The following is a 70,178-nucleotide window of genomic DNA, read 5'->3' on the forward strand; positions in this document are numbered from 1 at the left end:
TCCTTGTATTTTCCTTCAAATTTTATGGTAACCAAACATAACCTTAATGTCAATTGACACCAAATTATGACATTTTTCCTTAAATTTGGAGGGACTTCAATCCATGGAGTTGAGTACTTCTAACTACAATGAAATATATTATCTCCTTTGTTCACGTGATTCAAAAGATTCATCAATCCAAGAAATCAAATCCATGAGACTGATAAAAAGTTTTGCATGTCAAATAACATAAAGTATGTCGGTTTTGGAAAATAAAGTATGTTTGAAAAATGTTTTGAAAGTTATAAAAAAATAGTTTTTGAGAATAATTTTATTTATTTTTAAGGGTAAAATTTTATTTTAGAAATTTAGATGGGTTTTTTCTATTTATTGTTCATATAGGCATTGAAGATACATATATAAGATAAAAGTTCTTGTTATCCTAAAGGTTCTCCTAATCAGGTTTTGATGGTAACAAATCATGGTTAAGTTACTAATTGGTTTAAATTGTAAAGAATCTCATGTATTAATTTAGAAATTCATCAAATGACCTAATGAATACAAGATCGAGACATTTGAAAGACTTTTAATCATAGGAAACAAATGTAAGATGAATGCGTGGGTGTACTTAAGTTTTACATATTATTTCATGCATATTTGAAAACTCAGTTTATTCTTTAAAGTTACAATTTCATTTAAAGCCTGAGTTTTATCAAATGTAACTTATGCAAAATGTTTTAAAATTGGCATATTAATTTACCTAAATACCTTGCCTAAGTGTTAAAAAAGAAAAGAACTGAAAAATATAAGTTTTTGGGGCCAAAAGGCTAAACTAGTCGAGGTACCGGCCAGGGAACCGGTCGACCGGTTTCCCTTGTCCGATCGAGGTTCGGTCGTGGAGTGTTAAAAACACTCTTTCTCATCTAGTAGCTTTCCTTTCCCGGCCGAGGCACCCTCCTTCCTGGTCGACCTCCAGTCGAGGTTTGGTCGAGGTAACGATAACTTGCCAAAACATTAAATACTCTAATAGCTAATGAACCGGTTGAGCTGGGGTTGAGACTGCTTTTTGTTTTTCTTAGCTCACGAGGTTAGAAACCTATAAATTGAGAGTTTCATTTCATTTATGATATAGAGAACACTTGCATTCAATTGTCTACCCACTTGTTTTTGCCTTAAAAACTCTCATTTCTTTCTTGGTGCATTAAATCTACACTTGCATATCCTTTAGTGCACCTTTGATTTTCATCCTAACTTTGATTTGTATTTGTGCCATCATTGAGCTAGGTTGAGGGATTTATTCTTGTAAAAATTGAGTGTTAAAGTCTTCAAGAGAGTTGAATATTGAAGAGATTGTGTAAGAGACCATTTGAGCCGGAATCCAAGTGTAAAGGAGATTGGAAGCTTGGATGAAGTTTTAAGTTAGTGGAATCTTCACTTGGTTAGGAGATTGGGGAGAATGGACGTAGGTAAGGAAATGTCAAACCACTATAAAATCTGAGTCTGCTTTTTCTAACTCTACCTCTTTATTTTTGTTTCTATTGTGCTTGAATTTGTTGTGTTGAAAAAGATTTTGAAAAACCTAATTCACCCCATCTTGGGTGTTTTTCTTATTTAAGTTTGGTCTTTATTTTCTCAGTTCTTAAAATATTTTTTATATTTTTATTTATTTATCAAATACTCTACAAATAACATTTAAAAGTGCCTCAAAATCATTTAAAAAATAATTTATTTTCAAAACAAAATCTTAAAAAAATTGTGTTTAATAAAAAAATTATTAATTTTTTTTTAATTTAGCATCCATTTAGATACTATTCATGTTTTCCATTTTCAAAATAAGAAAATAGTAATAAATTTTATATAAAATAGAAAATTCTCTAAAATCTTACATTAAAAAAATTAATGTTTTAAAAATTATTTAATTACTTTAATTATTAACTTTTCTAATATTAAAATTTAATAATTACACCATGATAATAATTTTTTTTTGTTTTAAATTATTAAAGGTTGGTTATTAGTTTAGTTTCCTTGTATTTTTTTTTTCATTTCCTTTAAAAATAGTATTTTGAAAGTTATTACTTTTATTTTTTATTTTTATGCTATATATATATGTTCATAATTTTCTTTTTCTTTTTTTCTTTTCATTAATTTTAGGTGGCAAATTAAGAATGTAGTTTTTTTTTTTTTTTTTTTCACTTTTTCTTTTTCTTTCTTTCTTTTTTTTTTTTTTTAATCAAAAGTCTCAAAGAAAACTACCAATCATTTACAATTTGAATGGGGCAATGTTCCCCTTAGCCCACCACTAGCTCCAAGCAAGTCCTTCAAATATTTTTTTTTTCTTCTTTAGAAAAACCAATTGAATTGTAGTGAGTCTCGTGTGGTAGAAACATTTTGAGGGTGAATCTCAATGATGGATTAAACCTAGAGGAGTGAATAAATATTTTTATATAAATTCAAGAGGTTCCCCAACACATGTTATGTTTCCTTGGAATTTATTATATTTTATATTCTTTTTTTCCAATACTTTTCAACCATGAATAAAAATCATATGGAAATATTGATGCATCAATACTCTCTTAATAATTTAATAAATATAATTCATATACAAATGAATTAACACTCTCCAATTGAAATTTATAAAAGCAGTTAACTACATAACACACATTTTCAATTACTCTTTGATATTGATATGGGGTTAGATCAATCGACTGTACAAATTATGTTTGGTCGAGAGTCTATAATCGAAATGTTGATCAATCCACCTTGATAGAATTTAGCTTCACTTACATAACCAATTTATTTACTAGTATTTTGCATTTTGGCCAATCCATAGTTAATGATTGAGAACCCATATGATCTAAGTGTTGATTGATCCACCCTGATTGAGATCAGTTGGTTTCACATTTAACCAATTTCCCATCCTGATCAATGTCAATTGGCTTTACATTTAACCAATTTTTTTTGCCACTTTCTTGTATTCAAACCTTTACATAGTCATTGATCAACAACTTTTGATTGAAATATGAATTGATGGACTCATAGCAATTCCACAAGAGAAGACAATTTGGGAATTTTGAGGGGAAATATGAATCGATTGAAATATCAAAAGAAGAACTTCACTAAGCTCTTACAACTAAATTATAATAGCAAAGTTGATGACAACTTCACTAAGCTCTCACTGCTAAATTACAAAATCAAAATTGAGAGATAATAAGTAATTGCAAATCCTCGATTTTGTGATGTTGTATAAGATATTTACTATTATAATATTAGTAATGTTCTTAAAGATTGTATGATATTTTATTTTCCTAAAGGAAATTGTCATGATATTGTGCCAACAAAAACTTTAATGCAAATAGTGTTAGTTCAAGAACTCAAAGATAAAATAATTCACATAAAGTTACATAGGGTTTTAACGTGGTTTGACCAATTATGCTTACATCCATGAATGAGAGAAAAGTTTTCTACTATACCATATAGAATATTACATAGGATATATAATAGATACAACTATTAGTTTTTTTGAAACATTTCATGTTACCCCACTCCTTCTATCTACACCAAAAACTACGAGCTCCCTCGTTCGATGAAAAGTCTCTCATTATTCCTTACATCTCTATCCACACCTCATATAGTCTTCATACGTTTATCTTCATCTTATAATTTCTTCTCTTATAATCCAAAACATTTATAGATATATTCCTAATAATTTTTTTATTAGTCCAAGGGTTTTCCTAAATATGTTTTGATGATAACTTAACCTGGTTAAGTGTACTAATGCATGTAAATCAAGTAAAGTTTCAAGTTTTATTAAGTAAATTGAAAAAAAGCTCAATTTCAACTAAAAGATGGTCAAATGATACAAAATCATGAATCCTTAAAAACTCGTAAAGTCTAGGAAATTTTGTCAGATGAATCTTTTGGGTGCACTTAAGATTAAATTGTTTTTCATGCACACTTAAATGCATGCATTCATACTTTGTTTTTCATAAAGGTGACCTTAAACATTTAGAAATTGCATGAATATAATTTTTTCATTTAAACCTTAAGCTATATTCCTTCAAAATTGACTTACAAAGGTTTTTAAATGAGTTGTCCAAGTGTTGGGAATGTTAAGATTGTAAAAAGAAGAAGGAAGTTTTTAGTTTTTTTTTGGTCTAACTAGTTAAGGGGAACCCCGAATCGATCAAATTGGTTGGGTTTTCCCAGTTAAGGACCAGTCAAACCACCTATAAATTTTCTTTCTTTTTAAACCTTAGTATTGTCAACAAAAGTTTTGCCTTTCTCGATGAAGGTTTGATTGAGAGTCGATCAAGTCTTAAAAAAGACAAACAATCATTTGTAGTGCATTAAATGATTAAACAACTATTCAATCAATCGAATTGGAACTCGATTGATCAATGCTTGTTTTTATAATTTGAAGTGCCTAAGATTGTTTTTCTATAAATTGAGAGTTCCTATGCATTAAATAATAAAAAAAACATCTATATTAACTTGCTTATCTATTTTTTCCTCTTATTAAAATCTCTCAACTCAAGCACATTTACTCTTCCACTTATAAATCCATTTAGTGCACCCTATTGTGTTTATCTCAACTTCCCTTTGTAGTGAGCCATATTTGTGTTAGGTTGAGTGTTGTTAAAAGTCTATTATTAGTGAAAGATTAAGCTTTTTGAAGCCTTCGATTGGTATTGAGCTTGGAGCTAGGAAATTGTAGTACCCACGGGAGCCTTTAATCCAAGTGTACAAGTTTGAAGGCTTGGTTTAAAGTCCTGGATAGTGGAACCCTTACTTGGAAAAGAGTTTAAGGAGAGTGGACATATGCGGAGTTATTAAACCATTATAAAAAGAGTTTGCATCTCGCTTTCCTCTTCTATTTATTTATTTACTTCAATTTTTGTTTAAGTTGATTAGTTTTTGAAAAAGTTTTAATCACCCAATTTACTCGATGAGTGTTTTCTTTAACTAATTTAACCTTGTTTCATATTTTCTTTATTATATAAGAAAATCTAATTTTATAATGACATATGAATGTAGGAAATATTCTATATAATATTTTTTATAAAAAGAAATTTATATTAATTAGGAATTGTAGATACTTTTGCTTTCATTAAACTAAGACCATCATTGCACCTATTAGTATCTTGAATTTAACGAGAAATAGCAAATTGGGGATAATAATTAACTACAAGCACAATAGAAATATATTATTATAATATCAACAATACTCCAAAAGAACATGTAATGTTTTGTTTCCTTTTAAACTTGAACAATGGGATAAAGGTAGAAGTGATTGAAATACAATTAAAAAAATGGTTTATTTGGTAACTGTTTTTTAAAATAGTTTTTTGTTCTCTAGGACAAAAAAAACATAAAAAAATGTTTGATAACTAAAAAATAGAGGATTGTTTTAATAGTTCTCAAATCAGAAAACATAGTATTTTAATTGTTTTTGATTATTTTCTAAGGCTAATTTTAAAAAATAAATATAAAAATACGAAGAATGATTAAAAATAAAGCAGTACATATAAAAATTATTTTAAAACATAGAAAAAAGTTTAAAACATTTTAAATTTCTAATAAGACATTTGTTTTATAAAACATCAAAAAATTATTTTCAAAAATTATTTTTGAAAACAGTCACGCCTTAAATACAAATAAATAAGACTTAGATTAAGACAAAAGTCAACTATATTTGCTATATAACTATTTATATTTGATACCAAAAATCTACCTCTTTTTTATTTTATTTTGTTTTATTTTTTTTATTTTAAGTATGATAGAATAACTTTTCCTCAAAAATTAATATCATCCCTACTTTTACAAAAAATGAGTGAATAGTACCACAAGTGTGAACCATGAACTTTTTTTTTTTTTTGAATTATTTCCTTGAATGTGAAGTTCACCCAAAATTTTTTGTCTCGTGTTAAATGCAATTACAAAACCAATGCAAATACAAAACCAAAGAGTAATGTCCTTGGTACCAACCATGATAGCATCATTTGGCATGAAGGCATTGAAGCCCTCCACCATGGCATCATATAAGATAACAAAATAATTTCTTAAAATATCTTATGCATAGTAGAATTTCTTTCACTCGATTGCGCCAAAAAAGGAGAGTGTTTTGTCATTTTCAATTTGCTTACATTTATGAGTCTTTTAAAGAATAATACAAATTTTGCACGTAATAATTAATCCATGGGTGATGGGTAGCTGTTTGACCCGAGCAATTTGATGAATAGTAGGGACTTGATTATTACAGAATATGATGTTATTTGGAAAGGATTTTCAATCAAGCAAGTTGGATTTGGCTGTTATCACGAGTTTTCTGGTGGGAAGTGATCCGCACAGGAACAAACAGCATCTCGAGGACAGTAAAACCAGCTTACTTTCCTTTTTTGTATGCATTTTCAGGTAAAGAATTTCTATCTGGAAGACAAGCCCTGTGCCTACCATCGTTCAAAAGCATTTCTTGATCTGATACAAGTACCATAAACAGGTAAAATCAGGTGATAAACATGGGAAAAAACCCAGCAGCAGATCTTCTGAAATGGACCCTACTTCTGATAACTTTTATGTAGCATGTTGTGCAGTGAATGGTTCGGTGGGTTCTTCTCCTTGATGAACTTTGAACACCCAATGGGCATGCCTGGACACCAATTTGGTTATTTGTCCCCACATTCTCATTATGCAAATTCAAGTTGGGACTTTCGAAATCGTTTTCTAAGATCGAGCCATCTTAACCACTGGGTCGGAATTGGATCTAGGCATAAAACCATACTAAAAATCAGATTTTGAGGGATGATTATGCATTTGAGATCTAATCAAGCAGGGCTGGCCTTGGGACCCAGAGAGGCAACCACTAGTCCCACCGTAACAGCTTCATTATCATCAATTTGATCTTATGCGCTAGTATTGAAGACTTGAATGAGAAGCTTCCCTTTCAAGGTTGTCCCTAGGAGCAAGCAAAAAAGGATATGTATCATTCACCCACAAATTTGAATCCCATATCCTGCTGTTTTTCCTGCCTTGCTAAGCAAACTAGTTGACGTCTTAACAGTATCAAAAACCCACTCTATTTTTCTCTGCTTTACCAAGAGAGATGGGATATTGAGGTTCTCTTGCCAACGTCAAATGCAGCCTTTCACCTAACTTCACGCACACTTCCCATCTCACCCCTCTCAATAAAACCCCCGTTCCCCCTCCAAACTCGTCCAAAGCAACCCTTCTTCACTTCTCTTCCAGAGCAATAGGTTTGGCCACTCAAGTCCAAAAGAGCCCAGAGAAAATGATGAAGCAGCTTGTCTCCCCAGTCCTCCTGCTGATCCTCTTCCTCCAGTGCACCAGAACTTCCGGTCAGTCTTCGGCACCGGCTCCAGCACCTGCCGGTCCCACCAACATCACCGCAATTCTGGAGAAGGCTGGTCAGTATACTACCTTCATTCGGCTGCTAAAGAGCACCCAGATGGACGACCGAATCAACATCCAACTCAACAATTCAAACCAGGGTCTCACCATATTTGCACCAACAGATAATGCCTTTTCAAACCTCAAAGCGGGTACCCTGAACTCATTCACTGATCAGCAGAAGGCCCAACTAGTGCAATTCCATGTAGTGTCTTCTTTCCTTTCTACCTCACAATTCCAGACCGTGAGCAACCCGGTGAGCACACAGGCGGGTGGTAGTAACAGCGGAGACTTCTCTCTGAATATCACAACGTCCGGAAATCAGGTGAACATGACATCAGGGCTTACCAATACATCAGTGGCCAACACAGTATACACTGATGGCCAGCTAGCAGTGTATCAGATCGACCAGGTGCTCCTTCCAATGGGTGTCGTGAGGCCTTCAGCACCACCTCCCGAAACCCCAAAGCCTAAGAAGGCTGCTTCTCCTTCAGATGCTCCATCTGATTCAACCCCCGCTTCTGTTGATTCTTCTGATGCAACCCGTTTGTGTTTTCCCCGCAATCCACCCATTACAGTATCCTTTGCGGTGGCTGTTGCTGCGGCGTTGCACTTATGGCTATAAATTTGAGTGTTGGTCGATGATGGTGTGATCCTGCGTGTAGTGTGCTTGTGCTGTCATGTTTTCACTTCTTGTATTTGTAATTCGATTAGGAAAAATTGCGTCAGATGAATGCTGTTTTTGGGTTTCATTGGCGAAATATTCTCCTATATAATTAAGGTGGTGTCACGGGGATTACTACTCTGGATATCAAAACTTTAGAATAGATTTCATGTAACAAGTCTCTTATGAATGGCCTCTACGCAGCGGTCAGCAGTTGGTCGATTGGCGGTAGGGGGTCCTCGTGTCAAGCCCCAGATCTAAGCCTAGAGGCATGGCAACTACTTTTAGATTTCAATCCCAAAAGTACTCAATCATGGGAATAACATTCGAAAACAACCAAACTATAGCCGACCACAATCCGAACATCAAAACTTGAACAGTAAATGAATCAAACTGTAAGAAACTCCAGAGTAAATAATAAATCTCCGAAGTATAATAATTACAGTAAGGGTAGCTAGTTATTTCAAGATTCAACTTGCCAAAAAAAAATAGCTATAGCCTATAAAGACCATTCCCTCACCTATTCCATTGCTCCTCTTGGGCTCTTGAGCTAGATGCTTTAAAGATGGCCAAAAAATAGGGTGACCTTGAATGCCTAAATATAAATGCGTTGATGACGCTTTTACAATTTAGGTATGACAGATTTATCAAGCTTTTTAACTAATGGTTTTTTAATAGCATATATCAATGCTACTTTGAATTCATATTGAAAGCAAAAAGCATACACTTACCTGGTTTATTAAAGGGTGCCAACTTCTATGGGACTTAGCTAGCCTCGTATTTGTTCTTCTACCTGTGAAGCTAGGGAATCAAACTTTACTGGTATGGTAATCTCTAATTTGACCCCATAAAGGTTGGGTCTAATTTATCATCACCGTCATCATCATCACTCCCCCATTGAGGGAGTACAAAACCTGACAGCACAATCACTAGCATGTCAAGGCCAAACATAATCAAAGTCCAAAAACCAATCAGCTAAAAGAAAAATAAGTTCAGTTTTCTATTACTAGGTTGACTATCTAATTTTTGGCCGAATCCTAATGATTTTAAAATATATTTATACACTTAAGAGGAGTCTATAATTATATAATATTAAAAAAAAATTTCTTAAGATATCACAAAAGACCCAAAACTTCTATTTGATATTTCTTTATTATTTTAAATATTGCATATTGAATTGAAAAAAGTAGTATTCATGAAGGGTAAAAACCTTGATTTCTTATAGGAACAACCCCCACCCCGAAGAGAGGAATCGAAAAATATCCTGCAATAAAACACCATCTGAAAAGAAGAATCCAAAAGTAAATCTGTAGGGGTAATGTAAAGGTAATTCCAGGCATAAAAAATGGAAATCTCAGCAATAAAAGAGATAAGTCCTACTTAGATCAACAATAAATACTGAAAAAGAAGTTAAATAGAGATTCGAGGATCCATTTTTCACTATTTTCTCTCTAGGAAGAATTTTTTGTTTTCCAAAAATAAAAATTGGCGGATAAAGAACTTACCCAAGATCCTTACAACTAATGAAACGAACTGACAAGGAAAGCCTTCCAATCCTGTAAAAGATCCCAATCAATACCCTAACTCAAACTTCCTATCTTACTTTAAACACCCAGGCATGGTACAAATTATCATTGTTCTTGTAAAAAACCAATATTATTTAATCAAAATATATACTAGGCCTAAAATAAGGTAACCCTGTTCAAACAATAGTCTTAGTTAAAGATGATATAACCCAAATCTGCGTTGTATGCTGAACAGAAACAAGAAATTCTCCATCACTGAAGTAGATCGAAACCTCTGATTTTGAAAAGAAGAATACTCTGAGATAAATGAAAATTGTAATTGAAAGTCATCAAGAGCGGAAGAGAGAGAGAAGTGCCAAGGGTGGAAACAGGATGTGGGAAGAGGAGGCGGAGGGAGGATCAGTATGGTGAAGACTCGGCTAGCCCCTCTATGGATGCTTTTTATGAACAATTAGAAAAGGATCTGTATCATTGTCTCACACACTCTATCATATGTCTTGCTGCTTTTCCTTATTTTCTAAGCAAAGAGTAGATGTTTTAACAGTCGAATACCCCATCTCTGTCTTCCTCTACCTTACAAAGTGGGATGGGATATTAAGGTACACTTTCCAACTTCAAATGCAGCCTTTCACCAAACTTCGTGCTCACTTCCCATCTCATCCCCTTAATAAAAAGCCCCACTCTCCTCCATACTCATCAAAAACAACTTTTTCTCCTCTACTTTCTTGGAGCAACAAGTTTTGTCGCTCAATACCAAAAGAGGCTAGAAAAACATGATGAAGCAGTTTCTCTCCCCAGCTCTTCTTCTGCTGATCTTCTTCCTTCTCTGCTCCACAACTTCTGGTCAGTCTTCTGGACCAGCTGCAGCACCTTCAGCTCCCACCACAACCTCTGGTCAGTCTTCACCACCAGCTCTAGCACCTTCATCAGTTCCTTTAGTTCCTTCTGGTCCCTCAGGTTCCGTCGAGATTACTGCAGTCCTCAAAAAGGCCCGTAAGTTTAGTACCTTCATTGGGCTACTAAAGAGCACCCAGATGGATGCTGAAATCAACACCCGACTCAAGAAATCGAACCAGGGCATCACAGTATTTGCACCAACCGATAATGCCTTTTCAGACCTCCAAACGGGTACTTTGAACACATTCACTGATCAGCAGAAGACTGAGCTGGCCCGATTCCACATAATACCTTCTTTCATCAGTATGTCGCAGTTCGAAACTGTGAGCAACCCGCTGCATACAGCGGTAGACGGTGATACTGTGGGGTTCCCACTGAATGTCGTAGGGAACGGAACTCAGGTGAACATGACAACAGGGGTTGTGAATACAACGGTGGACAGCACAGTATACAGTGATGGTCAGCTTGCTGTGTATGAGATCCCCCAGGTTCTCCTTTCACAAGGTATCCTAAGGCCTCAAGCGCCAGCACCAGCTCCTCTACCTCCAAAGCCTAAGAAGGCTACTCCTCTTAGTACACAGGCTCCTTCAACGCCCACCACCGTTTCCGTTCATTCTTCTGGTGCGACGGGTCTCCCCCGCTACGCGCCAACCGTGGTATCCATCGGAGTGGCTGTTCTCGCGGCACTGCCCTTATGCCTGTGAATTGATCAGTGTTGGTGAATGATGACGGTGTGATTTGCGTAGTCTGCTTGTGTTATGATTTAAGCTTCATCAAATTATTAAGATATCTTTGTGCTCAAATTAGAAAAAAATGACATAATAAGAAGGTTACTTTTTGTTACATGTAAAAAATATAGGCCAAATATGTTCTCCTATCACCCTATTCGGTTTAGCTGTTAGGCAGATGTCTCACGGAACACTTGAAAGTTGAAAGTTGAAAGTTGAAACCGACTCATGGAAAAGGAAAATTTAACGGAAGTGCATAAAGGCCTGCAATTATAATGTCCAATTAATGTGACAGATGGTTTAGTTTACTTGTGAAAACTAGACCACCTGAAAGCAACTTTGAGTCGGTGTTTGGGCCCCAGAGCAACTAGGAATGTAATAAGTACCAGCAAATACTTCACATTGCGAACTCCCATAGCCATTTCGACTTTCCTTGATGCCACTGCCAAACTGCATGCACAACACAAACTCTGGATTCCGGTTGCACTGATTTTACACACACATACACACTTTTACATATATAATATTTTTTATTTTTTAAAATAGAAACTAATAAAAAATATTACATATAAATTACTGAAACTTACTTTAAAAAGTAATAGTTTTTCAAACCAATTTTGGAAAACAATTTTTTTGATATTTTATAGGATAAGAGCTTTTTTAACGACTTGAAATATTTTTAATGTGTTTTCCATGCTTTAAAAATAATTTTTACTTATAATGTTTTATTTTTAATTATTTTTTATATTTATATAATTTCAAAAGTCCTAAGAAAATAAATTAAAACAATTAATTAAAAATGATTAAAAAATGTTTTATGAAAATATCTTATATTTTGTTTTTAAAAACAAAAAAATATTTCCATTTTTCATCAGCAAACATAATTTTGTTTTTTTTGTTTTTTTAGTCCTATATATTTTTGTACAAAAATAGTTATATATTTTTATTTTTATTTTTAAAAATAAAAATGCAGAAATGTGTTAAATTTTTTTTTAATTATGTTTACCTCCCAAAGTAATGTAATTCATAAGCATCCAATAATCAAATAAGGTTGTCATCCATATAAGAAAAATAAAAATCTAATGAGATTATTGAGGCAAAAGGGACCCGTCTTACAGTGTTGTTTTTAATTGGGATTTAAAAAAAATCATAATGCAGAGTGCATTTTCACATCCCACTTCTAGGGCTATATAAGTAGCATAGAATTTTTGTATGAGGTAACAAGCAAGTTGCAATCTTATAAGAGCCCTAAATTGCTATGCACCTTTTGGTGGGCAATTGAAACAACATATGTAATTAATCATATACAAAAGATTCTTAATTAAAAATGATATAGCCTAGAACTACCCAGTGAGCAAAACAAACTAAAAACCAAATTTATCGGATGCAGAAACAGATTGAAACATTTGATTTCGAAACAAGAAAAATACTAAGAGATAAATTAAAATTGTATTTAGAACAAATTGAAAGTTGAAGATAAAGGGGAGGTGTCAATTGCCAAGAGCAATGCAATGGGCCAAAAAAGAGAGAAAAGTCCCGATTGAGGATGAATATGGTGAGACCCAGGCTGTTCATGCTACAACTTTCTTTGCGGCTTTGAGGAACTATCAAAAAGGACCTGAATCATTGTCCCACGCAGTTGAATAACATATCCTGCTGTTTTTCCTGCTTTACTAAGCAAACTTGCAGATATTTTAACATCATCAACACTCCACCTGCGTCTTCCTCTACCTTTTACAAAGAGAGATGGGATATTGAGGTTCTCTTGCCAACATTAAATGCAGCCTTTCACCAAACTCCATGCTCACTTCCCATCTCACTCCCCTCAATATATTAAAACCCCCACTCCCTTCCATACCCATTCAGAACAACTCTTCTCCACTGCTCTCTTATAGTAACTAGTTTTTTTCACTCCATACCAAAAGAGCCTAGAAAAAAAAATGATGAAGCAGTTGCTCTCCCCAGCACTTCTTGTTCTGATCTTCTTCCTCCTCTGCACCACAACTTCTGGTCAGTCTTCAGCACCAGCTGCGGCACCTTCTGGTCCTTCAGTTTCCTCAGGCTCTTCATCAGGTCCTCCCGACATCACTGCAATTCTCAGAAAAGCTGGTAAGTTTACTACCTTCATTGGGCTACTAAAGAGCACCCAGGTGGATGACCTAATCAACAACCAACTGAAAGCCAACCTGGGCTTCACCATATTTGCCCCAACCGATAGTGCCTTTTCAGACCTCAAATCAGGTACACTAAACTCATTCACTGATGAGCAGAAGACAGCACTGACAAAATTCCACATAGTGCCTTCTTTCCTGACTATCTCACAGTTCCAAACTGTTAGCAACCCGGTGAACACAGTGGCAGGTGATTCTGTGGAGTTTCCACTGAATGTGATAAGCAACGGAACTCAGGTGAACATCACAACAGGGCTTGTCAATACAACAGCGGACAGCACAGTACACAGCGATGGTCAGCTTGCTGTGTATGAGATAGGCGAGGTGCTCCTTTCACAAGGTATCCTCAAGCCTCTTGCAGAAGCTCCCCTATCTCCCAAACCTAAGAAGGCTTCTCCTCCTAATGCATATGCTCCTTCAAAGTCGACCGGCGCTTCTGCTATTTCTTCTGATGCTACGTGTCTTTCACCCTATGCACCGACCGTAGCATCCGTTGGAGTGGCTGTTCTTGCGGCAGTGCGCTTGTGCCTATGAACTGAGTATTGATTGATGAATGACGATGGTGTGATCGATCTGCAGTGTGCTTTTGCTGTCATGATTTTCGCTTAATCAAATTATTACTTTGTATTTGTCCTTGAATTAGGAAAAATGGGATTAATAATACAAGGCTACTTAATTTTGGTTTCATATTAAAAATATTGGTAAATTGAGGCTTTCGCAAGGGATGGTCAAGGAAAGGAGAAACTTTTGGTCTTTTGCTTTGGTGTCGAATACTTTTTTTAATTAGATTAAATTGAAATCTTGGTAAAAAGTGGCTATGTTTGATTTTGAAAAATAGTAGGTAAAGAAAAAAAGATAAAGAAAATGTTTTCTTTTTCTATGAAAAATGAAAAAAAAAAGTTAAATATAATTAAAATTATGAAGAAATTTGAATTTTTTCAAATTAGTTAATTTATATATAGAAGAGTTAAATCCGTTAAAAAAAAAAATAATATATAAATTTTTTTTATAAAATTTATATCTATTTTTTCATTTTCCTTTACTTTTTATCTTAATTTTATTTCCCTCATATTTTCCTTCAAACTTTTTGGAACCAAACATAATCTTAAAATATTAAATACTAATTGGGTATTAATAAACCCAAAATTTTCTAATTACTTTTGTAATTAAGTTAAGTGACAATAATTAATAATTTTTTTTAAAAAATAGTGTGACATGTGATAGATAGGTCATGATAAGTAGTGTAAGGTTAAAAATGATAACTGGATATTCTAAAATATTGATGCTTGTTGGAAGGCCTTCCCATATGTAACACATGTCTGTTAATCCCTTTGTTAAAGATTGGATTATGATAGTGTCACGGCCAGGATGATAAAGCCGAAAGGCCTAGAGTATCATTAATCAGTGGGGTTTGTTTTCATAATTTAACTTGGATCTGAATCATGTCAATTTGTTTTTGTTGGTACCTAAATCATGTTAAATCTTCTAGTTTTTAAATCCAAAAAAAGAAAAAAAAAATTTAAGGATTATGGATTAAATGTTTTAATCTTAAAAATAATTATCACATTTATTTATTTATTTTTTTGCTTTGTATAATTAAAATAAGATATTTAAAAATTAATAATTTAATAAAATAGCAATTTAACATATATCCAAAATACCAAAACCTATTATAATAATAAAAAATTTAAAGATTAATAATTTAAACACCTTGCTATTACATATTACTAATTAAATACCTAAAAATATTAAATTTATTAACATAGTAAAAATATAGAAAAAATGACAAAATTAATTAAATGCTTGAAGAGCCTATTTGCAATTTGGCTTAGAAGAAGCTTTTGTATAAACATGTGTAAAATGTCTTAAATCTTGAAAAAAAATTTACATCGTTAAAAATAATATGAAAGTAAAAGAAATATTAACTTTTTCCCTTTGAATAAAATTGTCTTATCAATTAAAGATGGATATAAATTGAGCTTAAATTTATCCAGGCTAATGTCCATGAATATACCGGTAACCGCAAATTTAGCAATTTAATTAGTTGACAAATCATAGTAATAAGGATTGGAGCCCCGAGGGGAGCATGAACTGCTGTCTCCCACTGCCACTAACCATGTCCATGTCTTCAGTATCGTCCCCTTGCAGAAAGGGATGCGTATCTTTTTTTCCTTCCTTGCTAAGCAAACTATACTAGATGTTTTAACAATATGTAACACCCCATCTGTGTCTTCCTCTACCTTACTAATATAGATGGGATATATATTGAGGTTCTCATGCCAACTTCGAAAAGCAACCTTTCACCGAAATTCATGCTCACTTCCCATCTCACCCCACTCAATAAAAGCCCCATTAGTTCCCCCCTCCATATTCATCCAAAACAACCATTCTCCACTTCTTTCTCGGAGCAGCAAGTTTCTCCACTCAATATCAGAAGAGCCTAGAAAAATATGATGAAGCAGCTTTTCTCCTCCACTCTTCTTGGGATGATCTTCCTCCTCTGCAGCTCATCAATTTCTGGTCAGTCTTTGACACCGGCTCAAGCACCTTCAGGTTCTACCACAACTTCTGGTCAGTCTTCACCACCAACTCAAGCACCTTCAGGTTCTTCATCTCCTTCAGGTCCCGCTGACATCATTGCAGTTCTCACAAAGGCCGGTAAGTTTACTACCTTCATTGGGCTACTAAAGAGCAGCCAGGTGGATTCCCTGATCAATACCCAACTCAAGAAACCAGGCAATGGCTTCACCGTTTTTGCACCAACCGATAGTGCCTTTTCAAACCTGAAAACAGGTACTCTCAACTCATTCACAGATGAGCAGAAGGCCGCACTGACAAAATTCCACATAATACCTTCTTTCCTTACCATCGCACAGTTCCAAACTGTGAGCAACCCGGTGCACACATCGGCAAGTGGTGATAGTGAGGAGTTTCCACTGAATGTGATAGGCAATGGAACTCAGGTGAACATGACAACAGGACTTGTGAATACAACAGTGGACAGCACAGCATACAGTGATGGTCAGCTTGCTGTGTATGAGATCCCCCAGGTTCTCCTTTCACAAGGTATCCTCAACCCTCAAGCACCCGCACCAGCTCCTCTACCACCGAAGCCTAAGAAGGCTGCTCCTCTTAATGCACTTTCTCCCTCAAGGTCGACCACCGTTTCTGTTGATTCTTCTGGTGCGACAGGTCTGCTCCACTATGCACCAACTGTTGCATCCATTGGAGTGGCTGTTCTTGCGGCAATGTCCTTATCCCTATGGACTGAGTGGCAGATTGATGGATGGTGATGTGTTGATCATGCGTGCATGAGTGTAATTGTGTTGTCATGATTTTTACTTAATAAAATCTTTACCTTATCTTTGCACTGAAATTTGAAAAATTGACATAATAAGAGGGTATCTTTTATTTCATGACAAAAATACTGACAAAACAAAAAACAACAAAGGTCCCATGGCCGTTGATTCTGGAGTTAAGTGCCAAAGTGAAATCGCGAATCAAAAAAAGTTATCACATGTAGGCCTCCTTCCAGATTTATTATAAAAAAAATATCATGTATGTTCTTAAAATGAGGTTGAAACTGCATTCAAAAGATGCCATCTTCAACATTAAAAATGTGATTTTAGTTTGAAAATAAACTTAGTCATATTTTGAATAGTTAAATAAAAATATGATTTCTATACAACTTAACAAATGAAACTAAGATACAAGTCTACAAGACTAAGTTCCAATATATATAGAAATACAAAAAAAGAAAAAGACTTGTTCTTGATTCTTGTCATTAATATGAGACCAAGCTTTTAGTGACATGAAATAAATCTAAAGTAAGATATTTAATTTGCACTGACCATGACCATGATTTTGTACACAAAGCCTTTATAAGTTAGATATATAACTTATAAAAAGAAAAAGGATTAAAAAAAAAAGGGATCTGAAAAATCCAAAACAGTGTAAACATAGTTTACTATGCATGATTGTCAAACAAAATAACAGAAAAAATCTAAAGAGATCCTAAAAGTAAAGGAGGAGCTCTGCTTCTCTTCTATTATGAATCAACATTCTAAAAGTAGTGTCCTCGCATTCAAAGAATTACAATGTACAGTGTATTGGAACACTACATTTCTACTCTTATCATTAACATTCTTATCAAGTAGGATTCTATTCTTTTTCATGGGATGGACCTCGGAACCTCTTACATCCTCATCCCAGTCCTTGTCACTTCCACTTGAGGAATTAAGTAGGTATCGGATCAGCTAAACAGAAATGGAACTGCCAATTGATGGATGAATTTGACAAAGACCCAGCCTCTCCATGCTACACTTTCCATGGCCGCTTTTAGGAACAATAAAAAAAAGGATCGGCATCATTGTCTCACAGAGTTTACATATCCTGCTGTTTCTTCCTGCTTTACTAAGCAACCCTTTTAGGTATTCTAACTATATGAAAACCCACTACTACAAAAAACTAAATTAATGGCGCTCTATTTCTTGGCGCTTATAAAAAATGTCATTATTTGTGACCAAAATTAGTAAGCATTGACGCTTGTATATCATTGGCGTTTTACAAGGAGAAGCAATGGCGTTTTTAAATAATGACCCTTTTAAAAACGTTATTGTATGCTGAATTTTAAATAATGACACTTTTCCAAGTGTCATTGTTGGACAAGTTAAATAGTGGCAGTCTTTCAAAGTATCATGTCCAGTTTCTTTATATAAAAACTCCTTATTTCTTAATTTAAAAAGCCTAACACTCTAGCCCACAATCACACCCAACAAACTCACTGCCCGACACCCACACTCAAACCCTAACCTCCATGGATGACCCTCTTTGAAACCCTAACCCTCTCCAAAACTCTAACCCTGAAATTTATGAGGCCTCTGCTACTATTTGACTGATTGTGGAGGAGGCATATCCGTGTTTGGCCACCATTAGCTGACTGGTAAATCTCTTTCTCTCTCAAAATATTTTCGATTTTATAGTTTAGGGTTTTTTCTTTTGGGTGTTTATGATTTTTTATGGGGTGTTTGTTATGGCTAAATATCTAATCTGATAAATATAACAATTTGTTTGTGTTTGTTTTATTTTTAGAAACCCATTCCTTCATGTTGTTTGGCATTCGACTGCAATTTTTGGCATTGACACCTAATGTAAGCTCTAACCTGTATCTATTCATATCCAGATTTTGTATTATTGTTTTTTTTTCTTTTTGTAAATTTTGGGTTTCAATGTACCTGGAATGAAATGATGCATGTTGCTCTATTTTTCGGGAAGTGGTGGCTGGAACTCTGTTTTTGGAAAATGGCAGCTAGATTCTCTTCTCATACACACAGAATTAATGTTGTTAATTTGTGGGAAATGAATTTTCTGCAATGGGTTTTGCAACTAATTGCAAAAATAAAAATTTCTTACCAGATTTTTGTACTAAAATCTCAATTATGAAATAAGATTTCTAAATTTGTACTAAACCCATAATTTAAAAATGCAGTTTCAATTGGTAGTATATCAAGCGTGTTATCCAGCAACGTCTAAATAATTAAAAAAATTTATAGTGCTTTTTCCATGTCAGTAAGTTGTCTATGTTGTGTATTCACTCAAAGCATGATATGGAATCTCTTACCAAATGTGCCCATGCCTTATTGTCCTTAATCTCTTACCAAATGTTGTGTATTCACTCAAAATTATGAATGCTTCCACCACGTGGGAGCTAGTGGGGTTTCTTTGCTCATTTTCTATTGTACCTTTCTTTAGGGGTTGACTTTGGCATGAAAAGAGAAAAAAAAAAAAAAATCTGGTTTTGAACTTAGAATACTTTAATTTAAATAAATATGTAGAATTGGTAGTTTTCTTTATGAGAGGTTTGCTATAGTAAGATGTATTCCAGCTAAGAGGTTTAGAACTCTATAAATTAAAAATAAAATATTCATTTCTATATGTTTATTATCCCATCCTTAATGTGGGCCCAAGTGAATAGGAACTTTGGGAAATCCCATCCCATTTGTCTTGTTATCTAGATTATCTATTTTTTTTTTTTTTGATCAATTATAGTATAAATGAAACTAAAATGCTTGAGTACTATACTTCCTTATGAATGATCAAATCCTTGTAAAAGAGAACCTTAGAATTTTAAAATAAAAATAATTAAATAAGATTATGTTTGGTTGTACTTTTATTTATTTATTTTTATTGCTTTTCAAATTAAATATACAAAATTTGATTTTTTATAAAAGCATGTCTAATACCTATAGTATTTTTTATTATACTCTTTGCAAAAAACAAATTTGAGAATGATTTTCCAAAAACAAATAAACAAAAAAAAAAGGTTTTACGTGTTGAATACATTATAAGGAAGAAAAAATAAATAATAGTAAAGAAAATTCATGATTTTTAATTTTTTTTTTATGGAAGATCTCATTGCAATTATTTCCTTATGGTCATCCCTTTGGAGAAGATAATATTTTAATTAGGGTAATATATGTGCTTTGAATTTGATTTTGTTCCATAATTTTTAAAATTATATGCAAGAAACAAATAGCCAAGGATATTTTATTTGATCAAATATAGATTCTAAGCAAGCAAATAATTAAGGATGACTTTATTTTAGAAATAGATAGCAATCATCTATATATATATTTGCCCATTATTACCTTAGTAAGAGTTTCAATAGTTCTTTACTATTAATTATATTGACTATGCTATTAATTATGCTTGTTGTACGGTTAAAATAAAGTTGGAATTCAAAAAACAAATAAAAATATTTAGTAACCAAAATTATCAACTTCAATTCATTGAAAGTCTTACCAAGAAAATATAATTTTCATAAAACAAAAGTCCATTTGACCCCTCCATTTGCTATTGCTATATCAATTTTAATGCAATTGTAATCACAAAATATTAAAATAAGAAATATTTTTTTAATAACCACACATCACAAATATTAAATGAATTATTTACTAATAGATTTATTTTTTTATTTTTTTATTATTTGTTTTGCATATATATCTTTTAAGGGACAGTGACCTACATTAGACTATGAGAGATGTGAGATGCAAGACTTGAGACAAAGACAAATTGAGGAAGGTACTAAATATATAACTAAATTTTATGTAAAATTTTTGAACTATCATTGGGTTTTGGTGGCACTGGAAACAAGGACTATGATTGCATATTACCTTGACTCATTGGAAGACCAACCTTCTAATGAGCTTAAGGAGATTGTTAATATGTAAGTTTTTCTCTCAATACAAGAGCATGAAGCATAATTGGTAACAAATATTATTTTCTTCATGTAGGGCCCTTAGAATTCATCCACCACAAAAACATAAATCATCAAAGAGGGAGCCTACTTGGGTTGTAGTAGGGGTGAGTAATTCATATAAATTAAGTAATGCAATTTTTAATAGCATTTCTTAATTTTTAATCAAGTACAAGATATCCTACAACTAACTATAAAATTGGTGTATTCTACAATGATTTATTTTTATGCATAAAGTGCCCAATACAACCAGGCAGTGTTGAATGTGGATACTATGTGATGAGATATATGAGAGATATTATTGCTGATTAAGGATGTCTTACATCAAAGGTATGCACCAATTTATTAATTTCCAATATATCATTTTTACCATATTTTTCAATGTAATTGATTAAATTGTTTACATTACTCCTTAATAGTTTCATGGGAAAAAATCGTATAGCAAAGATGAGTTGAATGAAGTACGATCAGAATGGGTAATGCTAGTCACTCAGTTGATACTTTCTTCTGTTTGAAGGCTTTGAAGACACCTTTCTGTATGGAAATAGATCATACTTTTGCCCAATCCAACTATCACCTTTGTTAAGGTTAATATTTTATTTTTTTCTCTTTTGAACCAAACTATGATTAAAAGTAAATTGTTTGATGGAATCACAACCAAGTTGATAACATTTTCTTTCTATTGTCATGATATTTCTCTAGTTTCCCATAACTAAACTAAGTTGTTAATTGCATGCATGACTCACAGGCATCCAAAAGGAAACTTTTTGAAGCTAAAAGTTGGAAGCTTTTCCAAGTTTCTAATAGTTCATGGGCTATTGCCACAAAAAAGGTTATTTTCATAGGGATATCAAGTTTATTATTTCTTGCTTCCTATTAAAGATCTTCTAATAGGGGATATACACTTGGAATTTTGTCGTTCTCATGTGATCATTTGTTTTCATTCTCAACTACAGAATGTTCTTGTTGGTTCAAAGGGAAACATGAAGATTTCTAATTTTGGCCATGGTGTTATACCACAACATTGTAAGTTACATCGTCACCCTCATAAAACATAAAGATTTCTTCATAAAATAATTTTTTTTGTTTCATTGCTTAACTTATTTATTTTTCAATGAATTTAAAACTACAAGATGATGGATTACTATATATTTATATACAACCAGTGGAAGTTCAAATTACATTGCTTAATTAACTTCTAATTAAGTTTTTTCAAGTGTCAAAAATGTGGTTTGTAGTTTAATTTTCATTTCATTAAAATTAACAGTTCTATTTTTATCTCTTCAACCAATTTGTAGATCGGGTAAGTGATTGAGCGTAGCTCTAGAAACTGCCAGTGAAGTATCTCTATGAACATAATCCCCTCATGATTTGCAGAAATTTTAAGACTAACAACATACTCTTAAAGGTATGGTCTCTACTACTCATAAATTACCATTATATTTTGTTCATTCAGAAAATTTATATTGGTGATGAAGTTTTTATTATTTTACATCATTGGCTTGATAACCATGCTTTTTAAATTTAGTATACATGAGAAATAACAATTAAAAAAAAATGAATTCCGGTTTCTCACTTTATGTGTTTGTATTATGGACATTTTTAAGCTAAAGTTCCTTAAGCTTTACTTTTGTGTAATGTATTGCATGATAGACTGATGTTTGAATCTCTATTTGGCTTCATAGATAACCTGAATTTATTGTTAAATTTTTATGCAATCATATATTTGCCATATAGTTGTCACTTTAGATCGCTCACATAATTCTAGATATTTTCCCAAATATGTTTTATTTTAAAAAAATAATCATAATCTTTTTAAATATGAAATATGAGCTTTCATTAAAAAATATTCATCAGTAGAAGATGTTTATCTACTATTAAGTTGTAGATATTCTTCTCTACATTTTTTTATGCATGCCAATTTATTTATTATTAAGTTCTGGAATTCATATGGTTGTTGCTAGCCTTGATAGTGATAAATAAAATGAATGATAAGTATGATACAATTGACCACTATTTTGGATGCAATGTTGCAACTCATATCATATGGTGGGAAGTGTTAATTCTTTTAACTTAACAAAAAACTTAGTTGATAAAGTATCATGGTGTAAACCTTATTTATTTCATGTTACACCATATTCCCAAACCTTCATTTGTCAATGTTGGACATTCGACGAGGTCTATTACTATTAGATGATGCCTAATTGAATATTTTAATGGACTATTGATGTTGATATTCTCTTGTCCCAAACTTGGTTTGTTTTTCTATTTTCTTTTGGGCTATACTAAAGATTTAATGGATTATCGATGTTGATGTTCTCTTATCCCGTATTTGATTAATCTCTTGTTTTGTGTTTTAACTATTGATAGTAATTTTGTTGTAATTATTCTTAGAGTCACATATGTCAATTGGTATACACATTTGATTTCCTATTATATTTTCATTGTCTTCTCTCTATTTCTAGAAGTATTCACTTATATATATTTTTTCTAAAATTGTAATTGATTTTAGTTTTTTGTGCATGTAGGTCATTTTTTTGGGAAATTAACCTTGTAGTTGGATAAGCTAGCATGAAGGAGTATGTTGAAGACCAAAGCACAATTGGGTTGCATGTAAAGAAAAAATGGACTATGTCAAGGGACTAAACATTAAAGTTATGACTTTTTTTTTTGTTATTTTAATATATTTTAGTTTTTTTGGGTTTCTTGTTTATGAAATACAAGTTCTCTATTTGTGATTAAATACTGCAATTTGGAAATGTATTACCAGATGAAAAATTAGGTGCAACAACTAATTTCAGCAATAAATTTTTTTTCTTATGTGTATGCATTATTTCAATAGCAGGTGAAAAATTAGGTGCAACAATTATTAAATTAAAACTAAACTTAAAATTAAACAATTATCTTTCTTGATGCTTTTACTAAGTGTCAAGGAATGAGAGTAACCATAGTAACATTTCTACAACCCAATAATGGCACTAATAAATGTGTCAATGTAGTGTGAACAACTAACAATGACACTTTTTTAAGTGTCAAGGTTCTCTTCAATGACGCTTTCTAGCCGTGTCCTTATAGTTTGATATTTGAAACTACTAAACAATGACACTTATAGAAAGTGTCAGGGTTTCTTCTACTCAACAATGGCGCTTATAAAAGTGTCAATGTAGTTTGATATAAATAATGATGACAAATTTTTTAAGCGTCAAGGTTCTCTTCAATGGCGCTTTCTAAAAGCGTCATTGTAGGCAAATACTTATTATGACAGGCTAGTAGATGACGCTTTGGGGAAGCGCCATTGAATGTATTTCTTGACACTTAAAAAGCGTCATGGTTAATGTTTTTTCTTATAGTGACCCCTTCTCTGTCTAATTCATCTACCTTACCAAGAGAGATGGGATATATATTGAGCTTCTCTTGCCAACTTCAAATGCAGCTTTTCACCAAATTTCATGTTCACTTCCCATCTCACCCGCTCAATAAAAGCCCCAATCCCTTCAAACTCATCCAGTACAACTATTCTCCATTTCTTTACAACAAGTTTAGCCATTCAATACCAAAAGAGCCTAGAAGAAATGATGAGGAAGCTCCTCATCTCTTCTTTTCTGCTTCTGCTGTTTTTGTTGCATCTTTGCAGCAAAACTTCTGCTCAGTCTAGCTCTACAGGTCCCATTGACATCATTGCAGTTCTTGGAAAGGCTGGTAAGTTTACTACCTTCACTGGGCTACTGAAGAGCACACAGATGGAAGTCTAAGTCAATAGCGGACTCCAGAAAAAAACAAACCCAGGATTCACCATATTTGCACCAACCGATAGTGCCTTTTCGGACCTCAAAACAGGGACACTGAACTCATTCATTGATCAGCAGAAGCTCGCCCTGACACAATTCCATATAGTACATTCTTTCTTTACTGTCCCACAGTTCCAAACTGTGAGCAACCCTCTGCACACAGAGGCAGGTGAAAATTCTGCTGAGTTTCCTCTGAATGTGATAGGGAACGGAACTCAGGTGAACATGACAACAGGCCTTGTGAATACAACAGTGGACAGCACAGTATACAGTGATGGTCAGCTCGCTGTGTATGAGATCCCCCAGGTTCTCCTTTCACAAGGTATCCTCAGGACTCAAGCACCAGCACCGGCTCCTCTACCTCAAAAGCCTAAGAAGGTTACTCCCCTTAATTCACAGGCTCCTTCAACGTCGACCACCTCTGCTGTTGATTCTTCTGATGGGACAGCACTGCCCAACCATGCAACGATTGTGGTATCCATTGGAGTGGCTGTTCTTGCGGCATTGCGCTTGTGCCTATGAACTGGTGCTGATTGATGAATGATGATGACGATGTGATCTTGCAGTGTGCTTGTGCTGTTACAATTTTTCGTTTCATCAAAATTTTTACCTTATGTTTCTCGAAAACGATTAACAACTCAAATAAGCCTTTTTCTTGTTGATATGGAGAAACTTAAGTGGCAAACTTGCTCCCTTCATGTTTCACACAAGTACTACACTTGAAAATGACTCCTGGAAAAATAAGGGGGAAACAAATCCAAGTAGATGAAGGCAATTGAGAAGATAATGCCTAATTTTAGAGATGGTTTTGATTTTACTATGCAATCTAAACCACTAGAAAGCAACTTGCAGTCAAATCAGTATAAATCAAAAGCAGATACTTGGTTGAAACCATTTGAACTTCTCCACCGTGCAAAGGGTTATTCTCGTAAAGAAAATTACAATAGCTAGAGCTCTCAGAGTTCCCATGATCGATGTTAAATGCACCCATTATTTTTTTTATTGCTATTTTTATTTTTCAAATAAATTTTAAATATAAAAGAATAAAAATGCTCTCTTCTTCCTCAACCCCACAGCCATCCAAAACCCTAACCCTAAGCCTCCTTTCCTTTCTCTTTTTCTTTCTTTTCATTTTCATTCTTTCCTTCCTGTCTTTTCCAATCATCTTCTTTCTCAAATATTCTTTTTTTTTTCTTTTTAAATTAAAGAGATAAAGGGGAAAAGAAACCAAAGAGAAGGGTACGATCATGGTGTCTCACCGTGACTGCGGCAGCACAGCAGCCACTGTCATCCCTCTCTCACTTTTGTGTTTTCTCTGTTTCAATAATCATAATAATAATAATAATAATAATAATAATAATAATAATCTAACCGCGGCAAAAAGAAGGAAAGGGATGGTGGAGCTGGAGAAGAGTGAAGGAAGAGAAAAGAGGGGTAGGGTGGTGGATGAGTGTAAGGAAGAAGAGGGCAACCATGTTCATAATTTTTATTTGAAAGTGGGAAAAATAAGAGAGGTTTAGAGAGATGATCATGATATGTATGTATTTATTAACTCTCTTTTAAGGACTTTACAAGTAGCGATCACTCCATATTTTCAAATGATTATATATATATATATATATATATATATATATATATATATATATATATATATATATATATTTATTTATATTATGGCTTAAAATAAAGTTTCCTGTGACATTGAATCGAAATTTCAGTGACAAAATTTCCTAATTAATTTAACAGTTGAACAGATAACAATGAATAACATCATTAAATCATGGGGATTGTAGTCCATGGTGATTAGTGTAAGGTTCTGTAAGGGAATTTGAAGAGGTTATGCGTGAAATATTAAAAATATATGATTACATACTAATGCATTGAATTCAGCACTTGGCCATATCTTCCTCTGCTTGGCTTGATTGCAAATGAACGTCTGCCTCAACCAGAAGGAACAGTGTCGCAGAGTCCAAAACAAATTAACCGGCAAATTCATGCAATAGCCTATGACTAATTTACATGATATGCAATTATCCTTTTCATATATATTGTGCAATCGATTAGATAGATTATCGCCTTTTTTTCTTTTTTTCACGTTTTATATGTAGCTTTCACTGAGAAAAGACAAAGATCCCAATTGTCCAGTTGTTTTATGTTGAAAACCCAACTCCTATATGCTGCACCATCCATGACTGCTTTTAGGAACAAGCAAAAAGGATCTGTATACATCGTTTTCTTACACACTTGAACCGTAAACCTTGCTGCTGTTTTTCTGCCTTGCTAAGCAAACTAGTAGATGTTCTAACAATATAACACCTCCCCACCTGTGTCTTCCTCTACCTTTTACAAAGATAGATGGGATATTGAGGTTCTCTCGTCAACTTCAACTGCAGCCTTTCAACAAACTTCATGCTCACTTCCCATGTCACCCCCCTTAATAAAAAGCCCCACTCCCCTCCATACTCCTCCAAACAAATTCTTTCTCCTCTACTTTCTCGGAGCAACAAGTTTTCTACTGATCGATACCAAGAGAGCCTAGGAAAATATGATGACGAAACTTCTCTCCCCAACTCTTCTTCTGCTGATCTTCTCCCTTCTCTGCACCACTACTTCTGGTCAGCCTTCAGCACCGGCTCAAGCACCTTCAGGTTCTACCACAACTTCTGGTCAGTCATCATCACCACCAGCTCCATCACCTTCAGGTCCTTTAGCTCCTTCAGCTTCTTCAGGTCCCGCCGACATCATTGCAATTCTCAGAAAGACCAGCAAGTTTAGTACCTTTATTGGGCTACTAAAGAGCACCCAAATGGATTCTGAAATTAATAGCGAACTCAAGAAAAAATCTAATGCGGGCTTCACCATATTTCTCCCAAATGCCCTATACATATCTACGAGTCCATGTAATCATTTTAGAAAACAATTCCAATATTTTTAACACTTAAAAATTTTTATCTTCTATTCATTAAAAAAAAATTAAAAATTCTTTTCAAAATTATTATCAAATACACTCAAAATATAATTATAAAACTTAAAAATGGAATGAGGGAAATCTCCAAATAAAAAAAAAAAGGGAGAATTATATTTTGGGAGTAGATGGACTCCCAAATTAACAAAAGGTCCATATAACTCTTCAAATTGAGTTGAAGGATATGAAATAGTAACGGACAAATATACCCTTTAAGAACACATATAAAATATTTTATAAAATTAAGTTAAATAATTTTTTTTTCAATAATATTAAATTAAATAAAAGTAGCTTTCAAAAATATTAAATTAAATAAATTTTTTTTCAAAAATATTAAATTAAATTAAATTAAAGTATTTAAAAAATATTTTTTTAGAGTTAAAATTATTAAAATTATTATTATTATTATTTTCTCTCTTTTTGACATACAGCTGTTAATTTCATATAGTTAATTTATCATACTTTGTAATGTCAAATATTAAAAAAGAGAAAATAAGAAAATAATTTAACAGGATTTGGTAAAGAAGCAAAGGAAATGCGGTAGCCTTTTTGTGAATGTATTATGATTTAGGATTTTCTTTGTTGTATAATTTCACCCTCCACGCGACAAGTCTTTTATCTTCTCTCTTGTGCAATCGAATGCTATGTTTATGGAATCTTTTCTCTTCAAGTAAGTCGGTGCTAACAAGAGTGAAAGGTAACTCCCAATATCGTTGTCTCGTACAGTTGAATAACATATCCTGCTCTGCTAAGCAAACTTTGTGGATATTTTAACCACATGAACACCCCACCTCTGTCTTCCCCTACCTTACAAAGAGAGATGGGATACTATATTGAGGTTTGTTCTCTTGCCAACTTCAAACGCAGCCTTTCACCAAACTTCATGCTCACTTCCCATCTCAGTAAGGAAATTGGAACCCCCAAATCTGCAGGGAAAGCCTCTTTCAAAGTGGAACATAGTTGCCGTCTCACACTGCCATCACCCATGCCCATGTCTTCAATGTTGTCCCTTTTTCTCTTATGTTGTGCGGTTTTCTTTGTCCACTCAAGAACCTGAGAATTCCATTATATTGCATTGCCCATGTTAGGCATGTCAACAACAGTTTCTGATCCATTGGTTTCATTTGATAATTAAATTATGAAATGGACAATTTCAAGCTAAAATGTGCAAATAATGAAGGAGCATGCATATATAAAATGGATAATTTGATAAAAGTACTGGGTTGTAACACATTCCAAAATATTGCTTCCTCTGGGACATCATAAATTCATAAAACATAAGCATGCAGTAACCTGAAAATGTTTGAGGATCCGATGACTAATTTACATGATGTATACGCAATTATGTTTTTCATGTATTCTGGGCGATTATATAGATTATCGCCTTTTTTTTTTTTTTTTTCTTACATGTGGCTTTCACTGAGAAAAAATCCCAAATGTCCGGTTGTTACATGTTGAAAACCCAGCTCCTATATGCTGCACCCTCCATGGCTGCTTTTAGGAACAAGCAAGAAGGATCTGTATACATCGTTTTCTTACACACTTGAACCATATACCCTGCCCCTGTCTTTTCTGCCTTGCTAAGCAAAGTAGATGTACTAACAATATAACACCTCTCCAACTGTCTTCCTCTACATTTTACAAAGATAGATGGGATATTGAAGTTCTCTTGCCAGCTTCAAATGCAGCCTTTCACCAAACTTCATGCTCACTTCCCATCCCACCCCCTCAATAAAAGGCCCCACTCCCTTCCATACTCATCCAAACAAACTCTTCTCCTCTACTTTCTTGGAGCAACAAGTTTTCCATTTATCAACACCAAGAGAGCCTAGGAAAATATGATGGAGTCACTTCTCTCCCCAACTCTTCTTCTGCTGATCTTCTTCCTTCTCTGCACCACTACTTCTGGTCAGCTTTCAGCACCGGCTCAAGCACCTTCTCAAGCACCTTCAGGTTCTACCACAACTGCTGGTCAGTCTTCACCACCAGCTCCATCACCTTCGGGTCCTTTAGCTCCTTCAGCTTCTTCAAGTCCCGCCGACATCGTAGCAATTCTCAGAAAGGCCCGCAAGTTTAGTACCTTTATTGGGCTACTAAAGAGCACCCAGATGGACGCTGAAATCAACAGCGAACTCAAGAAAAAATCTAACGCGGGCTTCACCATATTTGCTCCAACTGATAGTGCCTTTTCGGACCTCAAAACTGGTACTCTGAACTCATTCACGGACAATCAGAAGGCTGCGCTGACAAAATTCCACATAATAAATTCTTTCCTTACAATCTCGCAGTTCCAAACTGTGAGCAACCCACTGCACACATCGGCAAATGGTAACACCAAGGAGTTTCCACTGAATGTGATAGGGAACGGAACTCAGGTGAACATGACAACAGGCCTTGTGAATACAACAGTGGACAGCACAGTATACAGTGATGGTCAGCTTGCGGTGTATGAGATCCCCCAGGTTCTCCTTTCACAAGGTATCCTCAGGACTCAAGCACCAGCACCGGCTCCTCTACCTCCAAAGCCTAAGAAGGTTACTCCCCTTAATTCACAGGCTCCTTCAAGGTCGACCACCTCTGCTGTTGATTCTTCTGATGGGACAGCACTGCCCCACCATGCACCGATTGTTGTATCCATTGGAGTGGCTGTTCTTGCGGCATTGCGCTTGTGCCTATGAATTGGTGCTGATTGATGAATGATGATGATGATGTTATCTTGCAGTGTGCTTGTGCTGTTACGATTTTTCGTTTCATCAAAATTTTTACCTTTTGTTTCTCGAAAACGATTAATAACTCAAATGAGCCTTTTTCTTGTTGATATGGAGAAACTTAAGTGGCAAACTTGCTCCCTTCATGTTTCACACAAGTACTACACTTGAAAATGACTCCTGGAAAAATAAGGGGGAAACAAATCTAAGTAGATGAAGGCAATTGAGAAGGTAATGCCTAATTTTAGAGATGGTTTTGATTTTACTATGCAATCTAAACCACTAGAAAGCAACTTGCAGTCAAATCGGTATAAATCAAAAGCAGATACTTGGTTGTGAGAACTCCAAACCGTGCAAAGGGTTATTCTCGTGAAGAAAATCACAATAAGCTAGAGTTCTCAGAGCTCCCATGGTCGATGTTAAATGCACCCATCAATTTTTTTTATTACTATTTTTATTTTTAAAATAAATTTTAAATATAAAAAAACAAAACTGCTCTCTTCTTCCTCAACCCCACATCCATCCAAAACCCTAACCCTAACACCCCTTTCCTTTCTCTTTTTCTTTCTTTAAATTTTCCTTTTCCTTCCCTTCTTTTCCAATCATCTTCTTTCTCAAACATTCTTCTTTTCTTCCTTTTTAAATTGAAGAGATATAAAGGAAAAGAAACAAAGAGAAGGGTAGGATCATGGTGTCTCACCGTGACTGCGGCAGCACAGCAGCCACTGTCATCGCTCTCTCACTTTTGTTTCTCTGCTTAAGTGAAAATAATAATAATAATAATAACCTAACCGAAAAAAAAGAAGGAAAGGGATGGTGGAACTGGAGAAAAGAGCGAAGGAAGAGCAAAGAGTGGGGTGGTGGATGAGTATAAGGGAGAGAAGGGCAAAAATGTTCATTAATTTTTATTTGAAAGTTAGAAAAATAAGAGAGGTCTAGAAAGATGATCATGATATGGATGTATTTATTAACTCTCTTTTAAGGACTCTACAAATAATGACTTTATATTTTGAAATGATTCTTTTTATATATATATATATATATATATATGTATGTATATACTATGGCTTAAAATAAAGTTTCCTATGACATTGAATCGAAATTTTGGTAACAAAATTTCTTAATTAATTTAACAATTGAACAGATAACAATAAATAACATGGTTAAATCATTCACTGGATTGCAGTTCATGATGATTAGTGTAAGGTTATGTAAGGGAATTTGAAGAGATTATGCGTGAAATATTAAAACATACTAATGCATTGAATTCAACATTTGGCCATATCTTCCTTTGCTTCGCTGAATTGCAAATGAACGTCTCCCTCAACTAGCTAGAAGGAACAGTGTCGGAACAGTGTCGCAGAGTCCAAAACAAATTAACCGACAAATTCATACAATAACCGATGATTAATATGCAATTATGCTTTTCATATATTATGGGCGAGTAGATAGTTTATCGCCCTAGTTTTGTTTTTTTTAACGTTTTACATGTGGCTTTCACTGATAAAGACAAAGATCCCAAATGTCCAGTTGGCATATGTTGAAAACCTAGCTCCTATATGCTGCAACCTCCATGGCTGCTTTTAGGAATAAGCCAAAAGGATCTGTATACATCGTTTTCTTACACACTAGAACCATATATTCTACTCCTGGCTTTCTGTCTTGCTAAGCAAACTAGTAGATGTTCTAACAATATAACACCTCCCCACCTGTGTCTTCCTCTTACCTTTTAAAAAGATAGATGGGATATTGAGGTTCTCTTGCCAATTTCAAATGCAGCCTTTCACCAAACATCATGCTCACTTCCCATGTCACCCCCCAAAATAAAAAGCCCCACTCCCCTCCATACTCATCCAAACAAACTCTTCTCCTCTACTTTCTCGGACCAACAAGTTTTCTACTGATCAATACCAACAGAGCCTAGGAAAATATGATGAAGAAACTTCTCTCCCCAACTCTGCTTCTGCTGATCTTCTCCCTTCTCTGCACCACTAATTCTGGTCAGCCTTCAGCACCGGCTCAAGCACCTTCCGGTTGTACCACAACTTCTGGTCAGTCTTCACCACCAGCTCCAGCACCTTCAGGTCCTTTAGCTCCTTCAGCTTCTTCAGGTCCTGCCGACATCGTAGCAATTCTCAGAAAGGCCCGCAAGTTTAGTACCTTTATTGGGCTACTAAAGAGCACCCAGATGGATGCTGAAATCAACAGCGAACTCAAGAAAAAATCTAACGCGGGCTTCACCATATTTGCTCCAACTGATAGTGCCTTTTCGGACCTCAAAACTGGTACTCTGAACTCATTCTCGGACAATCAGAAGGCTGCGCTGACAAAATTCCACATAATAAATTCTTTCCTTACAATCTCGCAGTTCCAAACTGTGAGCAACCCACTGCACACATCGGCAAATGGTAACACTAAGGAGTTTCCACTGAATGTGATAGGGAACGGAACTCAGGTGAACATGACAACAGGCCTTGTGAATACAACAGTGGACAGCACAGTATACAGTGATGGTCAGCTTGCTGTGTATGAGATCCCCCAGGTTCTCCTTTCACAAGGTATCCTCAGGACTCAAGCACCAGCATCGGCTCCTCTACCTCCAAAGCCTAAGAAGGCTACTCCTCTTAATTCACATGCTCCTTCAACCTCGACCACCGTCTCTGTTGATTCTTCTGAAGCGACAGGTCTGCCCCACTATGCACCAATTATGGTATCCATTGGAGTGGCTGTTGTTGCGGCATTACCCTTATGCATATGAACTGAGTGGTTGATTGATGAATGAGCATGGTATGATGTTGCGTGCAGTGTGCCTGTGTTGTTACAATTTTCGCTTAATCAAAGCATTACCTTGTGTTGGTATTCAAATTAAAAAAGAAAGAAAAAAATATGCTGACATTTTCTTGAGGCTGTTATCAGGGATGGTTATAGAGAAATTGAAGTGGGAAACTTGCCCCCTTCATGTTTCACAAAAACAGTTGAATCTGAATCATGCTAAAACACAAACAATGACAAAAAATTCCACCTAAATGACAGCAAAGCACACACAGGTATGGCCGTCGGTGCCCAAATATACTTCTTGTTTGGTTTTATTGTGCAAATTATTCAAATCTAGAATTACTGAGTGATTTAAATGCTATGAGAGCTCAAGTAACCACTTGAACCACGGGTAGAAAGTGAAAACTCTTTGGCAGGGCTAACCGTAAGAAAATTTTCAGATATTAAAATATAAAAATTTAAATATTATTTGATAAAAAAAATACATATTGATAAGTCTTTTGGATGATTTGTTTATTTGTGGACATGTTTTCCTCACTCACCCATAAGCATGTTTAAGATTTGATTTGATAGTGATTATAAGAAACGTTAATAATATTTCTATTATTTAAAGATTTTCGTCTTTTAAGTATTAGAAAAAGTTAGAAATACTTTCTAAAAATTAGTATGTAATACATTCTAAATATAATAATAAAACCTAAAAAATGAAATGATGGGAAATCTCAAAACAAAAGAAATTAAATAATTTCAATAACATTTTGTGCAAATTTTAAAAAGAGATACATTTGTCAAATTTACCAAGGGGAAGTTAAAAAGAGGAATAAAAAAAAAAGGTGAAAACGTTCAAAGAATTTCAATAATTTTTTTAATCCAAAGTTTGGTATTTTCTCCCCAAAAGGCTTTTGTAACTTTAGCAAGAAAATTTTTATATAAGAAGGCGGAAGAGAAGAAGTCGTGAGCTTATATTATATCATCCAGGACTTTGTTGAGTGTGTCGACTGCTTTGTCGGTGCATGAGCCAGTTTAGACGCTCCGTTCTTCGTCTTTGTTGGTTTTTTAGAAGGATCCATTTGTGTTTTTCCTTTGCTAACCCTAAAATTCGATTTAACTTCTATTTGTACTAATCGGTTGTCAATTTGCCATGAGGTAAAGGTTTTTGGGTCGGTGGATTCTTGATGCAGCTATGGTGGTCTATGTTTGTTCCCGAACCCACTAAGAAAAGAAGAAAAATATGATAAATAAATATTTTTTTTTTGCTTATCAAGAAAATATAAGAAAAAATTAAATATTATTATAATTAATAATATATATATTATTTAATTTTTATATGAAGAGAATTAATACAATGACTTTAAAGGAACGAGTAAACATATTTTATTAATGTTATTTATTTTAGTTCTTTATAGATATGTGAATACGCGGAGATATAATTTAAGGCCTTTAATTCACATACTTTTAGAAAGTAAAAAGAGGTTTACCCTTAAAAGGTCTTTTCAGTGCTCGTCCTATCCTATCCTAATGGAATGAGTTTAAAATTTAAATAAACGGATTTGAGATGAGTTTGAGAATTTTTTTTTATTTTTTAACCTGAGGTATGAGTATTACCTTGTCTCATCCCGCTATGATTATATATAAAATTAATGTAATATAATTTTTATTTTCTTATTTTTAATACATAGATAATAATAATAATAAAAAAAAAATATTTTTCAATAAAATAAGTTATAAAAATATAATAATTTAATTATTTTCAAAATATATTCATTTTAATGTAATTAATTTTTTTAAAATATTATAAAAAAAAGTTAAATAGGACGTGACAAGTATGCGAATTTCTCAAACCTACTCCGACCTATTTAATTTTTTAATGGAATATGGATGATAATTATTTTGAATGAATGGGGTAAGATTGGGATGCGGCGTCCGTTGTCTCCTTATTTCTAGTTTCCACCATGGATGTACTCTCTTCCCCACCAAAAGATATGTATATATGGTTTATCTCTATGAAAAGCCTTACAAGATTTGATTTGAGAAGTGTTTTTGAAAATGGTTGTAAAAATAGGTTTTAATAATAATTTTTAAAAATTATTTTTAATGTTTTGTAGAATAACAATCCATTTAGAATTTAATTGAAATATTTTTAATATATTTTATATATTTTAAAAATTACTTTGACATGTACTACTTTATTTTTAATCATCAGTTATAACTGTATAATTATTTTTTTAAAAAAACTTATAAAAAAGTAAATATAAACAATTATAAAACATCGTTTACAATTTTCAGGTCGTTAAAAGTGTTTTATTCTAGAAAACAAAACACTGCTTTTAAAAAATAGTTAATTATAAAATATGACCTAACTTTCTAAAACTTTCAACACATAAGATCCGTCCATGGGTAACCACTTGATGAGCTTGTGAGATGCAGCATGATTGAGGCCCTTCTCTGGTGGCAGGAGACTTCGACTAGTCCTAAGGGTTCGTGCACTTGGCAAGCCACCAAGACAGTGTTACTTTTTCTTTCATTAACAAACTAATGATTTTTTTTTTTAAAAAAATATTGATCAAAATGTTACAACCCATTCACCTCTGGCTTTTGAATGTTATTCTCCTGGTGATTAAATCGAGATATATATTCAACGTAGCTGTCTTCCTTAATGGTTGTAATCTTCAAGTGGGGTGACTTTGTTGGTGTATGAATAATGCGGACCAGCGTAATCTGCCTTTTGACTTGATTATTTGACATAATGTGTCTTCTAGAACCACCCGTGCGGGTCGGACCATCACTAAGGGAAAAAAGACTACAGTAGAAGTATTCAAACTAAACAAAATTCACAGACGGAAAATTCTATTAATAATATTTTCTTACTTGTTCTTCCATAATCACGGCTACCAAACAGTTGAATGGGACTCTTCTCTCGTGAAAAACCTTGTGACTCAGTCAACAGGCTAGAACTCCTCAACCACTATATATATCGCATCACTCTCCCTGAATCTTCCCCATGCTTGTACTCCCAACTCCAAAATTCGAAAATTCACTCTTTCGACTCGGATCTTCTGAGACTCTGGGGTTCCTTTCCTTTTCTCTTCTGTTGGTGACCGAGAAGCTGTGGTCTCCTTGTGTGCTTGCTCTGTTTCCTCAGAATCTACCACGGCAATGACTATGGCTACTGGATACAAGAAGGAGAAAGTCAGGCTTCCTCCAAAGAGAGGCAAGGTGAAAATTAAGATATTCCGGTATTTTATACGGATTTTAGCCAGAGTAGCCTCAAAAGCAGGAAGAGGACTTGGCATAAAGAAAAAGAAGGTGACAGCAGATGGAAGTGATCAGCCTTCACCACCCCACCCGAAAAGCCCAAATGTAACTGACAAGTACGTAGCATGACCTCTCAATTTGCAGCTATATGGTGGAGCAGGAGGCTTTTTAAAAGAAAGCCCATGTATGTATATAGAAATGGGGATTTATAGCTAGGGTCATGCCCTTATTATATGTATATGAAGAATTGTAGCCTATCTCAGGTGGCAGCTAGACTTGAATGTTAAGGCAAGTTCATGGTTTCTTATGTAAATTAATTATTTCTTTCATTTTCATTTTCATTTGCGCTTGTTTTTAGAAGAGAATGGTCTTTCTCTCTGATGAATTGGCATCTGGGTGTTGCACTTTTTCCAGTCCACCATTAGAATAAACTTATCTTGGACTTTGATTCTAAGGTGGAAAATTCATTACCAGCACTGCGATCATGATCATTTCTTCTTAATTATTTCTTCACACAAATCATAATGCGACACGGAATCCTCCATCTCCGCCAAAACACAACAGGGGACAACCATTGGTCAATGCTTTTGCTTCTCGTTTGCTGCGGTCAACACAAGTGTTACCTAATTGCTGTGGACTTCTATTTACATGTAATTTTGCCAAGATACGGCTCTCCTCTCCTGGTTGGTCCTCACTTATACTTCCGGATGACTTTTTTTCATGGTTCTTTCCTAACTTCATTTGTTGCTACTGATTTTTTACTTTATTCAAGTAATATTATTTAATATTTTTTAAAATACTATCTTATTAAATATTTACAAAATTACAATTGTAAATTTATATTGAAATCATTTTTTTTTTAAAAAAATTCTAATGTAAATAGATAAAATTATTTTTTTTAAAGATAATTTTAATATGAATGTTATCCAAATTCTATTTGGTCCAACTCAAAAGGCTTGCATATATATATATATGAGGTATAGCTTTAAGGTTATAATAACTATATTTTTGTTATAACCGGTCGCAACTCTTCTTATTATACCAATTTTTGATATAGTGGATTTCTTTATCCTTTCTCCATAATTTTTTTCTTTTAAGATTTTTTACGTAAATCTATATATTCCATTTTTTGTTTTTTTACTACCTCTCATTATCGTGTAACAATAAATATAATTTAAAAATTTATATGAAATCATTTTTTCAAAAGGCGATTTTAATTGAGTATAAAATATTGAATTTTGGGAAATATATTCATAACTATGATTATCTTAGAGCTCTTTTTAAAAACATATGTGATAGCTAAAAAGAAGCCTTTGTGGCAATATCTATTTTGCAACACACATGTTGAATTTCTTTTGATTTTTGTTTTTATTTTTGTTTTCTCTCTTTTTTGGGGATCTTGAGTCAAAAGATGACTTTGAAGTCAATATTATATACTTATATCTATCATAAGCCAGCTACTTACCGACCCAATAGTTGATATTTTTAAAAGTCTCTAATAATCTAAATTTAAAGATTGAATTATAGAAATATTTTTAATTTAAAATATTTCTTGTTCAATTATAAATCGCCATGTTTTGATTTGCAGTAGCGTGACAGAACTGCCAAATGAACCAAGTTTGCAGAAACGACCACTTTCCTTGACCTTTTGTAGAGTGGAACTGTGGGACATCTTTTAGTGGCACATTTTTATTATTTTTTTCTTGACTTTGTTGGCGTACTAAGGATGAAAACTCGGAAATATTTATAATTAAAAAAAAAAAAGAAGAAAAATCATCCTTGAGGGTTATCAAAATGAATTGTAAAAACCATGAATTCAAAGGACTCTAAGTGATTTTAAAACACATTTATATAATTAAAAGATTTTCCTATTTATATAGTATAGAAGTTTTTTTTCTTTATTCTATGTGGGATATTAGAGGGGTTTTTTTAATTATATTTTTATTTTTATTTTTTAAAAACCACATTTATATAGTCATAATTTCTTAACAATTACGATTTTTTTTTCAAATCTTAAGTATTATACATAAAAATGTTTTAACCAAAATCATGACTTTGACTTGAACATTTTTTTTCTATTTTATCTAGGCTGTGTATGAAATTTTATTGAATAACTAGTGCTTATTTTGTAAAGACTTTTTTTTTTAATGCTAATTTGGTTTTAGAAAAGTAAGTCTAAGGAAAGGATAAAAAAAAATACCCCCCAAAAAAAAATCATCTTTTAATATTTAAGTTAATAATAAAAAAAATGGAAACAAATAAAATATAATTAAAATTTTATATATTTTTAAATTATTTTAAAAAATGAAATAAAGGTATAAAGAATAATGTAAAAATAAGTTATTAATTTTAAATCTGTTTTAATTTTTTTTTTCATTTTAACTTTTATTTGCTTTTCATCATATTTTTCCTTAGATATTCTAAGAACCAAGCATAGAGTTAAAATTATTATTATTATTTTCTCTCTTCTTGGTATACAGCTGTAAATTTCATTTAGTTAAATTATCATACTTTCTAATGTCAAATATTAAAAAGAGAAAAAAGGAAAATAATTTAACATGATTTGGTAAAGAAACAAAGGAAATGCGATAGCCTTTTTGTGAATATATCATGATTTAGGATTTTCAATATCGTTGTATAAATCGGTGCAATCAAATGCTATGTTTATGGAATCTTTTCTCTTCAAGTAAGTCGGTGCTAACAAGTGTGAAAGGTCACTCTCAATGTCATTGTCTCGTACAGTTGAATAACATATCCTGCTGTTTTTCCTGCTCTACTAAGCAAACTTGTGGATATTTTAACCACATGAACACCCCACCTGTGTCTTTCCCTACCTTACAAAGAGAGATGGGATATATATTGAGGTACGTTCTCTTGCCAACTTCAAATGCAGCCTGTCACCGAACTTCATGCTCACTTCCCATCTCACCCCTCTCAATAAAACCCCCACTCCCCTCCTTACTCATCCAAGCCAACTCGTCTCCACTCCTTTCTCAGAGCAACAAGTTTGGCCACTAGATAGGAAAAGAGCCTAGAAAAATATGATGAAGCAGCTTCTCTCCCCATTTCTGCTTCTGCTATTTTTGTTCCATCTCTGCGCCAAAACTTCCGGTCAGTCAAGCCCTTCAGGTCCCGCCGACATTGCTTGTAATGACCGGGCATTTTATGTCACGTTAGCAATTTTAGTTTGAAAAGTCTTAATTTATGTGATGGTTGAAAAGTCAAAAAGAAAAGCGTTTGGAGAACACGTGTCAATTTCGGATTGGTGAATTTCGTTTTATTGCGTCGGTCAATTAAACGAGTTGAAATTTTATGCCATGTCAGCCTTAGGATAGAAAATTCTTAGGATTTTAGAAATTGGAAATTTACGGGAACGAAAAACGAAAACGAAAAATGAAAAATAAATAAATTAAGATTAATTAGAATTAATTAAGAAAAATAAATTAATTAATTAAAGTAAATTGATGAATAATAATATTAAGAAAATTAGTTTTTATTTGGTGTTAATAAATAAAATTGTGTGTTAAAATGAAAAAAAAAATGAATTGGAAATTAAATAAAACAATTAGAATAAAGAAAAGAAAAGAAAATAAAATAAAAGAAATAATAACAATAATAATGGATTGGGCTTAGTTTTTGAGTTGGGCTTGGAGCAAGTGGGCTGGTGGTTTTTTTTAAAAAGCCATGTGAAGTGGGCTGGGCTGTTAGTAAAAAGAAAAAGAAAAAAAAAAAGGAAAAGGGGGAAAATTGGAAAAGTGCAGCACGCGGGAGAGAGAGAGAGAGAGAAAAGGGCACTGTTCATAAATTAGGGCACTTGCCGGAATTTTGATCGGACGTTTGGACGGCCAAACGATCTCCGTTTCGGCCCAAATTCGGAGGAAGTACTCTATTCGACTAGACGAACAAGCCTGCGGTGGCTGATTTTGTTTTTAACGGTCAAATTTTCAGATCTGAGGTAGGGGACCCTAACCCTAAAACTCAAATTTTTATGTTTTTTCCTTGAAAAAAAATTGTAAATATTGTCACTATGAGTTAATTAGGAATTATGGATGTTGTGTGAATTTTTCTAGAATATTTGGAGTTTGTTTGGAATTTTTGGAATTTCGGGAAATTGATTTTGATTGATAATTAATTGTTTTGAAAGGTTAAAAATTATTAGATGGGTTGGAAAATTCCAAAATTTGGGTTAAATTTTAAATATAATGATTTGTGAATTTTTAGGCATTGGTTAGAATATTTTCGAAAATTTTAGGGTAAATAGTTAGTTAATTTTGGATATTAGAAATTATTATAATGGTTGAAAAATTTTGTAAGTGTGGTAAAATCTCAAGATTGTTGATATGCAATTTTTTTAATATTTATTTGGGATATTATCGGAAATTGTAATGTGTGAAATTGTTTGATTGGATTATTGGGGAATGTTGAGATTGTTGAATTATTGAGGAATATTGGAATTGTGGCATTCATTGCATCATGGTTATGTGAAAAAAATAAATAAATAAATAAAATCATGAAGATTGTGAAAAGTGTATGAAATGGAAAAAAATGAAATAGAGATGAGAAGTGGAAGCCCGTGTGAGGCGAATTAAGAAGGGAGAGAGATCCCTAGGGTGAAAGACCCAAAAGTTTACCCCGGGAAGACTCCGAATGGGGAGTGTATTTGGGTGCGGACGCGTATCCTTCGGTGAAAGCCCGAGAACAATAGTGCATTGTATGACTGTGTGTCACACGTTCATGTGCATTCATGTAATTGTTGAATATTGTGAAATTGGGTATAAAATTATATATATTAAACTATGTGGTTTGATTGACACTGTTGAATTGTTCCTGTGGTGTTGAAGTGTTCTTTTCGTATTCTTTGAACTTAGTAATCCCTTTAACCCCTTGGGTGTTAGGCACCCTACTGAGCAATGTGGAAATGCTCACCCCTTCCTTGTTACACCTTTTTAGATGCAGATATCTCTCCTGAGGATCCATAGGTGGGACAGGGAGGACTTCAGGATGCTCCTGGAGCGACCTAGTGGAGCGTGGCATTTATTTGTTATTGTGTTCCTTTTTGGATTTTGGGGATTTGTTTTAGCAATTATGACTCATGGATTTGCTATGAAGCTTTATTTGATTAAGTTGTTAATTGTGAACTTTTATTTTGGACTATAATGAATATTTATTTAATCTTGTTGTTTTGAGTAGTTTTGGGATATTGTAATTTATGAGAATTCTAGTGAGATGTATAAATAAAAAAAAATCCAGAGTGTTTTGGTTGATTACCAACATGGAATAGGAGGAACCCTTAGGGTCAAACCTTTGACCTAGGGTCACGGGTCAAATTTTGGGTCGCCCGGAATTTGGGTCGTGACAGCGTGGTATCAGAGCCAAGGTTGCGATAATACCTTGGGGTCAATGTTTGTGGGTGTTTATGTGTGTTGTAATGTTATGATTTTTGTATGTGTTAATCAACAAGTTGATGATTAATTGAATTATGTATTGAGAGTGTATGAAAGTGAAAGTTTTGATAATTGTTGAAGTTGCTAAGTGTGTATATGTGAAATTTATTTTTGCTCACCTTAGTAATGTGATTGAATTAGGGTTTGTTAAACTTGAAATGGCGGGAAGGACCAGAGGAGGAAGATCAGAGAGGAATGAGGAGTTGGAGACAGTTAGAGAAGAACTCCGAGAAGTAAGAAGAGAGTTGAGAGAAACTGTTGAATTGATGAGAGGCCAGGGTTCCAGGAGAGCAGGAGGTACCCAGGGCCATGAGGATTCAGGCCACTCACATAGGAGGAGCCGCACTGAGAGGCCAGTAATGAGCCAAATGGAAGCAATGAAGAGGTTCATGGTGATGCAACCTCCATCTTTTAATGGAGAGCCCAGTGCTGAAGCAGCTGAGCATTGGTTGAGGAGGATGAGAAGAATTCTGGTGGGACTGGACATACCTGAGGAAAGAAGGGTAGGTCTGGCAACATATATGCTTGTGGACAAAGCTGATTTCTGGTGGGAATCAATGAAAAGGGTGTATGACACTGAGGTTATGACCTGGGAGGAATTTGAGAGAATCTTCCTAGGCAAGTATTTTGGGGAAGTGGCTAAGCATGCCAAGAGGATGGAGTTTGAGCACCTCATCCAAGGAACCATGTCAGTGCTGGAGTATGAGTCACGTTTCTCAGAGTTGTCTCGTTTTGCTTTGGGGATGATCAGTGAGGAAGGAGAAAAAGCTAGGAGGTTCCAGCAGGGGTTGAGACCTGCTATTAGGAACAGATTAGTCCCACTGGCAATAAGGGATTATTCTGAGTTGGTTAAGAGGGCTTTGTTGGTGGAGCAGGACATTGACGAAACCAACCAAATTCGAGAGCAAAAGGGGGACAGAAAAGGGAAACAAAGAATGGGGGAAAGTTCTCAGGGGCCACAGCAGAGGCAGAGGACTCAGCAGTTTGAGAGGCGTCCATCGTTCTATGCAGGAGGGGGGCAGATTGCTCAGGGGGTGGCTGCTAATAGAGTATGTTATGGTTGTGGATCAGGAGACCATTTATGGAGGGCTTGCCCATTGCGAGGCACACAGCAGGCACGACCTCAGTCTCAGGGAAGTTCTCAGCAACAGTCAGTAGTGTCTTTCCAGCCTCCTCAACTTCAGTTGCCTTACTATCAGATGCCACAATTGCCCCCAGCAGCGCAGGGAACCAGGGCAACTACCACGAGTCAGACCCGCTCTTCTCAGGGGTCGAATGCTAGAGGTAGGGGAAGGCCCGCAGCAGGAAGAGTTTTTGCCTTGACCCCAACAGAGCCAGAGGAGGATGCCCTTTTGGTGGAAGGTATGATTTTGGTATATAGTACTTGGGTGCGTGTTTTGTTTGATACTGGTGCAACTCATTCTTTCATTTCTGCATCTTGTGCTAATGCATTGGGGTTGAAATCGGAAAGGGTAGAGAATTTGTTACTTATTGAGTCTCCTATGGGTACGAACTCTAGAGTTGATAGAATATGCAAGGGGTGTGTTATTACCTTGGCAGATAGAGCACTAAATGTGGATTTGAGGATTTTGGATATGACTGGGTATGATGTTATTTTGGGAATGGATTGGTTGGCAGTGTATAGAGCGGTTATTGATTGTCATCGCCGCAGGATAATATTTTGTTTGCCAGAGGGATTTGAGGTTTGTTTTGTTGGAGGGAAGTGTGTTAGTTTGCCTTTTTCGCAGTCCGATCCGTGCTATCAGTATGTGTTGAGGAAGGGATCAATAAATTTCCTAGCTTGCCTTCGTGGTAAGGAGAAAGCCCAGAAGGACATTACAGAAATTCCAGTGGTGAGGAAGTTTCAGGATGTATTCCCAGATGAGTTACTAGGTTTACCACCGCATAGAGAGTTTGATTTCTCTATTGAAGTATACCCAGGAACTGATCCTATTTCAGTATCCCCTTATAGGATGGCCCCTCTTGAGTTGAAAGAATTGAAAACTCAGTTAGATGAATTGTTGGGTAGGGGTTTTATTCGTCCAAGTACATCGCCATGGGGAGCCCCAGTGTTGTTTGTGAAGAAGAAGGATGGCACACTAAGGTTATGTATTGACTATAGGAAGTTGAATAGAGTTACTGTGAAGAACAAGTATCCTCTTCCAAGGATAGATGACTTGTTTGATCAGTTGAAGGGTGCGAAGTATTTTAGTAAGATTGACTTGAGAACTGGGTATCATCAATTGAGGGTTAGGGAAGAAGATGTTTCTAAAACTGCTTTTAGAACGAGATATGGGCATTATGAGTTCTTAGTCATGCCTTTTGGGTTAACTAATGCCCCTGCTGCTTTCATGGATTTAATGAACAGGGTATTTCGTGCTTACTTGGATCGGTTTGTGATTGTCTTTGTGGATGACATCTTGATCTACTCCAGGAGTTTGGAGGAGCATAAGCAACATTTGGTGACCACCCTTGGAACTTTAAGAAGGCATCAGTTGTATGGGAAGTTGGACAAAAGTGAGTTTTGGCTTACTGAAGTGAACTTCTTAGGCCATGTGGTTTCTGAGGCAGGAATAGCAGTAGACCATTCAAAGGTGGAAGCTGTACAGGAGTGGCAAAGGCCTACCAATGTATTTGAGGTTAGAAGTTTCTTGGGGTTGGCTGGATATTATAGGAGGTTTGTGGAAGACTTCTCTAGAATTGCAGCACCAATGACTAGGTTGACTAGAAAAGGGGTGAAGTTTGATTGGAATGAGGAGTGTGAGAATGCTTTCCAGGAGTTGAAGCGGAAATTGACCACTGCTCCAGTGTTAACTGCTCCTATTAGTGGAGAGTTGTTTATGATTTATTGTGATGCTTCTACTGTGGGGCTAGGGTGTGTGCTAATGCAGCAAGGCAAGGTGGTAGCTTATGCCTCAAGACAATTAAAGCAGCATGAGCGGAATTATCCAGCACATGATTTGGAGCTTGCAGCAGTGGTGTTTGCCCTAAAGACTTGGAGACACTATTTGTATGGAGAGAAGTTTGAGGTGTACTCTGATCACAAGAGTTTGAAATACATTTTCACTCAAAAGGATTTGAACTCTAGGCAGAGGAGATGGATGGAGACATTGGAAGATTATGATTTTGCCCTTCATTACCATCCTGGGAAGGCGAATGTTGTAGCAGATGCCTTGAGTAGAAAGAGCTATGGCCAGTTGTCTAGCTTGGGGTTGAGAGAGTTTGAGATGTATGCAGTTATTGAGGACTTTGAGCTATGTCTTAGTCAGGAAGGACGTGGTCCATGCTTGTACAGCATATCAGCTAGACCAATGGTTATCCAGAGAATAGTGGAGGCCCAAGTTCATGATGAGTTTTTAGAAAAGGTTAAAGCCCAGTTGGTAGCAGGTGAAATAGATGAAAATTGGTCTATGTATGAAGATGGGAGTGTGAGGTTCAAAGGGAGATTGTGTGTGCCAAAAGATATGGAGTTGAGAAATGAACTTCTAGTAGATGCTCATAGGGCGAAGTATACCATCCACCCTGGGAATACCAAGATGTATCAGGACTTAAAGAGACAGTTTTGGTGGAGTGGGATGAAGAGAGATATTGCTCAGTTTGTAGCTAACTGTCAGATTTGTCAGCAAGTGAAGGCTGAACACCAGAGGCCTGCAGGGTTGTTGCAACCTTTACCTATACCTGAGTGGAAGTGGGATAATATTACTATGGACTTTGTGATAGGGTTGCCAAGAACTAGAAGCAAGAAAAATGGGGTTTGGGTGATTGTGGACCGTCTTACTAAGTCAGCTCATTTTCTAGCCATGAAAACTACTGATTCCATGAACTCTTTGGCTAAGTTGTATATACAGGAGATTGTGAGATTGCATGGGATACCTGTATCTATAGTGTCTGACAGGGACCCTAAGTTTACTTCTCAGTTTTGGCAGAGTTTACAAAGGGCTTTGGGCACCCAACTGAATTTTAGCACCGCTTTTCACCCTCAGACAGATGGTCAATCAGAGAGAGTGATCCAGATCTTAGAAGACATGTTAAGGGCTTGTGTTTTGGATTTTGGAGGAAATTGGGCAGATTACTTACCTTTGGCAGAGTTTGCTTATAACAACAGTTACCAATCTAGTATTGGCATGGCACCTTATGAAGCACTCTATGGGAGACCTTGTAGATCGCCCTTGTGTTGGATAGAGATGGGTGAGAGTCGTTTATTGGGACCTGAGATTGTCCAAGAGACTACAGAGAAGATACAACTCATCAAGGAAAAACTTAAGACTGCCCAAGATAGACAGAAAAGTTATGCAGATAAAAGGAGAAGGCCCTTGGAGTTTGAGGAAGGGGATTGGGTGTTTGTAAAAGTGTCCCCTCGAAGAGGCATATTTCGATTTGGGAAGAAGGGGAAGTTAGCCCCTAGGTTTGTGGGACCATTTCAGATTGATAAGAGAGTTGGCCCAGTGGCATACAAGTTAATTTTGCCTCAACAGTTGTCCCTTGTGCATGATGTTTTCCATGTGTCGATGCTAAGGAAGTGTACTCCAGATCCAACTTGGGTAGTGGACATGCAAGATGTTCAGATTAGTGAAGATACATCTTATGTGGAGGAACCTTTACGAATTCTGGAAGTTGGAGAGCATAGGTTCAAGAACAAGGTGATTCCTGCAGTCAAAGTGTGGTGGCAACACCATGGGATAGAAGAAGCCACTTGGGAACCTGAGGAAGAAATGAGACGACACTATCCGCAACTCTTCTACGAATTTTAAGGTAAGCTAGTTTAAATTTCGGGACGAAATTTCTTTTAGGGGGGTAGGATGTAATGACCGGGCATTTTATGTCACGTTAGCAATTTTAGTTTGAAAAGTCTTAATTTATGTGATGGTTGAAAAGTCAAAAAGAAAAGCGTTTGGAGAACACGTGTCAATTTCGGATTGGTGAATTTCGTTTTATTGCGTCGGTCAATTAAACGAGTTGAAATTTTATGCCATGTCAGCCTTAGGATAGAAAATTCTTAGGATTTTAGAAATTGGAAATTTACGGGAACGAAAAACGAAAACGAAAAATGAAAAATAAATAAATTAAGATTAATTAGAATTAATTAAGAAAAATAAATTAATTAATTAAAGTAAATTGATGAATAATAATATTAAGAAAATTAGTTTTTATTTGGTGTTAATAAATAAAATTGTGTGTTAAAATGAAAAAAAAAATGAATTGGAAATTAAATAAAACAATTAGAATAAAGAAAAGAAAAGAAAATAAAATAAAAGAAATAATAACAATAATAATGGATTGGGCTTAGTTTTTGAGTTGGGCTTGGAGCAAGTGGGCTGGTGGTTTTTTTTAAAAAGCCATGTGAAGTGGGCTGGGCTGTTAGTAAAAAGAAAAAGAAAAAAAAAAAGGAAAAGGGGGAAAATTGGAAAAGTGCAGCACGCGGGAGAGAGAGAGAGAGAGAAAAGGGCACTGTTCATAAATTAGGGCACTTGCCGGAATTTTGATCGGACGTTTGGACGGCCAAACGATCTCCGTTTCGGCCCAAATTCGGAGGAAGTACTCTATTCGACTAGACGAACAAGCCTGCGGTGGCTGATTTTGTTTTTAACGGTCAAATTTTCAGATCTGAGGTAGGGGACCCTAACCCTAAAACTCAAATTTTTATGTTTTTTCCTTGAAAAAAAATTGTAAATATTGTCACTATGAGTTAATTAGGAATTATGGATGTTGTGTGAATTTTTCTAGAATATTTGGAGTTTGTTTGGAATTTTTGGAATTTCGGGAAATTGATTTTGATTGATAATTAATTGTTTTGAAAGGTTAAAAATTATTAGATGGGTTGGAAAATTCCAAAATTTGGGTTAAATTTTAAATATAATGATTTGTGAATTTTTAGGCATTGGTTAGAATATTTTCGAAAATTTTAGGGTAAATAGTTAGTTAATTTTGGATATTAGAAATTATTATAATGGTTGAAAAATTTTGTAAGTGTGGTAAAATCTCAAGATTGTTGATATGCAATTTTTTTAATATTTATTTGGGATATTATCGGAAATTGTAATGTGTGAAATTGTTTGATTGGATTATTGGGGAATGTTGAGATTGTTGAATTATTGAGGAATATTGGAATTGTGGCATTCATTGCATCATGGTTATGTGAAAAAAATAAATAAATAAATAAAATCATGAAGATTGTGAAAAGTGTATGAAATGGAAAAAAATGAAATAGAGATGAGAAGTGGAAGCCCGTGTGAGGCGAATTAAGAAGGGAGAGAGATCCCTAGGGTGAAAGACCCAAAAGTTTACCCCGGGAAGACTCCGAATGGGGAGTGTATTTGGGTGCGGACGCGTATCCTTCGGTGAAAGCCCGAGAACAATAGTGCATTGTATGACTGTGTGTCACACGTTCATGTGCATTCATGTAATTGTTGAATATTGTGAAATTGGGTATAAAATTATATATATTAAACTATGTGGTTTGATTGACACTGTTGAATTGTTCCTGTGGTGTTGAAGTGTTCTTTTCGTATTCTTTGAACTTAGTAATCCCTTTAACCCCTTGGGTGTTAGGCACCCTACTGAGCAATGTGGAAATGCTCACCCCTTCCTTGTTACACCTTTTTAGATGCAGATATCTCTCCTGAGGATCCATAGGTGGGACAGGGAGGACTTCAGGATGCTCCTGGAGCGACCTAGTGGAGCGTGGCATTTATTTGTTATTGTGTTCCTTTTTGGATTTTGGGGATTTGTTTTAGCAATTATGACTCATGGATTTGCTATGAAGCTTTATTTGATTAAGTTGTTAATTGTGAACTTTTATTTTGGACTATAATGAATATTTATTTAATCTTGTTGTTTTGAGTAGTTTTGGGATATTGTAATTTATGAGAATTCTAGTGAGATGTATAAATAAAAAAAAATCCAGAGTGTTTTGGTTGATTACCAACATGGAATAGGAGGAACCCTTAGGGTCAAACCTTTGACCTAGGGTCACGGGTCAAATTTTGGGTCGCCCGGAATTTGGGTCGTGACATTGCTGCAGTTCTCGGACAGGCTGGTAAGTTTACTACCTTCATTGGGCTACTAAAGAGCACCCAGATGGATGCCCAAATCAATGACGAGCTCAAGAAAAAATCTACCCCCGGCATCACCGTATTTGCACCAACAGATAGTGCCTTTTCAGACCTCAAACCAGGTACACTGAACTCATTCAGTGATCAACAGAAGGCCGCACTGACGCAATTCCATGTGGTACCTACTTTCCTTACTGTCTCACAGTTCCAGACAGTGAGCAACCCACTGCACACAGAGGCTGGTGAAAATACTGTGGAGTTCCCACTGAATGTCGTAGGCAACGGAACTCAGGTGAACATGACAACAGGGCTTGTGAACACAACAGTGGACAGCACAGTATATACTGACGGTCAGCTTGCTGTGTATGAGATCCCCCAGGTTCTCCTTTCACAAGGTATCCTCAGCCCTCAAGCACCAGCACCAGCTCCTCTACCACCAAAGCCTAAGAAGGCTACTCCTCTCAATTCAGCGGCTCCTTCAAAGTCGACCACCGTTTCTGTTGATTCTTCTGGTGCCGGGGGTCTGCCCCACTATGCACCAACTGCTGTATCCATTGGAGTGGCTGTTCTTGCGGCATTGTCCTTATCCCTATGAACTGAGTGTCAGATTGATGGATGATGATGGTGTGATTTTTAGTGCAATGTGCTTATTGTGCTGTAAAGATCATTTTCGCTTAATCAAACTGGTACATTATGCTTCTGCCTAAATTAGGAAAAATGACTGAATTGGGAAACTTGCTCCCTTTTCACAAATACACTTGAAACTGACTACAGTGCCTAACTTTGCACATGTTAACTAAGCCACCAGAAAGGAACTTTCCATCGGGTCAGCAGTTGCTTCATAGCGACATGTGATAATTCAAAAACAGATACTTTGCTGTCACAACTCCAGTAACCATCGGAACTTCTCCTTGGTCCTAAGGCTAATTTTTGTGCGGAAGGCCATAATCAGCGAGACAGCTGAGAAATGCACAATTCAGTCCTAGAGCTCCAATAGTCTTTAGAAGACTACCTGCAGCGCTGATTTTCCATATGGTTTTTTTTCCTATATTATTTGGCCCAAATAAAATTTTTATGTGATATTAAATTGAAATTTTTGTAACTTCCTTAGAGTATATAAAGTTATATTTGGTTGACTAAAAATTTAAGGGAAAATAAAAAGGAAAGGAAATAGAAAAAAAGAAAATTTAAAGTTGGATAAATTATAATTTTTATGTTATTTTAAATTCATTTAATTTATTTTAATTTTTTAATATAAAGAAAAAATAATTAAAATATATATAAGTTTTAAATTAATTTTATTTATATTTGATTTTTTTTATTTTAAGAAAACCAAATATAAGAAAACAATTTTGCTCAACATAGAAAATATTAGGTTGATGCTTGGAGGAAGTTTTTAGTTGAAAATCAACTTCCTAGTATGACAGTGTCTCTAACCATCCATTTGCTAAAATAGTTTACTTAATATGTAGGGGGCTCTGCATGAATAATGTTTGATGAGCGTAAAAGTAGCCTAATATGAGTGCCTTAATATATAAATTATTTTTATATAGTGCTCTAAACTCATTTTAATTATTTTATTTTTTTCATATAAAAATATATAAAATTTTAATTAATTTTAATTATGTTTTTATTTTTTTTATAATTCAACAAGAAAAAATCATTTTTTTATTAATTTTTTTCTTTAATATTTTTTTAGAACTAAACATAACCTTGCTCAATTCCCATTTAACTTCAAACATATCGCCCATTGCTAGTTTACGTATGGTTTTGGTTTAGCATATATTTTTTGGGTGCTAGCTCTATGGTGTACGATTTAAAATTTGTTAAGTTAGGTCGTTAGAAAACTATTTTTTCACCTATGTTACAAAGTTACATTTCCCTTTTATACTTTTAGGTGGTATATGCTTATAATTTGCCTCTAATGGTTGTGATTTGACATGGAAGTTTGGGGTCCATGGCGAGTCCTCTTAGTGAGGGTCACCACGCTACCATGAGGCTAGTTTGTAACTTCCCGTGTGGAGGTTTTCAATCACATTGGATGAATCCTTCTCTACCCAAAGAAAGAAAGTTTCCTTTTAACTAATCTTAAAAATATGTATATTTTATTATTTTTTTATTTTTATTTTTATGAAGTATTCTAATTAATAATAAAAAATATATAAAAAAAATGATATAAAAAACGAAATTTCATATTTAATGACTCTCCTAAGACTAAGAGGGTCATTAAATGATATCTTTTTTTTTAAGTGAAGCTAGAACAACTTAGCCATGCCTTTACAAATGATTCATTAAATCCTATAAATCATTAAAACCCTCTATGGATGTCTTTAGGTGGCATGTTAATATCATCATTATAATAAACTTTATCCTTTAGATGAATGCCCCATCATCAAACCCCTGATTTCTTGTACTGAGAAAAGGATATGAGCCAGCAAAATGATTAAAATTAATTATGATAAATGTGTTAATATCATCATTATTTTTTATATCATAAAGTCTACTCCATGATGAGAAAATTCAATTGAAAAAAAAAAAAAAACACGCCTGAAAAAAGAAAAAAAAAATACAGCACATGCAAGGTGGGAGAGACCCAGCCTCACCATGCTATTACTTTGATGGCTGCTTTTAGTACAATTAATTAAAGGGATGTGTGCCCATTGTCCCTAACTGTTGAATAACACAACCTGCTGCTTTTCCTGCTTTTCGAAGCAAACTAGTAGATATATCAGCACCCCACCCGTGTCTTCCTCGACCTTTTACAACGAGAGATGGGATACTGAGGTTCTCTTGCCAACTTCAAATGCATCCTTTCACCAAACTTCGTGCCCACTTCCCATCTCACCCCCCTCAATAAAAGCCCCCACTCCCCTTCATACTCATCCAAACCAACTCTTCTCCTCTACTTTCTAAGAGCAACAAGATAGCCTTGAGAAAATGATGAAGCAGCTCTCTTCTTTTCTGCTTCTGCTGGCTTTGTTGCATCTCTGCACCAGAACTTCTGGCCAGTCAAACCCTTCAGGTGCCTCTGACGTCACTTCAGTTCTCCGAAAGTCTGGTAAGTTTACTACCTTCATAGGGCTACTAAAGAGCACCCAGATGGATGAACCAATCAATAGCCAACTCCAGAAAACATCAAGCCAGGGCTTCACCGTATTTGCGCCAACCGATAGTGCCTTTTCAGACCTCCAAACAGGTACCCTGAACTCATTCACTGATGAGCAGAAGGTCAAACTGGCGCAATTTCATATCATACCTACTTTCCTTGCCATCTCACAGTTCCAAACTGTGAGCAACCCAGTGCGCACAGAAGCGGGTAATGATGCCGTGGATTTTCCACTGAATGTCGTAAGCAACGGAACTCAGGTGAACATAACTACAGGGCTTGTGAATACAACAGTGGACAGCACAGTATACAGTGATGGTCAGCTTGCTGTGTATGAGATCGGCGATGTACTCCTTTCACCAGGTATCCTCGGGACTGGAGCACCAGCACCAGCTCCTCTACCCCCTAAGGCTAAGAAGGCCTCTCCCCCTAATTCACAGGCTCCTTCAAGGTCAACCACCGCTTCTGTTGATTCTTCTGGTGCCACGGGTCTGCCCCATTATGCACCAATGGTGGCGTCCATTGGAGTGGCTGTTCTTGCAGCATTGTCCTTATGCTTATGAACCGAGTGTTGAATCTGTTGATTGAGGAACGATGATGATGTGATCTTGTGTGCATGAGTGTGACTAATCAAATCTTTGCCTTATGTTTTTACTCAAATTAGAGAAATAAAAAAAATAAGAAACTGAAATAATTCATGAGTCATTGTCCCACGGGTGAGACTAATTAAGGTGGCAAACTTGCTGTCGTCGTGTTTCATAAATACATTCGAAATCGACTCATGGAAAAACAGGGGAAATATCCATGGAGATGAATAATGCAATTGAACATATAATGCCTAATTTTACAGATGGATTTGATTTTATTGTGCAAAGTCAACCACTAGAAAGCAACTGCCAGTCGGATCAGTTGGCTCCAAAGCAACATTTGATAAATCAATAGCAGAAATATTCAGAAGGTCACAATAAGCTAGACAGCTGAAGAACGCAAAATTAGATCCTAGAACTCAATAGATTCCTTAACAGACTTCATCAGTTGGCCTGATTTTCAATATAATGTTCAAATATGTTTGAATACATTTTTTATCTTTTTGTTTTTAAAAATAGAAATTCTTAAATATAGTACAATCGAAAATATTTTTAAAATTTAAGGAAGAAAAAAATTTTAGTTTTACTTTTAAAAAAAGTTTTTGAGAATATATAGTAAATTTCTATTTTTTAATAACAGTTTTTATATATTTTGTATAAATTTTTCTATTTTTAAAAATAAAAATAAAAATAAAATAAAAACCTATGCAACTGGAACCTATATTATTTAATTATTAATTTATGATTCAGCATGAGCATCCCATATTTTTTAAGTTGTATTTTAGCCCTTAGACTTGTGTAGTTGTAGTGTACAGCAGCACTATTTTTACAATTGGTTGTGCTATTTTGTCACACCAGCTCTTCGTTTTTCAGTTATGCTTCAATTTCCTCTTACATTTCTGGGTGGTTTTGTGCTTTGATATATACTTTATTTTTGTGGCTGTGATTTGAGATCGTGTTTGGGCTTCTCCAGCGGTCCAGCCAGCCCTGTGGATCATTAGGCTAGTTTGCAACTTCATGCAAGTTATTTTTTTTTAAATTAGCAAAACTGGAAATTACCTCAGCTGGATGGTACTCTGGGGTTTCTTTGCCAATCCAATTGAAAAAACAAATTAAAAAAAAAAAAAAAATCAGAGATCATGAAACGTCCATAAGTCATCTGACAAAAATTAACTTCAATAATGGCATTTAGTACTTGTCACAAACCAAAGCAACAACAAATTGTTCTTAATTTCTTTATTGGCGACTTAGGTTCATATCATAATAAAAAAAGGTATTTTTAGAAAGAGGATTTCATGTAATCTAGATATAGCTATGGGGTATTTGGTAAAATTTAATATTTTTATTTAATGATTTAAATTGATTTTAAGTTAAATTGTTCTAGTTTATTAACTTAAAATTTATTATTTATTTTTTACTTTAAGTATTAAGTTTGTTTGATAAAATTAATTTAAAATTTATTTCACATATTTATCCTCATTAATTATAATTAATATATATCATCATTAATTTTAGTGAATATTTATTTTATTAATATTAAATAATAATTTTATTTATTAAACATTCATATTTAAAATATTATAAATATATTAGATAATCTTAAAATATATTTATATATATATATATATAAGAATCATTAATGTGAAGTGATGACGACTAAATATAGATGCAGACAAATAAAATAAAAAAGATTTGTGATTAAAAATAAATTAATTATTTTGACTTAATATTCAAAGTCATATTTAATTTTAAGTTTTAATATTAAGTTATTTTACCAATATGTTTAATCTACTTAATAAGTTAAATTAAATTATTAAGTCATTAAATTAATTTGCCAAACACCCTCTATGTTAAGTAAAAATTATTGCCAAAAGAATTACAAATAAAAACTATATTGTAACCTACTACTACATTGATTTAGCATTTTGCCATGTCATACGTTCTTTTCTACCTTGAATTGAAATAGAATTACCATCAACTAGAAGGAATAGAGTGGCGTAGTTCGAAACAAATGAGGGAATATTCCAAGTACAACAAACTCAGGGCTTTCTCTAATTAATTAACTTTCCAAGTATAATTCTACAAGGGGAAAAGTGTGTTTTTATATATTTATATGGAAAAAAAACCATAAAATAAAAACTTAAGTTTATAAAATAAAATTTTTAAGTACATATCTAAAAATATTAATATTTTATATTTTTTTTTATCAAATATATTATCTTTGACCATTCAAGTATTATATTTTAATAATATAAGTATTATCTTTAATCATATTAAGTACACTAATAACCATATGAAATTTGAATTATTTTTAAAGGATTTTTATTTTATAATTATATTTTCATTATTACGTGTCAAATCACTTTTTCCATTCGGGATCAAAACTCACTTATTGATTTTCATTTAGTCTATCTCTTTCAAAACCTTTAACCACTAGAAGAGATTACTTTGCCTTGGAAACACATCACATGAAATAATTCCATACTTCATGTCATCAATTAAAAAATTATTGGAACCATATCTGTATCTCTAGGAAGGCTTCTTGTAACGTGAGATGTCAACAATTGCGGCCTCCCACTGCCAAAAGGATTGGAATCACTGTCGCCACCCATGCATGTCTTCAATGTCGTCCCCTGTGTCATTTGTTATACGCGTTTATTCATCACTGCCAGATTTAGCATGCAGTAACATGAGACAACTTAAGGTAACTAATTTTGACATGCATTTATCGATCTATTTCATATATGGTGAAGACTCAACCCCTCTATGTTACACCCTCCATCGCTGCTTTTAGGAACAAGCTAAAAGGGATATGCATCGTTTTCTCACACCCTTGAATCACGTACTTTCCTGCCTTGCTAAGCAAACTGTACTAGATGTTTTAACAATATAATTCCCCATCTCTCTCTTCCTCCACCTTACAAAGAGAGATGGGATAATATATTGAGGTTCTCTTGCCAACTTCAAAATGCAGCCTTTCACCAAACTTCATGCTCACTTCCCATCTCACCGCCTCAATAAAAGCCCCATTCCCCTCCATACTCATCCAAAGCAACTCTTCTCCACTAATTTCTTGGAGCAACAAGTTTTGCCACTCAATACCAAATCTAGAAAGATATGATGAAGCAGCTTCTCTCCCCAACTCTTCTTCTTTTGATCTTCTTCCTCCTCTGTGCCACAACTTCTGGTCAGTCTTCTGCACCGGCTACAGCACCTTCAGGTCCCACCACAGTTTCTGGTCAGTCTTCACCACCCGCTCCAGCAACTTCAGGTCCTTCTGGTCCCCCGGACATCATTTCAGTTCTCCAAAAGGCTAGTAAGTTTACTACGTTCATTGGGCTACTAAAGAGCAGCCAAGTGGATGTCCTAATCAATACCCAACTCAAGAAATCAAACCAGGGCTTCACCGTATTTGCACCAACTGATAGCGCCTTTTCAGACCTCAAAACAGGGACTCTGAACTCATTCACTGATCAGCAGAAGGCCGAACTGACTAAATTCCACGTAATACCTTCTTTCCTAACTATCTCACAATTCCAAACTGTGAGCAACCCAATTCACACACAGGCAGGTGAAAACACTGTGGAGTTCCCACTGAATGTCATAGGCAACGGAACTCATGTGAACATGACAACAGGGCTTGTGAATACAACAGTGGACAGCACAGTATACAGTGATGGTCAGCTTGCTGTGTATGAGATTCCCCAGGTTCTCCTTTCACAAGGTATCCTCAGCCCTCAAGCGCCTGCACCAGCTCCTCTAGCACCGAAGCCTAAGAAGGCTGCTCCTCTTAATGCACTTGCTCCCACAAGGTCGACCACGGTTTCTGTTGATTCTTCTGATGCGACATGTCTGCCACACTATGCACCAACTGTGGTATCCATTGGGGTGGCTGTTCTTGCGGCAATGTCCTTATCCCTATGAACTGAGTGTCAGATTGATGGATGATGATGTGTTGACCTTGCGTGCATAAGTGTAACAGTGTTGTCATGATTTTTACTTAATCAAATCTTTACCTTATCTTTGCAAGCAAATTTGAAAAACTGTCATAATAAGAGGGTATCTTTTCTTTCATGACAAAACAAAATACAACGAAGGTCCCATTGCCATTACATTCTGCAAACAAATAAAAGTAGTTAGACAACAAAATGAAAATAACAAAGTGAAGAAATTCAGAACTCACGTAGATAGCATATACGCAGCACTAAAGGAAAGTCGTGAATCCTCATATGCATACCAAGGGTTTACATTACTAGGTGGAAGCTAGCATACAAACAACATAGCCTCGCTTAGGCTTACTTCGGTAATCAGTAGCTGAGTTACCTACCTTGATTGCACTGGTAGACAGCAATAATCAAGAAATCCAAGGGAACAGTACATCACCGTCAGGAGCACTCATCCCTGCCATCAAGTCAGGGGCTGCTGAGTTAGATGCTAGCCACAAAACTGGGGCCAATCTCTTGCATACTACTGTCCGAGGCAGGGGAGTCCCTTGACGAGGATGTTGAAAATAATATGATGCTATGATTATGATTCAAAGCAGGATTATTTGTTAATATATAGTTTGTTTGTTTGTTTAATTAATTAATTAATTAATTAATTTTTTTAATAGAGAAATTGCATATCAACTTGGAGCATAATATGTGGATAAGGTGGTTATGTATATATGCATACGGATTCAAAAAGGATGAAAAGAGGGCAGATACAAGAAAGGAGATGATTGAAATGCCCTGTTGTTTAGCATGTTTTCTTTTTCGAATTTCCTCCTCATTCCAATCTCTATCACTAGAGTCTCCTAGCTGCATAAATTTAGCCGTTGGTATCAGTGGTAGTGTTTGGGTGGCAGAAAATTTGTATGGGTAAAAGCTGTGCAGAAGAAGAAGAAGAAAAGGGCGAGGACAACATGTTTCATGAATTATGCTTGCCAAACTCAACTTTCAACTCAGTTTCTTCTCTCCTTAAGTTTCCTAGATCTCCAAGCGCCTCACGCTAAGCACACACGCTTGGGACAAGGGATACTGTTTTATAAAAAAATAGTTTATCTAGAGTACTAAGAAAAGATGTTATGAATATTATTATAATTATTAAGCTAAATGTAAAGGAAATTGGCAATTTTAGGTAAAATGATAAAAATAATAGTGCGCAAATAGTGCAGGACCACGCATACATAGCTATGAGATAATTTAAAAGAGACACCAAGTAACTTATGTCCAATTGTTGCTGCCCCCCAGGGCATCATAAAACTAAGTCGAATTCTGCCGTAATTTTAGGATAAATAATTTACCTATATGTCAGGGAATATTAGATATTATCTCCTCTCACTTGTTTAGATGGGGCTTGATTGAGAGAGTGAAAGGTCCCCAGTGTAACGTAAGGATTTTTTGCACAGTATAATGATGCAGATATGTACCAGGCGAGTGTCAATTTCCACCAGATTAGTGTTTCTGTCTGATAGGTGGGCTTTAGCAAGTGGAAACTTCAGCAGTGATGTTGAAATTAATTGATGTATATGGCTATGCTTGGAAGCAACCATGTGGTAATTCTGAAAATATCATACCGGATCATTTGAAGTGGGCTAAAACAGGCACAGTAACATGTCTGGAAATCGGAGAACCAGAAGTAGAAAATACAACAAAGAGTTTATGGTCCCAGATGGTGCTGAATGATAACCTCAAATAGTTCATATATACAAAAGCTCAGCTGAATTGAGCTGTAACTCTGTATCATTTTTTCACACACTCGAATCCCATGTCCTGCTGTGTTTCCTTCCTTGCTAAGAAATTAAACTAGTGGATGTTTTATCAAGATCGAACACACCATCTCTGTCTCCCTCTACCTTGCCAAGAGAGCTGATGGGATATTGAAGTTCTCTAGCCAACTTCAAATGCAGCCTTTCACCAAATTCATGCTCACTTCCCATCTCATCCCCTTTATAAAAGCCCCGGCCATTCCCCTCCACACTCATCCAAAACAACTCTTCTTCACTACTTTCTCAGGACAACAAGTTTTGCAATTTTAATACCAGAAGAGCCTAGAAAAATATGATGAAGCAGTTTCTCTCCCCAACTCTTCTTCTGCTGATCTTCTTCCTCCTCTGCACTACAACTTCTGGTCAGTCTTCATCACCTGCTGCAGCACCTTCAGGTCCCACTACACCTTCTGGTCAGTCTTCACCGCCTGCTGCAGCACCTTCAGGTCCCACCACAACCTCTGGTCAGTCTTCACCCCCAGCGCTAGCGCCTTCAGTTCCTTTAGTTCCTTCAGGTCCTTCCGGCACTCCTTCCGGTTCCCTCGACATCACTGCAATTCTAAAAAAAGCTGGTAAGTTTACTACCTTCATTGGGCTACTAAAGAGCACCCAAATGGATGCTGAAATCAACAACCGACTCAAGAAATCAGATGGCACCACCGTATTTGCACCAACTGATAGTGCCTTTTCAAACCTCAAAACAGGTACTCTGAACTCATTCACTGATCAACAGAAGACTGCGCTTACACGATTCCATATACTACTTTCTTTCCTTACTATCCCACAGTTCCAAACTGTGAGCAACCCGGTGCACACAGCCGCCGATGGTGATACTGTGGCGTTCCCATTGAATGTGATAAGCGATGGAAAGCAGGTGAACATGACAACAGGACTTGTTAATACAACAGTAGACAGCACAGTATACAGTGATGGTCAGCTTGCTGTGTACGAAATCGGTCAGGTGCTCCTTTCAGAGGGTGTCCTCGGAGGCCAAGCACCAGCACCAGCTCCTCTACCTCCAAAGCCTAAAAAGGATTCTCCTCCTACTTCACAAGCTCCTTCAAGGTCGACCACCGTTTCTGTTGATTCTTCTGGTGCGACGGTCCGCCAGAGTGTGCAACAATTGTGGTATCCATTGGAGTGGCCGTTCTTGCGGCGTTGCCCTTATGCATATGAGCTGAGTGGTGATCGATGAAAGATGATGGTGTGATCTTGCGTGCAGTGTGCTTGTGTTTTCACGATTTTCTTAGTCAAATCACTACTTTACGTTTGTATTTGAATTAGAAAAAATCACGTAATAATTTCCCTTTTTTTCATGTGAAAAATATGTGCAAAATATTCTTCGATTCAGATGAGGTAATTACACACGGGATGTTTTAAGCAGAGCTAAAGTGCAACTTACGCCTTCAAGTTTCATGGACAAAAACACTCAGAATCTGATTATTCACTGAGAAAGAAAAACAGAAACAAAATCTTCCGCTCAATTTTGATGCATACAACGTCCAATTTGAAATATGGTTAATTTGGTTGCTATTTGTTAAAACCAAAGCACCTAAAAGCAACTTTCAGTCGGTAGTTGGATCCCAGGAGCAGCAACAGGTAATGAACAAAAGCAGATAGTTCACAGTGTGGCCTTGATAATCCAAGGGGTTGTTTTTGTATAAAAATCCACGGTAACCATATGATACAACTGAACAATGCAAATTAGCTCAATCCTAGAGCTCTAACAGACTCTTTTAAAAAATTATTCAGACAATGATGTTGACTAATTTTGATATAATTTAATTTTTTTTCATATTATTTTAGGGTTAGATAAATTTAATCTCAGTATGTTGGTTAGAGTATTAAATACCAATTGGGCACTGTTCATATCACAAAAAAAAATCTAATTATTTAACAAATTAAGTGATAATAATTAATTGGTAATATTTTTAAAAATTATTTGATAGGTATCGCTTATGATATTAGTGTAAGTAGGAAAATTGGAACTCTGGTATGTGCTTGAAATATTAAAATCATTAGAAATATATAACTAATATAAAAATATTGTCACATAATATTTAAATTTTCTGCTACTCCTAGGTCATTGCATAAGATACCCAATTTGAGGATTTTTAGTTTTATTATTCGGTCTTGTGACCCTTGAGCATTCAAAATTCAGTGATTCATCCTTTAAATTGGCTTACTGTTTAGATAGTAGCATCATTGCTCCAAATCACCAGTAGCTGTGGAATTTTGCTTGGATAATGGCTCATATTGAAGAACTAACCTAGTACGAGTGTCATGAAACGATGCATTCATTTTCATCAATCATTGTTGCATTTTCAGACAAGTTACAGGGTCTTTGTAGCCTGGAAAGTTGGAAAACCAATCCCAAGCATGAGAGTTGTTCAGAGAAGCTTAGGGACGTCGTCTACAACAACTTACGAGAGATATAATGGAAGTTTAAGTTTGGCTGATTAAATCTTGGGGTTTATGCGGCAAATCACTCAAGGATGTGGTCAATCTTATATATTTTGCGGGAGATCATTCAATGCAAGAGTCCCTTGAAGGGTTTGGAGATCAGTTTCAGCCCCTTGGGCCTGCAGTTGACAGTACAAATTATATACAGTAACAGGATGATGGTTTAGAGCTCTTTTCAACGTTTTAGAATTAATGTTCATCAACTAATGCAATTAAATTGAAACTGCTGCTATGGAAATGAGAATGAATGTATATAATACCTGATTTATCAGATCATGAACATGAAATGCTTTTGAATATGGATATCTATCCAAAAGTTTTAACATGCACATCTAAGAAATGTTTGGAAACTGCTATAATCAGCAGTCAATTTAACATTTTTCAGGTGAGGAGGTTATTGTATTTTGGCCATATTAGTTGGGTGGATTATCTGATTAGACAGCTATTCATTGTCATTTATGTTCAAATTTCCTTTAAATCTTTTGATACATTGTGCTTGATACTAATTTCTGTTGGATGTGATTTCACACCAGGTTTAGCCTTTTCGGCCACTTTAATGTGCTTCTTGGGTCCGATGGTCGCCACCCTACCAATGGGCTCATTTGCAACTTTTTCCCTTTTTTTTCAATCAGCGTAATAAATCTATCCTTCTCCACCCACAAAGCTGGTTACCTACTTGCACTTCCTTTTTTTTGGGGGGGTATATTAAGAATTTTCTTAGCATGCATCATAATTCTGAGTGTTTCCTGTTGATAAAAAAGGTCGACCAAATTAATATGCCAATTGGAAAGAAAAGAGAATAATATTGGAGACCATGAAGTGAATATACTCCATAATGGCATTTAGCATGCGGTTTAGGTCAAAAACCAAAGCAACCATGAATTGTTCTTAATTTCTTAATATGTTACTTGGGTTTAAGTCTGAATCATGAAGGGAATTTCTACAGAAAGAATTTCAACTAAAAGCTATATTGTGTGCCAAAAAAGAAAATACTGCCAAAAGAATCATAAAGAAAAAGTATATCGCATCTGTTGTGACAAACTACGAGAGAAAAAAAAAGAAATAAAATAAGAAAGTGAAAATAAAAAACATATAAAACACACCGACGATCAACCTAAAGTCTATATTTATGGATGAAAATCAAGAACTTCATTAATGTGCAAGAAGATTATAATATTATGACTTTTAAATCCCAACATCTTAATTATATAAAATAAATAATTAAAGATACTTATTCCTACAAAAGAACCTCACAACGGATGTTTGTAAGCTTATAAGCTATCTAACCTTAAATAAAAAAAGAAAAGAGAAAGCACATATGATATAACCAGCATGGGGCTCATCTATTTTCTTCAATCAACTCATTGCTATTTCCTAAACAAATATCAAAACCTTACTCAAGGGAAAACTTTAGTGTAATAAGCATCCAATCAATGAACCAGCTAGCAGTTAGGTAATAGGCGTTGGGTGTAGCTTGAGTAAACTATCACAAGAGATTGCTTTTCCTCCCAAAAGCATGGGATGCAATAATCCCAATACTTTAAAAAGGAGGGGAAAAAAAAGGTGTTTGGAATCACCCAAATTTGAAGGAAAGCCTCCTTCAAATTTAAAAGTGAATTGCTTCCACCTACCGCCGAAAGGATTGGAATCATAAGGTCACCCAAACCCTTCTTTTTAATATCGTCCCTTCTGTCATATGTTGTACGGTTTTCTTCATCGCCAATAACCCGGCCGTGAATTTCATTGCAAGTGTGTTACATGCAATATTGTACTTGTTAGGCATATTAACGTTAGTTTCCGCATATATATATATAAAAGTTAGATAGTTTGAAACAAACACTGTGCTAACCTATTCATTCCCGCATATTGCTTTTCTCGGGTACATCACAAAATTATACAACATACGTGGTAGCTAATGATCCAGCACACTTCCTACCAGATTCTGCTAGCACACGCAGTAACCTGAGAAGGTTTAGGATGACTGATTTAATTGATATGCATTTATCCACTTTCATATACGCTGGGAGATTAGATTATAATCTCCTTTTATTTGTTCATATTTTACATATGGCTTCCAGTGAGAAAGACACAGATCCCCGAATGTCCAGTTGTTGTATTGTGAAGAGCCAGCCCTTCTATACTACAGTACCCTCTATGGCTGCTTTTAGGAGCAAACAAAAAGGGATCTGTATCATTTTCTCACACCAGCTTGAATCACATACCCTGTGGTTTTTCCTGCCTTGCTAAGCAAACTACACTAGATGTTTTAACAACATAACATCCCATCTCTGTCTTCCTCTACCTTACAAAGATGGATGGGATATTGAGGTTCTCTTGCCAACTTCAAATGCAGCCTTGCACCAACTTCGTGCCCGCTTCCCATCTCACCCCCTCAATAAAACCCCCGCTCCCCTCCATGCATGCTCATCCAAAACCACTCCTCTCCACTACTTTTTGGAAGCAACAAATTTTGCCACTCTACACCGAAAGAGCCTTGAAAAAAAATGATGCAACGGCTTCTTTCCCCAACTCTTCTTCTGTTGATCCTTTTCCTCCTCTGCACTACAACTTATGGTCAGTCTTTGGCACCGGCTGCAGGACCTTCAGGTGCCACCACAACTTCCGGTCAGTCTTCACCACCAACTTCATCACCTTCAGGTCCCACCGATATCAATGTAATTCTCGGAAAGGCCGGTAAGTTTACCACCTTCATTGGGCTACTAAAGAGCACCCAGATGGATTCCCAAATCAACAGTGAACTTCAGAAAAAATCGAACCCGGGCTTCACCATATTTGCACCAACCGATAGTGCCTTTTCAGATCTCAAAACAGGTACACTGAACTCATACACTGACGAACAGAAGGCAGCACTGACAAAATTCCACGTACTACATTCTTTCCTTACTATCTCACAGTTCCAAACCGTGAGCAACCCGCTGCACACAGAGGCAGCTGCTAATACTGAGGAGTTTCCACTGAATGTGATAGGCAACGGAACTCAGGTGAACATCACAACAGGGCTTGTGAATACGACAGTAGATAGCACAGTATACAGTGATGGTCAGCTCGCTGTGTATGAGACCCCCCAGGTACTCCTTGCGCAAGGTATCCTCAGACCTCAGGCACCAGCACCAGCTCCTCTACCTCCAAAGCCTAAGAAGGCTACTCCTCTTAATTCAGAAGCTCCTTCAACGTCCACCACCGTTTCTGTTGATTCTTCTGGTGCGACAGGCACCCTCCACTATGCACCACTTGTTGTATCGATCGGAGTGGCTGTTGTTGCGGCATTACCCTTATGCATCTGAACTGAGGGGTTGATTGATGAATGAGGATATGGTGTGATGTTGCATGCAGTGTGCCTGTGTTGTCATGATTTTCGTTTAATCAAGTGATTACCTCATGCTTGTACTCAAACTCAAGAAACTGACATAATAAATAATAAGGGTATTTTTTTTTTTGTTTCCAGTGAAAATTATTGCAAAAATATCCTCCTATATAGTTGAGGTGTTCGATCGCAAGGGGATGGTCACGGCTTAGAAAATAAAATGGCCAACTTGCTCCCATCATTATTCACAAAAACACTGGAAAAAAACTCATTCATGGAAAAACAAATTAAAAATTCCACAATGATAGAAGGGCAATTCCACAAATAATGTTGTCCAATTTATTGATGGTTTGGTTTTGTTGTGCAAACTAAACCATCTGAAAGCAGCTGCTACTGAGAAGCCCACAATCAATCCTAGGGCCCAGGAGTGGTGCGCAATTCAATCCTAGGGCTAGCTCCACTATACTTCTTAGAAAATCCTATCTGTGGTGACCCTCATTATCATGTCACCTTTTTGTATGTCATTGTGGCTTTAAATCAAAATTTTCTGTTTCATTAAATTGAAAATTTTGTAGCATGTTTAGAATCATTAATATTAATTGAATAAAATTTTATAAGGGATTTAGTTCTATTAATATAACCAACAATAGAAAATATTAGTAATTCTTTTTCAAATAATCTCACATGTGGTAATTAATTCTGTAGGATTGAGTAGGAAATTTGGAGAACTAGGACAATGACTAAATATTAAAAACCATTACAATACCATCTTAACCATTTTTCATGTATATAAATACTTTCATCCTCTTAAAGCTTTATTTCTACTCTACCCTAATTGAGTAAAATTAACAATGCTTAGAGGCCTAGAAAATGATCAGAGGAAAAATGGAAGGTGCCAGTTGAGTCTTGGAAGGAGGAGGTTCTTAGTTGGAACTCAAATCTCTAAATATTACACCATTTCTACTCATCATTTATTAAATTAGTTTACCCTTCAGAAAGTAGAAGTGTTACTATACGATGCACTCAGACATTTCAGCTAGGGAGCTTGATGCCGGGAATAGGATGGAATATATCCCACCATATCTGCTCTTTCAGTGGCAAGGACAGATCCTCAACCGGAGTCATTTCCATCGGGGCTTGATGCAGGTACTGAAGGAGTCATCAAAGAAGCGTCCTATCTATTTTTAGAGTGCTTCATGATCACATCAACCAGTTTGCCCCTATATTTGTCAACTTTATGGGTGTGTCTTTCGGTGGGCAAGGACACATCCTCAACCGGAGTCATCAAAAAAGAGGCCTATCTATTTTTAGAGTGCTTCATGAGCGCCTCAACCAGTTTGCCCCTATATTTGTCAACTTTATGGGTGTGTCAGAAGGATTCATCTTCTTCTACCTCCCAGGCCTTGAAGACATTAACCAACAGGTAAAATGATAGTTTCTTTTTCTTCTCCGCTTGATAAAGAGTACTGAGGCCGCTATCAACTTGCCTACAACGCATCCCATTGGAAATCCGACAAAAATTTTGACGGGCATGCAGAACAGATTTTGATGTGATAAAAGAACTGCTACAATGAAGAGAAAAATAGACACACTGAACCCAATATGGAATTGTTCCAATATTATCAAGTACATCTCGTTCCCCGGAAAGACCAGTGTTTTGTGTCCAAGGAAAAACCAAACTCCAAACTCATTCCTAACAAAGGAGCACCAGAAATTCTTTATCTTAATTCTGAGTTGCCATTGAGTCATTCTCTTGATCCAACAGCGAGTTACTGATTATGATCTCGAGGATTTACTCAAACGTTCTGCCACCACTCCCAAACTAGGTCATATGCACAGCCTAGCTCCTTCCAAACAAAAAAAGACTGAATACCTAATTAACCAGTTAAGACGCTGGCCATTTCCCTGATGGAAGAGATGCCCAAAAAACGGATGACAGTCACCGGAAATCCCATGCTAACGTTGCTAACACCTAAAAACTTTAAGGATAAAGTAGCAAAAAGGTCCAAAAATTGTTTTCTCAAGCTGCACCTACAGTTGAACCTGTTATTTGTCATTTATATTTTAGGATATCCCTTTTCAAGTTAAGGTAAAGTTGAGAAAATGGGTAGTGGTACCTACAGGCTACAGGATACAAAGATCTAAACCATTGAATATGTATTAAGAGATTTAAACAGTCGAATAAAGATAGTAATGAATGATACTGAAGTAGAAAGACAGACAAATGCTAATAGGATTTAAAAATACATCGGTGACATCATTTGCCTTTTAAAATAAGTACCAAAAAAAAAAGTTGTAGAGCCTTCAAACAGAAACTCTGATCACCTACTATCTTATGCTATCTTTAAGCTAGTTACTTCTATCCTCACTTGAACTAGTATTTAGGCGCTAGCAAGATAGATGACTTCTCATTGCTCTGTATAATAGGAATTATAGATCAGGTCATTCCTTGTACCCTTTCTGGGAGCTCCCCGATGTCATACACCTACATCTCTATCATCACATTCTTTTCTATTAATAGGTTTTTTCTATATTGTTCTCAACATTCAAAGAATCATTATGCACAATGCATTTAGCAGCGCAATTTCTCCTCCACTACTTACACATTTATTTCCTTTCTACAACATTATAAGAGATTACCTAAAATTAGAAAAATTAAGGACACATGACAGAGTTTCAGTGCCTAATTAACCAAGTACGAGGATCCCATGCTGACTGCTAACACAACTAATTAAACTTGGAGGATAACGTAGCAAAAAGGTCCAAGTATTGTACCTGCAGAGAAACCTCTTGAAGGAGGAGATGACTTCTATATAGCTAATAGCAGTGGAGTACCTGCTGCAATTGGTTGTAGGGGAAAAGCTCTAACAGGTTTGAACATAATCCTCAATTTGCCGATCGACCACCAGCATGAAGTGTATCTGTAACAAATAAAATTGTCAATTTGCCAACCCAGATAGAATATCTAAGAATGTACTGATGTTCGAAATTCTGAAAGTATAAATAGATGGAAAAAAAAGAACAGAAATAGCAACAAGTGGAACTCGTAGGAACAGAAGAACAATAACGGAAAAACAAAAACAAAAACAAAAACAAATGGACTTATATACCGCCAAGGTGGAGCATAATGGTCTATTTGAATTTGTGTGGTTCCATATCAAATAGTTGATAAAATCTTAGCTGAGTTGAATAATTTTGAAAAGCATGGTTTGATAGGGCATGTGGTAATTGAAGTCAGTGTTTCTAAGCAAGGGGCTGCTCACATTATGCTTTTACCATCATTTAATTGTAATCAAATAGGTTCAAATGTGATCTTTATTAATTAAAATACAAAAATGTAATGGCATTCGGTCACTGTTTATTACTTAAACAACTTAGTAAAAATGGTTATAATTTTATTTCTACTTAATTCATCTAAATAAAAGGACACCGTCTCATCCAAAAGCTAGGGGCCTCTACTTAATTCATCTAAATTATCAAAATCATATTCAACATTCTAAGAATGATAATGCATGATGCATTATGCATTACATCACCCCATTTCTTCTGCGTTATCAACGTTTTTTGTTTTTCTATTATTACCCCATATGGTGTCATCGTCACATTCTAATTATGAGACCATGAATCATAACGCTACGATGCTTCACTGCACCTCATTTCTTCTCTACTACTATCAATGTATCATATGGCACAATATATTGCAACACCCCTTCATCAACATTCTTATCTATTAATAAACTTTTTCCTTTCTATCGAATTATTCTCTCTTTACAAAATCTCTTTTTTTTTTTTTTCTTTTTTGGTTTTTTTTTCCTTTTTTCCTCTTGAAAATCAAATAATCTATAGAACTTTTCTGATCCTCACCCTAACCCCTTATGGATTAAGCCATACCTTAAGAGCATACAAATCTGAATTCAAACTGATGCAATAATTGAAGTATTAATTTGATTTTCAAATATTTTGAAATTCCATTACCTATGAAAGAGGTGTGTATTATGAATTTATAAATTCCTAAATTTTTGTTAGTCTTCCATAATTCAAGGAAAGAATTTATCTTCGAAATATCTCTTAAAAGTCCACTCCGTCCAATTAATTAGAGGAAATTTGGGCTGGATTTATCTAAAAAAATCTGTCTTATCTTAGCTTAACCTATGATTAATTAGGACTACAAATGACTCCAAGTTTTCCACTCAACATCAATTCAATGCCCAATATGGACCCAGGAAGTACCAAATTTAATTCAATGCCCAATATGGACTACAAAAGCCTAGGGCAATTCAAACTATCCCTGCATCACACAGAAGGACCAAATTTATTATATAAATGATAAAAAAGAAAAACAAAAAAAAACAAAAACAAAAACAAAAAACAAAAAACAATATTATCTTAACAAAATATTAGGCATAATAGAAAATAACCTGTCCAAATAATTCTTAATTAAAAATGATACTACCTTAAACTCCCTTGTATGCAAAACAAAAACCAGAAATTCCCCAAACTAAACCACATCCAAGCATTTGACTGAAAAACACAGAAAAATACTGAGATTAATTAAAATTATAATTGAAATGAATTGAGAGTTAACGAGAAGGAGAAGTGCCAAGAGCAGAGACAAGGTGCGGGAGGATGAGTTAAAAGAGAAATTAATGAAGGGCCAATTGAGGATGAATATGGTGAAGACCCAGCCCCTCAATGCATGCTACACCTTCTATGGCCGCTTTTAGGAACAAACAAAAAGGGTATCATTGTCCCAGACTCCCCTACAGATGAAATGACATATCCTCCTGTTTTTCCTGCTTTACTAAGCAATCTAGTAGATATATGAACACCCCATCTCTCTTCCTCTATCTTACCAAGAGAGATGGGATATTGAGGTTCTCTTGCCAACTTCAAATGCAGCCTCTCACCAAACTTCATGCTCACTTCCCATCTCACCCCACTCCATACTTACCGAAAATAACTTTTCTCCTCTAATTTCTCGTAGCAACAAGTTTAGCCATTCAATACCAGAGAAAACCAGAAAATATATATATATGATGAAACAGCGTCTCTCTCCTTTTCTGCTTCTGCTGATCTTAATGCTTCCGTCTGTGCACCAAAACATCTGGTCATGCTTCACCATTGGCTCCAGCACCTTCAGGTCCACCTCACATTACTGCATTTCTCCGAAAGGCAGATAAGCTGTATACCACCTTCATTGGGCTACTAAAGAGCTCCCAGCAGATGGATGTCCAAATTAATACGAAACTCCAGAAAAAATATGACCCGGGCTTCACCATATTTGCACCAACCGATAGTGCCTTTTCAAACCTCAAACAAGGTACACTGAACTCATTTACTGATCGGCAGAAGGCCGCACAAACACACTTCCATGTAGTACCTTCTTACTTTGCTATCTCACAATCCCAAACTGTGAGCAGCCGCTTCGCACAGAGGGGGTGGTGATAAAACAGGACTTGTGAATACAACAGTGGATGGCACAGTATACAGTGATGGTCAGCTTATTGTGTAAGAGGTCGGTCAAGTGCTCCTTGGACAAGGACTCCTCCAGCACCACCACCTTTACCTCCAGAGTTTAAGAATGTTTCTCCTCCGTCAAATGACCCTCCCGGGTCGATTAGCTCTTCTGTTGATTCTTCTGATGCAACATGTCTGCGCTATGCACCAACTGCAATATCCTTTGGAGTGGCGCCATTACCCTTATGGCTGTTGATCGAGTGTTGGTTGATCATGGTGTGACCTTGGGTGCGCTGTGTGTTTGTGCTGTCACAATTTTTACTCAATCAAATGTACCAAAATCAGGAAAGCCATATTTTTGTCTCATGAGAAAAATATTTTGAGGTTATTTCACAAAACCAACCAGAAGGGGTGTTCAACAGCTATTTCAATTTTCATGGTCCAAGTCTAATCTCTGGACTCTCTTTTTTAATTAATTTAATTTGAGTGGAATTTAGGAATATGAAATTTTGATGAATATCAAATTTAAGTTTATGAATTTCTGTCTAAGGTAATTGAAGATGAATTGAGCTCAAAGTGTGAAGGATTAATTAAAGCAATTAGGATTCTTAATATGAGAATTTATTTTATCTAGCCTATTCACCATATATATAGAGATTGATCTCAAGTAAATTCTGAGAGGTTTTTCATTTTGGAAATTAAATTTTATTTTAATATTTACAATTTGTATTTCTTCATTTGCATCAATTTGTGATAAATTTCATCTATTATTTTTCAATTAACATCTCACTGTTTGACCATTTTCATTTTAATTTAGACCAATCTCTTCTGATTAACGAACATGTTTACCAACTCAGTGGAGGTACAAAGACTGATATTG

General features: G+C 35.2%; 12 protein-coding genes and 1 long non-coding RNA gene across 14 annotated transcripts; all 13 read left to right on the top strand.

Moving 5' to 3' along the window:
• The first annotated feature begins 7,068 nt into the window (after positions 1 to 7,068).
• On the top strand, positions 7,069 to 8,192 carry LOC100248323 (fasciclin-like arabinogalactan protein 11). Its single transcript, XM_002280793.5, has one exon. It carries the CDS (start codon positions 7,265 to 7,267, stop codon positions 8,006 to 8,008), a length of 744 nt encoding a protein of 247 aa, XP_002280829.1. The 5' UTR covers positions 7,069 to 7,264; the 3' UTR covers positions 8,009 to 8,192.
• Positions 8,193 to 10,200: 2,008 nt separating this feature from the next.
• On the top strand, positions 10,201 to 11,282 carry LOC100267113 (fasciclin-like arabinogalactan protein 11). The gene has a single exon (XM_010655262.3). The coding sequence runs from the start codon at positions 10,347 to 10,349 to the stop codon at positions 11,172 to 11,174; it is 828 nt and encodes a 275-aa protein (XP_010653564.1). The 5' UTR covers positions 10,201 to 10,346; the 3' UTR covers positions 11,175 to 11,282.
• Positions 11,283 to 13,066: 1,784 nt separating this feature from the next.
• Positions 13,067 to 13,903, top strand: LOC100244797 (fasciclin-like arabinogalactan protein 11). Its single transcript, XM_010655261.3, has one exon. The coding sequence runs from the start codon at positions 13,139 to 13,141 to the stop codon at positions 13,901 to 13,903; it is 765 nt and encodes a 254-aa protein (XP_010653563.1). The 5' UTR covers positions 13,067 to 13,138.
• Positions 13,904 to 15,822: 1,919 nt separating this feature from the next.
• On the top strand, positions 15,823 to 16,662 carry LOC100249933 (fasciclin-like arabinogalactan protein 11). The gene is made up of 2 exons (XM_019221535.1): positions 15,823 to 15,922; positions 15,992 to 16,662. The coding sequence occupies exons 1-2, from the start codon at positions 15,823 to 15,825 to the stop codon at positions 16,660 to 16,662; spliced, it is 771 nt and encodes a 256-aa protein (XP_019077080.1).
• A 1,430-nt stretch (positions 16,663 to 18,092) lies between these two features.
• Positions 18,093 to 23,432, top strand: LOC104880058 (uncharacterized). Of its 2 annotated transcripts, none has more exons than XR_009466406.1 (9): positions 18,093 to 18,311; positions 18,461 to 18,519; positions 20,380 to 20,449; positions 20,662 to 20,731; positions 20,862 to 20,954; positions 21,044 to 21,211; positions 21,373 to 21,456; positions 21,581 to 21,650; positions 23,153 to 23,432. It is a non-coding gene; the product is annotated as an uncharacterized LOC104880058 (long non-coding RNA). The 2 variants fall into 2 exon arrangements; XR_009466405.1 differs by lacking the exon at positions 23,153 to 23,432 and adding an exon at positions 21,923 to 23,055.
• A 332-nt stretch (positions 23,433 to 23,764) lies between these two features.
• LOC100255077 (fasciclin-like arabinogalactan protein 11) lies at positions 23,765 to 24,934 on the top strand. The gene is made up of 3 exons (XM_010655410.1): positions 23,765 to 23,787; positions 24,259 to 24,323; positions 24,462 to 24,934. The coding sequence occupies exons 1-3, from the start codon at positions 23,765 to 23,767 to the stop codon at positions 24,932 to 24,934; spliced, it is 561 nt and encodes a 186-aa protein (XP_010653712.1).
• A 2,026-nt stretch (positions 24,935 to 26,960) lies between these two features.
• On the top strand, positions 26,961 to 30,055 carry LOC100260171 (fasciclin-like arabinogalactan protein 11). The gene is made up of 2 exons (XM_002275847.4): positions 26,961 to 27,078; positions 29,427 to 30,055. The coding sequence occupies exons 1-2, from the start codon at positions 26,961 to 26,963 to the stop codon at positions 30,053 to 30,055; spliced, it is 747 nt and encodes a 248-aa protein (XP_002275883.4).
• Positions 30,056 to 32,015: 1,960 nt separating this feature from the next.
• LOC100265379 (fasciclin-like arabinogalactan protein 11) lies at positions 32,016 to 32,843 on the top strand. The gene has a single exon (XM_010655409.2). It carries the CDS (start codon positions 32,016 to 32,018, stop codon positions 32,841 to 32,843), a length of 828 nt encoding a protein of 275 aa, XP_010653711.1.
• Positions 32,844 to 48,636: 15,793 nt separating this feature from the next.
• LOC100248198 (fasciclin-like arabinogalactan protein 11) lies at positions 48,637 to 49,319 on the top strand. Its single transcript, XM_019221536.2, has one exon. It carries the CDS (start codon positions 48,637 to 48,639, stop codon positions 49,204 to 49,206), a length of 570 nt encoding a protein of 189 aa, XP_019077081.2. The 3' UTR covers positions 49,207 to 49,319.
• A 2,153-nt stretch (positions 49,320 to 51,472) lies between these two features.
• Positions 51,473 to 52,321, top strand: LOC100253334 (fasciclin-like arabinogalactan protein 11). Its single transcript, XM_002275755.4, has one exon. It carries the CDS (start codon positions 51,549 to 51,551, stop codon positions 52,278 to 52,280), a length of 732 nt encoding a protein of 243 aa, XP_002275791.1. The 5' UTR covers positions 51,473 to 51,548; the 3' UTR covers positions 52,281 to 52,321.
• Positions 52,322 to 55,402: 3,081 nt separating this feature from the next.
• Positions 55,403 to 56,264, top strand: LOC100852471 (fasciclin-like arabinogalactan protein 11). The gene is made up of 2 exons (XM_019221537.2): positions 55,403 to 55,542; positions 55,606 to 56,264. The coding sequence occupies exons 1-2, from the start codon at positions 55,422 to 55,424 to the stop codon at positions 56,226 to 56,228; spliced, it is 744 nt and encodes a 247-aa protein (XP_019077082.2). The 5' UTR covers positions 55,403 to 55,421; the 3' UTR covers positions 56,229 to 56,264.
• A 2,063-nt stretch (positions 56,265 to 58,327) lies between these two features.
• LOC100263615 (fasciclin-like arabinogalactan protein 11) lies at positions 58,328 to 59,248 on the top strand. Its single transcript, XM_059739362.1, has one exon. The coding sequence runs from the start codon at positions 58,346 to 58,348 to the stop codon at positions 59,246 to 59,248; it is 903 nt and encodes a 300-aa protein (XP_059595345.1). The 5' UTR covers positions 58,328 to 58,345.
• A 3,772-nt stretch (positions 59,249 to 63,020) lies between these two features.
• Positions 63,021 to 63,821, top strand: LOC100855418 (fasciclin-like arabinogalactan protein 11). Its single transcript, XM_010655255.3, has one exon. It carries the CDS (start codon positions 63,021 to 63,023, stop codon positions 63,819 to 63,821), a length of 801 nt encoding a protein of 266 aa, XP_010653557.1.
• The last annotated feature ends 6,357 nt before the right edge of the window (positions 63,822 to 70,178 follow it).

This window comes from Vitis vinifera, chromosome 8 (genome assembly GCF_030704535.1).
Source record: "Vitis vinifera cultivar Pinot Noir 40024 chromosome 8, ASM3070453v1".
In the NCBI taxonomy this organism is placed as follows: Eukaryota; Viridiplantae; Streptophyta; class Magnoliopsida; order Vitales; family Vitaceae; genus Vitis; species Vitis vinifera.

Coding starts and splice junctions, on each gene's coding strand:
- LOC100248323 (XM_002280793.5), top strand. CDS start 7,265: ATGATGAAGCAGCTTGTCTCCCCAGTCCTCCTGCTGATCCTCTTCCTC.
- LOC100249933 (XM_019221535.1), top strand. CDS start 15,823: ATGAAGCAGCTTTTCTCCTCCACTCTTCTTGGGATGATCTTCCTCCTC. Junction 15,923..15,991: donor ACCGGCTCAAGCACCTTCAG/GTTCTACCACAA, acceptor CATCTCCTTCAG/GTCCCGCTGACATCATTGCA.
- LOC100855418 (XM_010655255.3), top strand. CDS start 63,021: ATGATGCAACGGCTTCTTTCCCCAACTCTTCTTCTGTTGATCCTTTTC.
- LOC100248198 (XM_019221536.2), top strand. CDS start 48,637: ATGGATGCCCAAATCAATGACGAGCTCAAGAAAAAATCTACCCCCGGC.
- LOC100253334 (XM_002275755.4), top strand. CDS start 51,549: ATGATGAAGCAGCTCTCTTCTTTTCTGCTTCTGCTGGCTTTGTTGCAT.
- LOC100265379 (XM_010655409.2), top strand. CDS start 32,016: ATGATGAAGAAACTTCTCTCCCCAACTCTGCTTCTGCTGATCTTCTCC.
- LOC100267113 (XM_010655262.3), top strand. CDS start 10,347: ATGATGAAGCAGTTTCTCTCCCCAGCTCTTCTTCTGCTGATCTTCTTC.
- LOC100263615 (XM_059739362.1), top strand. CDS start 58,346: ATGATGAAGCAGTTTCTCTCCCCAACTCTTCTTCTGCTGATCTTCTTC.
- LOC100255077 (XM_010655410.1), top strand. CDS start 23,765: ATGGCGCTTATAAAAGTGTCAAT. Junction 23,788..24,258: donor GCGCTTATAAAAGTGTCAAT/GTAGTTTGATAT, acceptor GCATCTTTGCAG/CAAAACTTCTGCTCAGTCTA. Junction 24,324..24,461: donor TGCAGTTCTTGGAAAGGCTG/GTAAGTTTACTA, acceptor ACCTCAAAACAG/GGACACTGAACTCATTCATT.
- LOC100852471 (XM_019221537.2), top strand. CDS start 55,422: ATGATGAAGCAGCTTCTCTCCCCAACTCTTCTTCTTTTGATCTTCTTC. Junction 55,543..55,605: donor AGGTCCCACCACAGTTTCTG/GTCAGTCTTCAC, acceptor ACATCATTTCAG/TTCTCCAAAAGGCTAGTAAG.
- LOC100244797 (XM_010655261.3), top strand. CDS start 13,139: ATGATGAAGCAGTTGCTCTCCCCAGCACTTCTTGTTCTGATCTTCTTC.
- LOC100260171 (XM_002275847.4), top strand. CDS start 26,961: ATGACGAAACTTCTCTCCCCAACTCTTCTTCTGCTGATCTTCTCCCTT. Junction 27,079..29,426: donor AGGTTCTACCACAACTTCTG/GTCAGTCATCAT, acceptor CCGACATCGTAG/CAATTCTCAGAAAGGCCCGC.